The following is a 72,089-nucleotide window of genomic DNA, read 5'->3' as shown; positions in this document are numbered from 1 at the left end:
CGAAGCGAAATAAAAGCTAATCATGTTGGGCAAATTTGAGAAAAAAAATTCAGAAAGGGCAAATTTAAAAAGCAAAATTTCAGTTGGGGCTAATTTATAAACTTTTAGGGTAAATTAAAAAAAATGGGTAAAAAATGTAAAAAAAAAAATTGAGGGGGTCACTGTACCTCATATAAATCCGTGCCTAGCCATATAGACACAGCTTTAAGCTCCGCCTCAGCCACATAATTAGCCCTTGTTTTGTTTCTCCACAACCAAACAACCTTCCCTTCACGATCTCTGGCAATGACTCCCACTGCGGCTTCACCATCCTCGAATGCGGTGTCTACATTAATTTTCAACCATCCCCTATCCACTTTACTCCATCCTTCTCTTAGAACCTCTTTCTCCAAAGTTCTGAGTCTCTCTGTCGTCCCGAACAGCGGTGGCAATTTGATAATGCTCACTAATCTGTGAGAATAGCTTTTAGATCATAGAATCCTTATGACAAATCAGCCTCGAGAAAAGTTTCTCATTCCCAAAATTTTCGGATATTTTCCATAATTAACCATGCTCTAATCAAGAATTCATTTTTAAAACCCATGGTCGAATTCAACTCATCGTTCAGCGCAAATAGAGACTCTACGACTGTTACCCCATTGATGTATGGCAAAATAGATTGCAGTTTTTGGAAACTTGCGATTTCCGTAACAAAAATGGATAAAAAAAAGTAGTAGTTTCTGAGTGGAAACGGTCTAGTAAACAATACCCACGTATTGGAGTGTCAGGATTTTAGCCAAAAACAGACGTTTAGCCTCTCAAAACGACCGTTTGTGTTCTGTCCGTTTTACTTAAATTCGGTTTTTAATTTCGTGTGTTAAGTAGTTTTAATTATATGTATTAATTTCTTCAGTTTTAGATTGTGAAAGGTCTCAAGATCAACTATAAATCTTGGTGACTTGTTTTATATTGAAAAAAAAATTATGATGTTGATGAATACAAAAAAAAATTAAAACTTGAGAGTTTTCCCCAAATTCGAGCGTCATGAGCGACCTCCGAGTTGATGCCAGAAAGCCGGCATTCTTGCGCGAATCAAAGGTGATTGGATACCCTTATTCTAGAATTTGTGCACGAATCAATAGGCAAAGGAAGGTTCTTAGATCGGGTATTCGAGATCGAATCAACGATCAAGTTCGACTATCTAGTAACGTTTTCCTTTTATTTCGGTTCTTAGATCTGTTTTCGATCTTTATATTCTCCGCTGCATCACCCATCCTCGTCTCCTTCCCAGCTCCATCTTATGCCCATTCGTATTAGCCAAGTCACTGGAATGGCTAGTTAATAGCCAACTCAGCCAAGACATGTTAGGCACATTATGCTAGTCACGGGTAGTGGCATTATTGTAATATTGTATAAGTTCTTGCTACAGTTAGTAATAGAGGATTCGATGTATAAATACAGTTAGTTAAAGCGCATTCGATGTATTACAATTAATGAAGTCGATGATCCTTTCTGATCATCTTCCTTCTCTCTCTCTCTCGTTCGTTCATTCTTTCAAACAGTTACATGGTATCAGAGCGGGTATATTCCCAAACCTTTTATGGTGCAACTTCCAGAGATTCCATGGAAGCAATTTGTTCTGCAACGCCTGTTGTCTTCACTTATCCATTGCGAAGAAACTTGACCAGAATAATTTTCTCTTGTGGAGGAAACAAATTCTTCTTGCTATCAGAGGACATTTCCTTCAAAATTTCACTCTACCACTTTTCGAGCACCAATGAAATTCCTCACTCGCGAACATGAGCTCGCCGACAATATTAATGTCGGATTTTTGGATTGGGAACAACAAGAATAGCTGACTTTGTCTTGGTTGTTCTCTTCCATGAAAGATAATCTTGTATCTAGGTTTTTGAATTATGAATACAACGTGCAAGCTAAAGTATTGCAATAAAAATTGGCATTGCGAAATTCAAAGAAGTAGAGTTTGACCATCAATGATTTCCTAATGAAGATTCAGATCTACGTCGATCTTCTTGCTCTAGTTGGTCACAAAACACATTGATGCATTTCTAAATGAGTTCCCTGAAGAGTATGAGATGTTTGTTACTTCAATAAATCTCCGTATTGAGCCTTATTCGGTCACATATCTCAGTCTATCATATTCGACCATGAAGTCATGTTGGAGATAAAGCACAATGAAAGCGAAACTCTTGGTTTATCAGCAATGATGTATCTTACAACGACAAACCAACAATCACGAAGACCCAACAATTACAACCAACCTTTCTCGGGGAATTCAAGTCAACAACAACGATCATCATTTCCTAGCCAGCTCTACAACAACAACAATGGACGAGGAGGTCAATCAAGCATAGGAAATTCCCAACCACAACGAGGAAGAGGCAAAAGATTTTGGCAAAACAGCTGAGTCCAGTGCCAAGTAAGTGGAAAGATTGGTCACACAGTGACTCAGTGCTACTATCGCTTTGACCACTCTTTTGCAGGACCAAGCCAACGACAAATGCCAGGCTTTGCCAATCCCATTCAAGGTAATGTTTCTCACCTTTTTCAGAGTAAAGAACAGTCAAGGAATGGAACTTCCTACCCTGATCTGTTCTATCGAGGAGATGAGAGGTTCTATTAGGGCAAAGAGTCCGCACCGAAACAACAAATGCATTAGGAGTTTGATGAGACACCACTGGGAGGACACGCGGGAGTCGTTCGGACTCTAGCCTGTCTTAGCGCAAATTTTTTTGGCAGGAATCTGTCGCGATGTCAAGCATTTTGTGGAGAAGTGCATCATGTGCCAAATGGTGAAATATTCGACAATGGCCCCGAGTGGCCTTATACAACCGCTCGAGATCGTGGAACGAGTTTGGGACGATTTAGCTATGGATTTCATCGTGGTGCTACCAATGTCTAAAGGTTACACTTGTATTTTTGTGGTGGTGGATAGACTAACCAAGTATGCTCATTTCGGTCTTCTCCCTACGAACACAAGGCGTCTCGAGTCACCGAGTTATTTTGCAACATGGTGATAAAGCTCCACGGCCTATCCCGCTCCATTGTGTTCGACCGTGAACCAATATTAACGAGTCAATTATGGAAAAATTTGTTCGACATGATGAATACTCATTTAAGGATGAGCTCGGCGTATCATCCTCAAACAGACAAACAATTGGAAGTGCTTAACCGCAGTCTCGAGCAATACCTTCGCACCTTCACTTCAGATAAACCTAGGAAATGGGCCGACTGCCTTTCGTGGGCTATTGAAACTGTTGGGCATAATACCTAAAGATTAGTATGTTTCAGTTCTAATGGTTTAGAGTATCTAGACGTAGAGTTAGAGAAAGGTCATTTGTGCTCCTTTCCTCGACAACAAGAACTGCAAACAAAATTTGGTATTTTATTGATGAGATTAGGATTACATAGTTGTAGCATAGCTTTGATCACTTTATCTGATGAGTTACCAAGTCTATTATGTCAAATTTGAAAAGTAAGACTTGTTGAGACACCATTACAAACCAGACTCTTAGTTTTAAACTCTAAAAATTTAGAACATCAAACATTGACAGTTTTGTTGGGATTTTGATCTTGGCTTGACTCTGAGGACTCTTTTGATATTCCAATGGCTTCTTGACTTTGACTAGACTTGTGTATGTTGATATGTGAATTGTCAAAGACGTGTAGCCCTTCCTTATAAATTGAACTTTCATCGAGACTCTACAACTGGCAATATCCTTAAAAAACACACATGAGGTCTAAATTCAAAGAAAACTGAATTATCTTTTGAAAATTTTGACATATCTTTGGAAATTTTTGACACATACACGAGTTTCTTTATAGTTTTAGGGAGTCGTAAAAGTTGTTTTAGACAAAGGACACGATTATTCAAAAATGGAGAATGAAAACAAGCGTAACCAATATTCTGAATACAAATGGATACCAATAGTCGTTAGATCAATTGTGATGTGGTTGGTTGCACATGAATCTGGATACCATTCATGCTCCTGTAGTGTTTACCAACCTTAATCCTAAAATTTTGTGTTATTGCAGCCATTGTATGTGCTCCTTGGTCGTGGAAGGCTTCTGATCCTCTAGATACGCGGTCAACATCGGGGTTCTTTGTCTTTCTATGGTCAAACCTGAACTCTTGGCTATCAAATAGACAATCAAAACATAGATATGTACTTATTTCAATTTTTTCCAAGCAGAGGCAGAATGAAGCATCGGTGGAAATCCCTCTAGACCTCCAGCAACGTACCCTGGAATCCATTTTACCCCAATCTACAGATCCACACTTTCGCCCTCTCGTGAATCTTTAATGCCTAAAGCTTTTTCCAGATTCACACGGTCAGATCAAAAGGGGCTCAAGGTATGGCTTTTATCGTTGATTGCATGAAGAACACACCAGCTTGGCTCGGGACCCACCAGTGCAAATGCTCCACCGGCGAACAACAAATCTGCACCTTGGTGATTTCACGAGCCTTTTCATTCCGTACACAGTGTTTAATTTCTCAAAGTCATACTCTATTTTATTTTGGACGAAGTAATTTTCCACTGTGACTCGCTGAGTCGACAAAGAAGATATAGTAGGAATATTAGAAAAATCCACTCCCCATTTATCTCTAAAAAACCAATGTTTTTTCCACTTCCCAAAACAAATTCCAAATTCTCCCTTATGAACTCTTTAGTGACCAAATGTCTCTCTAATATTTTGTGGCAGTCTCCTTTTTCTCGGAGTTGAGAAAATTAGAGCGAGAAAAGTGCTTAGCCTTAATAATTTTGACCCATTTAAAACTTGATGTTTTGACCAAATGCTTTCCAAGCTTTGCATAATTTATCACACGCGATGGTGGCCAAATATCTTTTGGACCCGAAGTAACAAAATTTAGAACTAAAAAAGCCGAATTATGACTGAAACAAGCCGAATTTGAAGCCATAGTAGCCGTTTTGGCCACCAAGAAGCCCACATGTGGCCAAAGCTCCTTCCAACTCCGTGGGCACCACATCATACAAAGACTCTATAATACGACATCCACTCAAGAGTAAATTAAGTGAAGTTATTCTCAACCAAGACAAAACTATGCAAAAATCATTTCTCAAACTCTCTCTTTCTCTCTCTTTACTTTCTCTCTCCAAACTCATAGAGAAAAGGGCCAAGATATCCACCTCACATAGTTATCAGACTAATGTTAAACGTCGTAACGGATGCCAAGGGAAACCCCTTTGCGCCCCTTAGCTTATTTCTGTTTTGTTTTGTATATGTGTGACAAACGTTGTAGATCAACCACCAGACGAGAGAAAGGTGAGAAGCGCAACGATAACCACTACCCTCAATCTTCTTCCTAAGGCCCCTTGAATATTGTGGCTCGTAGGTCTAACTCCAATCCGCCATGGTCTTCTCGCGACCAACAAAAACATCCTCCATCATACTCATTGTGATTCCAAGGTTATTCTAGAGAAAATGAAATTCGAGGTTTCCCCAATCGATCCCGGCGTTCTTGAAACTATCGAGAAAGTGACACCGAGAACCTCGAGCAAAGCCCGTGAAAGTCTTCATTCTGCCACGTGTCTTACAAATATTATTTGAGAAATTACATTAACAAGAAGTAGTTAATAAACTAATATCATTGGCCATATGATTCCAAGGTTAAAAATTGTTGGAACATGAATATGTGTCTAAGATCAATGATGATCCTCCATAAAGGCTCTTCATGCCCTTTGTAACAAAGCTTCAAGAATCTGCACGAGCATTAAACAACCACGAGTAAGAATCATCACTATAAACTCAAAAAATTTCTGAAAGGTTTATTAGTGTGGGCTAATCGTGAACATAAGTGTTTATGAAATTAAAATTTTGAGTACGCTAAAGCACATAACCTATCTCAAAGTAATGAATTAATAAACTATTTTCTCTCTTTTTCCCTTTAAATACCAAAAATCCAAAGTAGTTTGAATTTTGCAAGGCGTCTTTTGATCCAACTATTTATGACTCAACCAAGACCTCTTAGGCTGAGCTCAAACGTCTTGTTTAGTCCGAATGTACGGCAACAACTCCTCAAATTAATTCATGAATTACACTTGAGCTGACATCTAATTAATTCTCTTCAAAATTACAAATTAATGAAGCAATTGACGTGTCTTTTTGTAGTAATTTATTAGTCTTTTCTATTAATCACTTTTTCCGTATAAGATTAATTATATGCACAACCATATATGTGCAAATAAAAATTTTTGACGAATAAAAATGATATAAAAATTGTCCCACAAATAAAACTAAGTTACAAGCACACTAGATGTTGAGCACTTACAAATTCTAGACATGATTGTCCATAATTAAAAATTCTAGGGAAGATAATGAAAAAGTGTTTTTGAATTTGCATTCAATTGTCCCATTCAATGCTCTAGTACTAAAGACCTTTAGAAGCGACATGTCGCATCTAAAATATTCCCACGTTTTGGTAGGATGATTTTTAGATGCGAGAAACGGACCAATTCCCATGTTTTGGACGGAGCTTAGATACGACATGTCGCATCTAAAAAAATTAGATGTGAATATTTAGGTGCGACGTTTATCGCATCTTAAAACACTTTTAAATGCGATATTTGGACCTTTAAATGTGCTATTTGTCGCATCTAAAAATCCTTTTTATTCAAGTGATGGTTGCTCCATTTTCCTTATATAGAGATGTATTTGAGGGATCATAAGGTGATCAAACTTAAGACTTGACAAATATCAGATAAGCGTCCTAATACCCTACTTGAGTGGGTATTAGGACACTTATATTTGTAACCACATGTTACGTTGAGTGAGATTATGATGGGGTAATTCGCCGTCGAATCTGTGTGCTTGGATGGTTACCGTTTTTCTTCAAATTGTAGTCACGTTTTCTTAGTTTTACTCAGGAAGCGCGACTAGAACACCCTGAACTCGGCACTTTTTGACTGTCTTGTCGATACTTATATGATAATACAAAATTATACTTTTTTATGTTAAAGAATGTCTTACGACCGAAGATTACGAAGAACATCACAACACTTCAAAAAAAATATTGTACAATAAATGTGAAATCTAGTCAAACAGGTGGTGGTATAGACCGTCCCAAAGCTTGATATATTCTTTTCTAACCAGATCTTGAATGTGAGTTGACTTGATAAATTTTCCTTTTTTAAGGCAACTTTTGCTGCGAGTGCAGATTGAATCCACAACTTCCACTTTGGAGGTTGTGTAGAATTACGAACTAAGCTATGCTAGGTACCACAGATAACTTTGATATCAAGAGGTAAAGAATTTTATTGCGTTTTATTATTGAGAAACAATCGATGGTAGGGATGGCAATGTATAGCTCCTACAAAACTAGACCCTACCCACAAATTTTATTAAAACCATACCATACTCATACCTATTTATTTTTATGGGTAAACTAGCAACGTAGCCATTTTGAAACATGGTTTTTGGAATCTAGCCAACGTTTGGTAAATTTTGCAATTTAGCCATTTACTGAAATTTACAGATATAAAATACCTAATTTACCCTTTTTCTTATACTTACTTGATCAAAACACTAGCCCACGTTTGACCGGTTTGAATTATATACAGACAATTAATTTCATATTTTTTCGCAATTTAATTGGATATTTAGCTAATTTAATAGGAGATTCAGTGATGTGATTAAAAGAGAAAATTTAATGCAATAAATGCACAAAAAATTTACTATAATTAACAGAAATTAACAAATCAGCAGAGATTAACAAAAATTTACAAACATTTACACTGTATTTGCTTACACGGCTATAATTTCAGCAATTTAATTTTAGCTTTTTGAATTCATAATATGAGATTCGGTGATATAATTGAAAGGGAAATGAAATATTTATTTGATTGAATAAGTCAAACAAGATAATGAATACACGTAATTATGATAAAATCCCGTTCAAAATTAAAAAATAAATTTGGAAAACAAAAATAACGTATTAAATGCGTATTAAAGGAAATGAAAGAAATCGGCTCTACCTGCACATATGTAAATTTACCATAATTAACAGAAATTAACAAAGCAACGGAGATTAACAAAAATTTACGAACATTTACACTGTATTTGCTTACACGGCTATAATGTTCATTAAAGAAAAAAACGCTCAACAACCAACTTTCCCAAGTATAGAATTTTTTTTAAAATTCGAAATATAAACTGAATATAACAAATTCGGCTACAAAACCAAGTATCAAAACGTCGGCTAGTATTTTTGAAGCCAAACCAAGGTTGATATAGTAAATACCATCTTACATAAATATGACACGTCATCAAATTTGGCTAGATTCGAAAATTAAACGAAATGTTGGTTAGATTACAATTGCAACGTTTGATATGGCTTGGATCGACTAATTTTTCTATTTTTAATGGGTATGGGTCTGGGTAAAATCCTAGAGAGTACAAGGTGACCTACGGGTATGTTTTTTACTCATTTAATATTAGAATTATTAATAAAAAAAATACTTAACTAAAAAATAAATAAATCTAAAAAATACTTCAATTAATAAATACATACCTTAAAATTTGCTTATATAATTCATAAATACAGTAATAATTTCAAACGAGTAGGGTATGAGTAGGGTCCTGGGTAGCGTACCAAAAAGTCATACCCTATCCATACCCATATAATATTATATGGTTATTACCCGTACCCTATCCATTACCCATTTAGTAATTTATTCGGGTAAGACTCTACCCGTGGTGAGTAGGATCTTGAGGGTATGTGGGTACATTGGTAAAAAATTGCGATTCATAATCGCGGGGGTAAATAAATATCAGATCATGCATTGTATTGTGAGAGAAATAAAAATTTAATGACACATCAGGGACATTTTTATCCAAACGATAAAATACACATAATTTTAAAATTTAACAATGGAGATGTGAGGTCAACAAAATCAATTTGGTACTCGCGAGTATATTATCTGAATTTTTCTTGTGTTATCTTTACTAAAAATAATATTGAAATTCAATAAAGAATTCTACCATTTCCTCTAGATTTCTTTATCATGAACCTACTTAAATTTGTCTATTTGTCTTCACCGAAAGAGAGGGGAAGAAACGAGTACAAATCGTTCTTGGATGAAAGCGTATCAAACCCTAAAGAAAAACTAGGCGTATCAAACCACGAGCGAGATCCTGAAACAGATAGAGAAAAAGAAAAAATTCATCTCCAAAGATTGTATATGTGTTCAGTCATCATTGTTCACGGAGAAAGAAGAAAAAAAGAAACAGGATAGAGATATAGATAAGTAGTAATGGAGAGAGAAAGAAGCGCGTTTTTATGTCAAATGGTTTTCTTTACAAATAAAATCTCGGCTTTATCTCAAGTTTTTATGTCGTTTGAAATTAATACACAAAAGGGGAGTTGTTTTTCTTGGATGTGGACATGGGCCTTAACGTGAGAAGAACTGTTGATAAACTTCCAATGGCCATGGGCTTGAACGTGAGAACTTTTAATAAACTTCCAATGTAAGGAATGGAAAATGGCTTCAACTAGTAGCAATTTTGATCATTTGGACAAAAATAATAGCAACTATATGATTAGACATTTTTACTAGTAACTGTAGACCTATAAATCTATAATTGTTGTTAATTGTAGACTTGTAAGTCTACATTTTATGAAAACTGTATACTTTCATGTCTACAGTTACTAGTAAAAGGCCTCTAAACATAGTTGCTACAATTTTGGTCCAAACTCTAAATTATCAAAATTACGACTAGTTAAGACCATTTCCCATTTTTCTTATGGTCGTCGATCAAGCTTTGGAACATGACGCATTTAGTTCCCTTGGCGTAGAAGCAATTCCCCGCTAAGCACCATAAAACCTCCTCTTACTGTGCTGTGTGCAAGTGGTGATCCTTGCTATAAACCAAAATATCGTCGAAGAAGACAATGATGAATCAACGGCGAAACGGCTTAAGGAGTCGGTTAATTGAGGCTTGAAAATTTGAAGGGGCGTTGGAGAGACCGAGTGGCATCACGAGGAATTTGTAATATCCGTCGTGAGTTTGAAACGCGGTGTTATGTATGTCTCTCCGATCCGTTCTGATTTGATGGTATCCGGACCGTAAATCAAGCTTGTAGAACACCACGACTCCACCAAGCTCGTCGAGGAGCTCATCGATGGTGGGAATCGAGAAGCGATCATTGACGGTTTTGGCGTTTAAGGCATGGTAATCCACACAGAATCACCAAATACCATCTTTGTTCTTGACTAACAGGACCAACGACGAATATGGACTATTGCTATGTTAAATGAACCCGTCGTCGAGCATATCACGTACCAACTTTTCCATTACATCCTTCTGAAAATAAGGGTATCGATACGGCCTTACATTCACCGTAGAGGATCCCGATTGTAAGAAGATTCTATGATCAATGGGACAAGTGTTGATGTCGATTTTTAGATCGACCAACAATCACAAATAGGAAAATGGAATAATGAAACGTTTTAAAGGGGACATAGAAAGATGTCGTATAAGAAACAATTTTATAACAACAAATTACAATAATATACGAATATTAATTGATTTTATTGATATAAGGAGAATTACAAAGGGACGAGGTGACGAACTCAATAAGTCGAGCTCAAGACTGTGAATACAGGAATACAAAAATAGAATCTATTGGAAAATGAGAGCTTGCGTGTGTGAAAATTATCATCTCCTCTTCTATTTATAGGCGAAATGGAACCTTCGGGCCGAAGACACGTGTTCTCAGAACCATATTCCTCGCCAAGGCTGAAGTCGTCCAAGATCCGGTCTTCGCAGCGTAGTCTACTCTTTGATTGACCGATCCTTCTGATCGAGAAGACGTGGTCGAGCTGGAGTCCATCGAAGCGGGAAGTGTCGCTGATCTTGGGCCGATCTGCTGAGAGTGAATTGGGCCCGTAATTGATTTTGTGGGCTGGTCTTCAAACTGACTATGGGCTTCAGTTGGGTCAAAGCCCAACTCGAAATAATATTAAACATTTGAATTTTTATACCCCCACAATTAGCCCCCAAATATTTTGAAAATATTTTGAACATTTTGAAAATATTCAACACAGAGAGTTCGAATTGTTTCGAGTAAAAAGGGGGGAGATCAACGATTTGGGACCATGTGGCGTCGTGAGAGAGCGCGTCTCTTTTACACGTGGCATGTTTGTAACCGTGTTTCGTAGGTCGAAGTCGAAGAGTCGGGAAATCTGTTATCTTTGCGGTTATCGAGAGAGATTTGATTTGATTTGTTTTCCGAAATCATTAGATTTTCTCGGGATTTTGGTTAATAATGAAACGTATAAATATGCGGGTCGGGGAGCCATCTCTCCTCATTTATATTCTCATCGTTCACATTTAAAAAGGTAATTCCTCTTCTCTCTAACTTCTCGCTCTTTCTGATTTCGAGTTCTCTCTCTACGTTCTTTAGCTTACTTGCACTTCGGCTATTATCGATTGTCAGTTCGACTAGCGAACTCAAACGTATTCATAGATCTAAACACTTCGTCCGTAGAACATATTAGAACCAAATGTCAAACTCAGAGTTTCGTCCTTCGGGATCTCAGCCTTTCGGGAATGAGGATATCTTGTTACCCTCAGCCGTGACCTCAACCGATCTTCGTAGAATTCGTGAGAAATACCAGATCTCCCCAGAAATTAATATCCTTCTTCCTCCTCCTGGGGCTACAGTTGATGCCGTAGTGGAGGGTTATTGTTGTATATATGAATTACGGCTGGAGAAATACGGTTTGAGATTTCCCATTCATCCTCTTTTGTTCGACTTCGCCCAGACTCTGGGGTTGACCCTTGCCCAGATGTGTCCGAATTTTGTTAGGATGGTGATGGGTTTGATAGTCGTGGCCTACGAGGAAAAGATCGAACTCACTTTGATGGATTTAGTCCGTCTTTGTGTGGTAACGGCGAACTCGAAACATGATCCAAAGTGTTTCTACCTCTTGAAGGCCGCGGGCAAGGGTGTGATCTCGGGCCTTCTTTCGAAGGACAAATTTTGGGGACGGCGATATTTTTTCTTTGCCGTGAACGAGCATTCACTCGGGGATCGAGCTCGTTCCTTCTCGTCAAAATGGGCGAGCTCGCCGAGTATGCATAAACTTTAGTTCGCCTGTATTTATACGTTTTTTTGCAATGACGTTTACTCATCATTCATCATATATTTTTTTTGTAGAGAAAATAAAAGCGCCATCCCAAGGAGTGGAGTTCACCGAGAAATTATCATTACCGCAGTTGGGCGAAGTAGAGTGGTCGAGCTTCACCCCTTACAGATTCATATCAGCCAAAGTTTAGCCTTTTCCACCGAATTTGTCAGGAAATTTAGAGGAAGGTTAGTTCAACTCGACGTCGTCCTCATTCTTTTGTTCGGTACCAATCGTCTTCGTTGTTTTCTTAAAATATATATTTATATATACATATATTTTTTATGCCCGGGAGGCGAGGAGACAAAAGAAGGGTCCCATCGCTGCGACTTTGACCCAGACTCCAGCTGCTCCTACGGACACTCCCGATGTCGAAGTGACCGGGGTTCGGTTGGTGTCCGAGATCCCAGTTGTTTTGGTGCCTTCTGACGAGGTACCTGAGGCAGCCGAGGACGTTCCTACAGGTGTCCAAGGAACCGAGGCTCCTGAGGCCAAGGAAGATCAAGTCCCAGAGATCGAGGATGACTGTCCTTAGGTGGCCAAGGTCGCGGGCGCGGCCAAAAAGGGGAAGATGCCAGCGAAACGAGTCCTTGAGGGGGGTGCTTCCGGAGAAAGGAAGAAGAAAAAGAGGAAATAGCTGGTTCCCGAGTCCGTCAGACAGAATGAGGAAGGGCCGACCCCTGAGGCTCATGTAGCTGTGGTGACTAGGGCAGACAAAGGCAAAGCTGCAGCTGAAGGAAGCAAGTCCTCCTCGAAGTCGAGGTCTGGAGGCCGAGATGATTCTGCCCCATCGGCGTCCCGGAAGAAGAAACACGTCATCAACTTCCATTACGCGCGGGATCACCTGTTGTGCGACGATATTTACTCCTCAGCGGGACTTCTTGACGGCAAGGTCGAGCAAGAGAAACTTGCCGAGGTTCAGAAGGGGACGGAGTCCCTTCAGGCCGAACTCCAGGGAATGAACGACAAGATTGCCACCCTCTAGGACGATCTCATAGCTAAGGATGCTTTGCTGGAGAGGTCGCACGGCAAGATTGAACGCCTTACCGACAAAGTTCAATTCTTGACGGTCGACCTAGAAAACAAGAAGGAGAAAATCAAAGGAAGGGCGGCTCGTTGTAGCGGCTTCGAGAGGGAGAGAAACAAGCTGGCGGCCGACTTGGGGGCTCGGGATAGAGAGCTCAAGGACGCTCTGGAAGAGATCGCTCGATTGAAGAGGACTGCGAAGGCAGAGCGAGATCGGGTGGTGCACGCGGCGAGGAAGGCGACCTCGCATAAGTATCGCGAACAGATACTCAAGCACCGAGCGCAGAAAGAAAAGATGGATGTGGCCGTCCTTATTCTCAAAAATCTCGAACAGTGCCGGGGGAACAGATAGCAGATTTCGGAAGCCATGAAGGGGGAGATCTCGGACTGGGTGGCCGAGATGAAGGACACTGAGGATGACATTACTCAGTACGAGGCCGACTTCGCGGCCGTTGCGATTCCTGCGGTCGATGAGATCCCGTTCACCCCATACTCCAACCGCTCTCCTGCCGACGTCTCTATGGCCGAGGACGAGACTGTCCTTAACGAGTATAGTTTGATGCTTGGCCTTTCTAACGAGGTTCTCAATGCGATTCCGGAGGGGAACGAAGAGATGGCGGCGTTCACGCCTACTCCGGAGCGTCGAGATGTTGAGGCCGAACCCCGCAACCAAGCCTGAGCCCGTCCTGCTATAATTATTTCTGTTTTTCTTTTTTTTAAGTATTTTTTTGTTTAGGGACCCGTGTGTTTTGGGCGAAGTTTTAATTGTTTTTTATACAATTATAGGGGGCTTCGGTACCCCTATTTTATTTGAATTTATATTATTCTTATATGCAATTTCGATTTCTATTAATTTTTGCCAAGTTTTTTATCTCCCCAAAATCTATTACGAATGCCTGGATGTTTATTCTTTCATTCAGTTCGTCCGGCCGATCTGAATACCATTAGTGTTTGATCCTGAGACAACTCGGATTGATATAATCTGTCAAGTCTTTCAGGTCGCCTGTAGGCCTAAAATGTTTCCCTTAAGTTTCAGATGATTTGCTAGGTCTTTTAGATCGCTAAAGAACTAAAAAGTTTCCTTTAGGCTGAGGTTTTGAATTGGTTCGTCGTTCGAGATCTGTTAATTTGTTCGGAGTATCGCCTATCCGAAGCGTTTCCCTTTAGATCTGAAGCCGAAGTCCACAAATAAATTTGGTTTTTAAGTCTTTTATACCGTCGGGGATCTAAAAAGTTTCCCTTAATATTTTCGGACGAGGTCGACTCGTGCGTGTGCGATCTTTGATGACGCTGTGAGATGTCGGCTCTCGCCAGAGTCCGTGAGGCATTTGCACTGCTAGCCTAGTCCGAGGTCGGGGTCTTTGGCCGAGATGCGAGCTCCGTGGCTCGAGTGGATAGAGGGACTGTGCCTGTGGTAAGAGGTTGCCTACGTACCCTTATGCAAGGATCAAGTCGGACGTAGTTCAATTCTTACTGCTTTCAGCAGTAGTATTTTTTGAGGTTCGAGACGTTCCATGATCTTAAAACCGGGATTCCGTTGAGTGTTTCAAGTTCATAAACGCTGGGATAGGTTACTCTGGTGACCCTATAGGGGCCTTCCCATTTTGCCCCGAGTTTTCCTGTGTTTGCCTCAGTAGTGTTTTGGAAGATTTTTCGGAGGACCAAATCCCCTATATCGAATCTTCTTGTGTTAACATCTTTGTTGTAGAATCTAGCGATGGATCGCCTATAACGGGATAACCGTGATAGGGCTGAATCTCGCTTTTCTTCCACAAGGTCTAAGGCATCGCATAGGGCCTCGTCATTTTTTGGATCATCCTCAGGTGCGAGTTTTACCCTAAGGGTTTGCACCTGATGTTCAATTGGGATGACAGATTCAACTCCATGGGCGAGGGAAAACGGAGTCTCCCATGTCGGTCTCCGCAGGCTGGTTCGGTACGCCCATAGCACACCTGGCAGCTCTTCTGCCCACCGCCTTTTCTTGGCATCGAGCCTTTTCCTTATGGAGTCGACTATGGTTTTATTTGTTGCTTCCGCGTGCCTGTTTCCTTGAGGATATTGTGGTGTTGACATTCTTACCTCAATGTTGTTATGGGAGCAAAACTTTCTAAACTTTTTCGATAGGAATTGTGATCCGTTGTTTGTTATGATCTCGTGGGGAGTGCCCTGTCGACAGATTATATTTTTCCAGATGAATGCGGTGACGTCGACGTCTTTTATCAAGACGAAGGCTACAGCTTCCACCCACTTTGAAAAATAATCTATTAAGATTAATAGAAATCTTAACCCGCCAGGGGCGACCGGCATTGGTCCCACAATGTCCATAGACCATTTCATGAACGGGTACGGAGCCGAGATAGAGGACAATTCTTCTGCGGGTCTTTTTATGTTGGGAGCGTGGCATTGGCATTGATCGCAGCGGCGCGAATGCGCCTCGCAGTCTGCCAGCATGGTCGGCCAAAAGTAGCCTTGCCTCTTTATTTTGATGGCAAGCGCTCGCCCGCCTGCGTGATTTCCGCATTCCCATTCGTGTATGTTTTCCAGGATTCGTTTAGACTCCTCCATCCCGACGCACTTGAAGTAGGGTCCTGCGAAGCTTCTTTTAAACAAGCTTCCATCTATGATGCAAAATTTCGCGCTTCTTAGCACGAGCTTGCGTTTTTCCATCTTATCGGACGGGACCGTACCAGTCGTGATGTAATGTAGAATTTCATCTCTCCAATCCCACTTTTCTATTGTAATGACCGCGGTAGTGGTTATGACAATGGAAGGTTGTTTGATTGTTTCGACTGGGATGATCCTTTTGAGGTCCGGATCCGAGGTGGATGCCAAGGCGGCCAACGCGTCGGCTGAAGTATTTTTCACCCCGAGGGATCTTAGTCAGGGAGAATTCTTCAAACTATTTTGTGAGCTCTTTTACGACTTTTAGGTAGGCTTCCATTCGCTCATCCCTAGTCTCGTATTCTCCGGAGTACTGGTTTGCCATGAGTTGGGAGTCGCAGAAAGCTTCTACTTTCTTTGATCCGACTGCGGTAGCCAACCTCAGTCCGGCGATTAGCGCTTCGTATTGGGCTTCGTTATTTGATGCGACAAAGTCGAGCCTGAATGACTGTTCTATAGTTTCACCGTGAGGAGACGTCAAGTGTATTCCTACTCATGCGCCCTGTTTTGATGACGCCCCGTCCACTTTAAGTGTCCAGGTGCCTTCGACTTCGGTCGTGGTGGGACTTTCCCTCGGGAGTTCGATGATGAAATCCGCTAAAACTTGCGATTTAGCGGCTGTTTTCACTCGGTACTCGATGTCGTATTCACTCAGTTCCACGGCCCACTTGGTTAATCTTCCCGATTGATTAGGGCTGTGCAGGAAACTTCTGAGCGGATGTGATGTCATTACTATTATGGCGTGAGATTGGAAGTATGGTCGAAGTTTTCGGGCAGCGGAAACGATGGCCAAGGCCTCCATGATAGGATATCGAGTTTCAGCGTCGACTAGCGACTTGCTTGTGTAAAAGATCGGTCTTTGGTCACCTTGCTCTTCTCTGACGAGTACTCCACTGACTGCCGCTTGAGATACTGCGACGTATAGATAGAGGGGCTCCCCTGCAACGGGTTTTGCCAAGATTGGGTGTGTCGATAGATACTCATTCAATTTTTTGAACGCCTCTTCGCATTTGTCGTCCCATTCAAGCTTCTTGTTTCCTTTAAGGAGCCGACAGAAAGGAAGACATTTATCTGTAGACCGAGAGATGAAGCGGTTGAGGGCAGCGATGCATCCCGTCAACCTTTGAACTTCACGCCTATTACGGGGTGAAGGCATCTCTCGCAAGGCGTGTAATTGATCCGGGTTAGCCTCAATTCCTCGCTGGGTCACTAAATACCCAAGGAACTTGCCGGATGATACTCCGAACGAACATTTGGTGGGATTGAGTTTCATTTTATATTTATTCAGTACCTCGAAACATTCCTCCAAGTGTCCTATGTGGTCATTCTCCCTTAAGGATTTTACCAACATGTCATCGATATACACTTCCATCGTTTTCCCTATCTTTTCTTTGAACATTTCGTTGACTAACCTTTGATAGGTGGCGCCAGCGTTCTTTAGTCCAAAGGGCATGAACTTGTAGCAATACGTGCCTCGGTCGGTGATGAAGGCTGTTTTTTCTTGGTCATCCGGATGCATTAAGATTTGGTTGTATCCTGAGAATGCATCCATGAATTAGAGGATTTTATGCCCCGCGGTCGCTTCGACTAGCTGGTCGATGTGAGGCAACGGGAAGCTGTCTTTGGGGCATGCTTTATTTAGATCAGTGAAATCGACACATACCCTCCACTTCCCATTTTTCTTCTTTACAACGACAGTGTTTTCCAGCCAATCCGGGTATTTCACTTCGCGGATTGAATCTGCATTGAGCAATCTTTCAACTTCGCCGTTGACTACCCGTGCCCTGTCGGGACCGAGCTTTCGTCTTTTTTGTTTTACAGGTTTAAAACTGGGATCGACGTTAAGTTGGTGAGACGTGACGTCGATGCTTATTCCCGGCATATCTTCGGTTGACCAGGCGAAGGTGGATTTGTTTTCTTTTAAGAAACAGATCAGTTCTCGCCTGATGCCACCTTTAAGCTTAGTTCCGATTCTGACACACTTGGAAGGATCGGAACCATCGAGTTGTACTTGGACCGTTAACTCAGTGCTTGGTGTATCAAGGGAGTCGGGGTTTTCTAGTGCAGATACGCTCTCAACCGACTCCACATTCATTAATTGCTATTGTTCTTCTTTGATTGTTTTAACGCAATGTTTATGGCTAGTGAGATAGCAGCTACGTGAGGTTGCCTGGTTACCTCGGATCTCTTTTATCCCCTCAGGCGTAGGGAAGCGAATACACTGATGAAAGGTTGAAGGCACAGCCCTCATCCTATGTATCCACGGTCTTCCCAAGATAATATTGTATGGGGAAAGACAGTCTAGTACTTGGAATTCTACTATTTTATTGATTTCATGTGTTTTTATGGGCAACCTGATCGTTCCTAAGGACGGGGTAGTGGAGCCATTGAAACCCGTCAAATGGGTTTGTTCCCTTTCAATCTCGTCTTCGTTGATTCCCATCCTAGCTAGGGTATCTTTGAAGATAAGATCTACTGAACTACCTGTGTCGATCAGAACTCTCTCGACCTCACAGTTAGACACGTCGATCGTGATTACGAGTGCGTCGTCATGCGGTTCGGTTGTCCCTTTTCTTCTTTCTCGGAGAACGAGATTTGAACATCTTGTTCTAATCTGATTTGGGTGGTTTGGTTACTCAACCGAAGATGATGTATTTTTATAGAGTTAACCGTTTCGTTGCAAAACTTTGAGCCGCCCATTATGAAGTCAACCCTGTGTTTTGCGACAATCGGCGGGGAGTTTTGTTCCCCTTCCTCCTCGGGTTTTGCTCTCTTGGGGGAGGGGTTGCCCCTTCCCCTGTTGTTGCTATTGAAGATTTTCTTCTTTGGCGGGGGTCCTAGATCAACATCTTTTAGTTCCCCCTTTGCATATTTCTCGGCTAAAGCCTTTCGCATGGTCTCACAATTAACTGTGTCGTGGCCGTTAGCCTTGTGGAAACTGTAATACGCATTGGGGTCCCGTGTCCATTTCTTAGCCTGGGGACCTCCCTCCTTAATGTCGTCACTGACATTGAGCGTATAATTAGGAGGGGCGTGCTGCTTTTTGGTGTGAGGTGCAGCGTCGTGGGGATTAATCCTGCGAGGGTTATTCCCAACATTTACGGGCATCACCCATGTATTGGAGGGTGGTTTCTTTTCGGCCGCACGTTGCCTCTCGTAGGAAGCAAATTCTTCTTCGGCATTTGCATAATATGCGGCCTTATGAATTGCATCCTCTAGTGTGAAGGGGCGGTTGACAGTCATTTCCAATTTCAGCTTTGAGTCGTGTCTTAATCCGTTTCTCAGAGAGGTTATGGCAAACTCGTGGCATACGTTGGAGATTTTCGAGAGTACGTCCTTGTAACAGATCATGTAATCCTTCAAAGATTCGTTCTCTCTCTGTTGGATCCCCCATAAGTCTGCTATGGTCAGATCGTCTTCCACGAACATCGAATAATGTTTCAAGAATGCAGCCGATAGCTTATCGAAACCATCAATGGAGTTTGGTTCGAGTTTGGAGAACCATTCCAAGGCGGGTCCGGACAAGCTTTCAGCGAATAGTTGGCAATACCCTGCCTCTAATTCTCTCTCGGAGAGCATAACCCATCCCATTGCGACTCTGAAGGACAATATAAAAGCTTTCGGACTCGAAGTGCCATTGTATCGTGGAAGGCGAACCTTTCCGGTATCTCCCAGTTGCACTTCAGTGATATATCTGGCGAAATGAGTTCGCTTGTTTCTTCAATAAGACGATCTATCTCGGGAGCCGAGCTGGTCGCAGAATGAAATTCTGAACGAACAGCTCTCAGTTCGGCCGCTATAGATTCCTTGAACCTGTCCAGGTCGGTCACACTGGGTTCGCCACCACGAAAGAGGCGAGGTCCCGATTGTGCCGGATTGACCGCGGTTGTATTTATCGGGCCATGACGGGTCTGATTCGTCATGCCAAAACGTTGGGGGTGAATGTTTGATAGGTCGCTGGAGGGTGAGGTCTCGAATCAGTCGGGAAAGACCCGGACGGTGCTCCCCCGAGCGGAGGTGGAGGGAGTCCGGAAGGATCGATCGTGACTTCTGTCGCGACCTCGCCAGAAGTCCCTCCAAGCTGAAAGCTTGTGATGGGCGACTGGTCTGTTCCTCGGGTGACCTGTATCCCAGAGAAATCCAGACGGACTCCGGGAGGGATAGCTCGGCTTTGCACAACCGAGGTTGCTTGGCGAGCTGATTCAGAGGCGGTCATATCTCCGGATCCCACTTGAGGATCCGGAGTGTTTTGAGGAGTCGAGAGAGTATTCAACCGGTCATTAAGAGCACGGTTGGTCTCGGCTTGCTCATCTATCTTTTTGGTCAGCATATCCAGGATTGCCCTGATCCCCGGGGGGATCTCCTCTCCGGATTCGTAATGAGTCGGAGTGGAAGACATGAAAATTTCTTTTTTCTACGAACTGGTTCTTCCGAGGTTGATCTTTCTAAAAATTTCCCACAGACGGCGCCAAATTATTGATGTCGATTTTTAGATCGACCAAAAATCAGTTTAAAGGGGACTTAGAAAGATTTCGTATAAGAAACAATTTTATAACAACAAATTATAATAATATACGAATATTAATTGATTTTATTTATATAAGGAGAATTACAAAGGGACGAGGTGACGAACTCAATAAGTCGAGCTCAAGACTGTGAATACAGGAATACAAAATAGAATCTATTGGAAAATGAGAGCTTGCGTGTGTGAAAATCGTCCTATCCTCTTCTATTTATAGGCGAAATGGAACCTTCGGGCCGAAGACACGTGTCCTCAGATCCATACTCCTCTCCAAGGCTGAAGTCGTCCAAGATCCGTTCTTCGCGGCGTAGTCCACTCTTTGATTGACCAATCCTTCTGATCGAGAAGACGTGGTCGAGCTGGAGTCCATCGAGGCGGGAAGTGTCGCTGATCTTGGGCCGATCTGCTGAGAGTGAATTGGGCCCGTAATTGATTTCGTGGGCTAGTCTTCAAACTGACTATGGGCTTCAGTTGGGTCAAAGCCCAACCCGAAATAATATTAAATATTTGAATTCTTATACCCCCACAACAAGCATGCGGCAATTCATGGGGTTTGTCGAAGACCGCCCGGTATCGCTGCAGTAAACCCTTAGCTTCTACTGGTAGCTGGTCTTCAAGCACGGTGAACTCATTCGGGGTTGTGGCTTGTTGGTGGGGTTCAATCGCCGAGGAAAGTTCGTACATGGTGCTGATCGAGTCACTGCAAAGCATAGCCGTGAACTGAGGGTGCAAAACTTTCCTTGATTTGCTTGGTTTATTCCCTTCAAGCTTCACCATCTCGCCTTGCCACATAAATTCCATGGTGAGCACGTCGTTGTCATGTAGACATGGGCCCAAGGTCAGCCACTGATTTTCGAGGACGATATCGAGCCCCCAAATTGGTAAGACAAACGTGTCCACGAGAAAATACTTCCCTTGCAGCAACAACGAAACCCCGACACATCATTTATTGTAAATCAAGTACTTCCCATTGCCCATATACACTTGGAAACGCTTAGTCGATTCCCTAGTCATTTCAAGTTTGTCAACTAATGCCTCTTGGATGAAATTGTTACTGCTCCCACTGTCGATCAAAACTTCAAGGCGCTCGTTGATGTGTGTCGTGACGATATGAAAGATGTCTGGGTTTGCTGAATTAGTCGAGGCATTCAAACTGACCTCGACCTTGTCTTCATCGTCGGAGTCTGGAGAGAGCAACTTGATTTCCTCACCAACAAGGTCCGAAGGATCTTCGGTCATCATCATGAACATTCGATTCTTGCACCGATGGTTGAAGCTGATTTTCGTCGCACTTGAAGCATAAACCCTTCTCACGATTCGCTAGCATCTCCGTTGGGCTCAAACGCTTCATTGAAAGCCTATTTTTTGCCAGCGCCCGTCGATATGAGGGAAGGAGTAGCGGGCGTACCGCTCAAGAGTCTCGGAGCCCCACATCTGCCCGGAGCGTCGGCAAGAGTCCGAGATCCATCACGGCGCTGGCCATTGATCCAATCATCATGACGATCTTCAAACAATTGAGAGTTCATCATTGCATGGGGGAGTGAATGTGGTGGGTTCAGCAACAACTCCTGATGGATCTCCGGTTTCACACCTTAAATCAAAAAATTCATAAACAATGAGTTAGTTATTCTAGTGATTCGCAACATTAGAGCTTCAAAGTTGCATCGAAATTGAGCAATCGTACCTGTTTGGTTCAGTTTGGCTATGCGACCCAACGGGTCATCCTAAACTGACAAACTGAATCGAGCATGAAGCTGAGTCAGAAACGCATCCCACGTGGTAAAACCACCGCTGCGCTCCATCCACTGATACCACATTGAGGCGTTGCCGTCGAGATGAAAGGAGATGACAGAGGGACGAGTAGCTGGTTGGACATGATGCAGATCAAAGAATTTATCAATCTTGTATATCCAATCATCCACGTTGGAGCCATCAAAGCGAGGATCCCACGTGGTAAAACCACTGCCGCGCTCCATCCACTGATACCACGTCGTGGCTTGCCGTCGAGATGAAAAGAGACGACAGAGAGACGAGTAGCTGGTTAGACATGGGGCAGATCGAAGAATTTATCAATCTTGTATATCCAATCATCCAAGTTGGAGCCATCAAAGCGAGGAACGTCCACGCGAAGGATTCGCATCAGCGGGTTTAGATCTGGGCTTTGAGGTTTGGCGATCGATGGTTAGCGCATTCTGACTACCGGTCAAGGTGCGACCACCACCGACGGAGGCTCCTCGGTCGGTGAAGAGCTCGCGGAAGCTCGATCCGGGCACTGTGGGGTCGAGAGCTGGGAGATCTGAGCAACGGTCAAGGTCCGGTGAAGCTCCACCATCGCTAGAAGATGCTCCTGTTGAGCCATCGACGAGGATCCGTGCTCCTCCAACAGCGTTGTGAAGTGTTCACGCTGCTCGTGACGTTGGGCGTGCGATATTCGCAGAATTTGGCCTCCATGGATTGAACCAGAGCAATCACGGGCTTCACATCTGCGGGTCTTTGGGGAGCGGTTAATTCCAGCTGGCATTTGAATCATCTATCAGGCTAGAGATTTCACTCTAAGTTCAAAATTATTTTTCAACGCGTATAGGTGGATATGTTTCTTCAATTCAAGTTTGTTTTCAAACTGCTGCCCAATATATATTTCTTCTGAGCTACCTGTTACTTTCAAAGGTTAGTTAAACAATAATTTAACAGATTTTACTTGAAAATTTAAATCCACTTAAATCACGCATGTAGAAGAATGACTTGGATAACGACTCGGTTCTTCCTTCACAACATCATCGGCGGTGAACTCGGGTGCTTTCCTTGAATAACGAATGATAGGTGATCCGATCATCGGAGGCTTACGCTGGCAATGACCCGATGGTTCACAATGACCCGTTGGTACTGTAAAAGTTTCCACAAACTCTTCATATTCTTCCAGATTAGCGAATTCTTTAAATTCTTTACCTCTACCATTGTTATCTCCATAATCTCTGTCACCTTCGTATTCATCACCTTCGCCACCATCGTATTCATCACCTTCTTCACTATTGTGTCCATCATATTTGTCACAGTTATGATTAGAATCTCTATCATGCCTGTATACTTTTCACCGTTTTTGGCACCCTTGTACTCGTTAATCAAGTCACCGTCACAGCCACCGTCTTCATTTTCAATTATAGGATCATTTTTTCGATCCTCGATAACAAGAATATTTCGTCTCTTCTTCGGTTCATTGCAAGACACCTTCCAACTTCCACAACTTTCCATTTAAATACTCCTCGATACGCAATAGGCGTAATGATCTGTTTCGGTACCAAACTTACACAAATGGAAATCTATTACGATATTTATGCTTCATAAAATGCGAAACATCACCATTGTCCTTCAAAATGGTAGGACCCAGCGGAATTGTACCCATTGTGTGTGGGACTTCGAGTTTTCAATCGAACACGAATCTGTCTAACTCGAGCTTCTCTTATATAAAACCTACTAACTCCGTGTACATTCTCTTTCGAAACATCGAATGCATGCGTATCTGCATTGGTGAACCTCCATAGGTGTCCTTCCTTCTCCGAAGTGCCGTTTACCATGATAAAAACTGCAAAAAACAGTCAAACTATGTAAAACTAGCTTATCCATCATACATCATCGTACAACATTGCATCGTATAGAATCTTATAACATCGTACAGACTATAATTTTTTCCCCAAATTTCATCGTACAAAAAGTTGAATCTCATCATACCATATCGTATACCATCGTACAAAAAAATTAAAACCCATATTTTTTTACTATGTTTTTTAGATCTGATCGATTTTTATCGTTACATTCTATCATATACAATCAAAAACTTATTAAAAATGATTATGTTAGTAATCTTACCCATGATTCCTTTGAAATCCACTGAAGTAGAGAGGATTCGAGAGTGAGAGAGAAGATTGAAGTGAAAAACTGATGAGAAATGAATGAGTGAATGAGGTATAGAGTTCAGAAGGATATTTTTGTCCGATTTTGGGTCAAAAGTCCAGTTTTAGATATTTTTCAAAGTTAAGGTCTAATCTTGATATTTAATCAACTATTGAGCCCAATTAATGAAATTTCTCAACATAAACTAACGTGTTATTTAGCAACAATTTATATTAGCTTTCTCTAATGAATTAAGTTTGAATATTATAATTCTTTCTTAGAATATGAAATTAAACTCGAATAGGGTAAAAATGATGTTCTATATTCCTTAGATTGTGTTCTATTCATAGAATAGATGCTACTGATAATTACTCGGCAAAAGAAAGTACAATGGATCGTTTTGTTACTTTTTAAGGGGCAGCTTAGATGTATCTTTCTTTACAAAAAAGTACAAACACAAAAAGAACAAAGAAAAACTTACAAGCATGCAAATTTCTATATAAAAGAAAAAATATATGTTGTCACAAAACATTGTAACGACCTCTATTGATTCAACCATTATTAGCAGTACTACTTCAAACCGGATTAACAGCCTTTGACGTCGTGTTCTGCTCGCCGTCGTCGTTCTCTCCGGTCAACTCTTCCAGCGATTTTCCCTTTGACTCCGGCACCAAGAAAGTGAACAACATTCCCAAAAAGTTAATGACTCCGAGCATGATCAAAGAGTTCTTGATCCCGATCCCGGTTGGGTAACCTGCATCCACCTTCTTCGGATCCGTGCTTTGCGCTGCATATAGGAACCCAAATGCACCGACTATGGCCCCGGCTTTTCCCGAAGCCGCAGATATTCCGTGACAGGTTGACCTAAGCCTGGCCGGGAAGATCTCGGCCGGGACAATGAACGTGGTAGCGTTGGGACCAAAATTAGCAAAGAAGAAAGTCAACGAGTACATGATCACAAACCCTATATGGTTATCCTTCTGGGTCCAGTGGTGATAAGGGATGGCTAGAGCAAACATGAAGACGGTCATGAAGAAGAAGCCCATGAGTTGGATCGCGAAGCGGCCCATGTAGTCGATGAGCGCAACAGTGAACCAATACCCGGGGACGGTGCTGAAGAGTGCGATAAGAGTTTGGGCTCTGGCGATCTTGTAAACCTCGTGGATGGCGTTCATAGTGTTGGCCGGCGGAATCCAACCGATCCCGGTGAAGATGTCCTTCTGGAAGAGGTTCTGACTGTAGAAGGCGATGTCCAAGAGGAACCACGTGGTGGTGGTCCCGAGCAAGTGAAGGCCGTGGCGGCGCGCGAATTGCGGGGAGAAGAGGCCAAAGCTGTTGGCGGTCGAGGTGGCTAGCGCTTGGACCTTCTCTTCGTCGGCCTCGAGCTCGACTTGGAGGACTTTGGACATGTCGGCCGCGGCCAGCTGGGCGTTCTTTGCCACGAGGGCCGTGTAACGGGCAGTTTCCGGCATCTTCATGCGCCAGTAGTATGTGAGGGCCGCCGGAAAGGCACCGAAGATGACAATAATGCGCCAAATGTAGTCCGCCTGTGGAGGCAGGGACGCCACCCGGTCGACTGCGTACGGCGGCGCCGGAAAACTCTTGTCAAATGCCGTCGACACGATCAGGGCCACAATCCCACCACCTGAAAGATATTTATTATTTGTTTAGTATGATTATTGTACCAATCCTCATGATTGAAATTAAAAAGAAAAAGTCAAACCCAGAAAGCTATCAAAACAGTGCTATGGCGTATAAGAGAATAAAAACCTTACCTAGAATTCCGAAGCCCTGCATCGCAAACACAGCAGCGATAAACGCGCCACGTGTCTTCTTATTGGCGTACTCGGACATGATCGTGGCGGAGAGCGGGTAGTCACCGCCGATGCCGAAGCCAAGCCAGAACCGGAAAAAGCAGAGAGTGGCCACCACGGCCTTTGGCGTGCTTCCGAGGGAGAGCCCCGATCCGACGGAGCAGATGACCATGACAAGAAGCGTGAGTCCGTACACTCTCTTCCTCCCCATCTTATCGCCGAGCCACCCGAAGAAGAGCTGCCCCGCCAGAGTCCCGCAGAAAGCCACGCCGTTCACCGCCGCAGCCACGTTTGGCGGGAGCGAGCCCGGCTTGGCCGACGTGAGGTCGGTGTAGTAGATCCGGCCCAGGAGCTTGGTGACGAGCGAGACGCAGAAGAGGTCGTAGGCGTCAGTGAAAAATCCCATTCCGGCGATGACTATGGCCGTGAAATGGTACCATTGAGTTTTCGCCACGTCGAGTGCGTTAAGCACTCCCATCGTTTGTTCTCCCGCCATGACTGATTGTGATCAGTACTGTCCGTTTCTCTTCCGTTTTTGTCTGTATATTTTGACAAGAAGATTAGGTTATTTTATTGCTTATAATTTCTGGCAGTTTGTTGATAAGCTTATGAGTTTAAGATATGTTGAAAAATTAAGTGAAACACGGTAACTTTATTTGACTTCGTGTTTTGTTTTCTTCTAACTCACTGTTAATTTGATTACTAATTTATTTCTTTTGAGGGTAATGAAAATCATTTTAAATATTGCAAGATTCCAGTCGCTGATTGACTTATTTGTTCGAGTTATTTCTATTACTTAATTAATATTATTACGGAAATTGAAAAATGATGAGTCACCATGAATCATGCGATGCAGTTAATCGACTAGGTCAACTAGGGATATTAAAACAATTAGTAACTACATATAGCTGTGTTTGCCTGCAATGTTATAAATGCTTCTAGTTATTAAAAAAAAGTATAGTAACTACAAGTTACAACTATTGATAAGCACATCAATCTATATAAAAGAATACGTAAATAAAATTAAGAATCTAAAATAACTACCAAGCTTATCGCTAAAAGAATTAACTGCGTCTCTTGTATATAGAATAAGAAAAAGCACCTAGGACGACAAAATCTCACTTTGGTGTATCATTAAATCGTAAAAACACTCGAGAAATATAGAAATAAGGGAACTAATAAATTAACCCTAGTCCAAAGCTATTCTTCAATATAAGACAAGTGCACTCAAATACATATTTGAAGATATGATAAAAGAGAATAAAAGATTATTTACAATATATGTGTATAAAGGTAATGACGCGAGACCTTGTATACGTACTATTACACTTTATTGAGGTTTAACAAACAAAATAATCCAGACAACCATGGGAAATTTATTTTTGACATCTTTCAATTATGCACAAAAAGCATCTGAAAAGAAACAATGTTGTTTGAAAAGAATGAAAATAAAAAAGAAAAATCAAAGAAGAGACGCTTAAGAGAGAGAAATAATTGGAGCCACATGTAGACTGACCTTCTATTCGAGAGAAGTGTGTACGTATTTGAATGACTCGTGGAAGAGATATAATTCTCTACTGCTCGGAGACATATATATACTGGAGCAAGGTCATTTTATAAATATATGTTTATATACTGGAATCATTTTGGCATCTAATGGCTAAAAAGTCAACACCCCCCCGGATCTCTCACGCACGTTAAAAAAAACAGAAAATTAAAAAAATAACTTATTTAAATGTTTGATATTATTAAATAACCAACGTTTAGTAAATCTTAGATAAATAGTCACTTTAAGATGTAAATATTAAATAAATAGTCAATGTTTAATATATGAAAGTGTCTATTTAACAATGTCAAACGTTTTTCTAATAAACTCTTAAAAAAATCATTAAACCGAATTATCGTAGTGGATAAAAAGGAATACAAATATCAAATCTTTTTAAAACCATTTTCGCATTATTTAACTATATCCTCTAGAGATTTCGTTGTGCATGAACACAACTGGAATCCAAAACAAAAGATCATAGCGCGATTGAAGTTTAATATCATCGAAACAATCAAGTCAGGACTGAAAAATAGTTGTGTTTACAATGTACGACTTCCAAATAATGTCAGGTAATCTAAAAACTTGTGATGTTATTAAGTTAGATTAATCTGAATAACAACTTAATAGTTGTTAATAGTCAAATAACAATGTATGGTAATTATATATATTTTTGGGAAAATATTATTAATAAATGGTAATAACTAAGTTTATAACCCACTTTACAGGATTGAAGTGCGGTCCGATACCTAGAACCCAAGACAGGTCTCCTATTGTTAACATGCCTCCTATTTGAACATTCTTATTTTTCTTAGTTGAAAACTCCTGTTTTTGAATTTGGTTAGTAACTATTAGTAAGTCACCGGGTAGTAACTGTTAATAATACATTCAAATAATAAAAAATAATAAACAAAGTGCATCATTTACAACAACACTAATGTTGTTGGAACCGTAAGTTTGGAATAATAAAACTTTTGTTTGATTGGGAATGAAAAGTATAGGCATGTTAAAAACGAATTTTTCTGATATCTAAAAACGAATTTGTAAAAACAAGACCTTTATTTAAATATTACTAAAATGTTAAAATTGTAAAATAAAATAAGAGATTTGTAACTAATTAGGCCACTTTAAACATGTGATTTTGGATCTAGCCTATGTTTGACAATTTTTAGGGATATAGCCAAATGACTTATGTGGCAATAATTAAGGTCTTATTTGCCCTTATTTATTAATAAATTCGTCACTTTCTCTCTCCTATTTTTTTTCAAATAATTTTTTTTCATCAAAACTTCAAAAATTTGTATCTTTCTCATACGAACTCGAAATTGAGTGATTTTAAATCCTACAAATTCGTGGCATCGAGATCTTCAAATATAGACCCATTTATTTTTTTTTTGATAATTTCAAAAAATTTCAGTTATTTCCATATTTAAAATAGATTTTTCTACATCTATGGTATTAAACATTATTTTTCATCAAACACAATGGATCTATTTTTGAAGATCTCGGCGTCACGAATCTGTAAGATTTAGAATCACTCAATTTCGAGTTCATATGAGATATATATGGTTTTTTTAAGTTTTATGTAAAAAAAATGTAGGAAAAAAATAAGAAAGATAAAATGATGAATTTATTAATAAATAAGGGTAAATAAGACCTTAATTATTGCCACATAATCATGTTGGCTATTTCCCTAAAAATTGTGAAACATAGACTAAAAACAAATTTTATAGTTTCATTTTGGCCATTTCGCTACAATGCCCATAAAATAACATGAAAAAAAACCAAACAAGTAACAAAGTTTGAAAAAAAAATATAATCAAACGACAACTATTTGCAACCCCTTTTGTTGTGACCCGGTTTCTCACAACTTCCACAACGTACATGGTATGGTTGGAAAAGCTCATGTTTGGATCGATATCTCTTCATCTTCGGACGACCAAATTGCCTCTTTAAAATTGGTGGTGGAATTACTTCGTCGTCATCCAACAAATGCCAATCACCATCGTGTTCTATTGGAAACACATCTTGTGAGTAGATAGCTTCGTAGTTCTTCTGTGTGTAGTAATCAGGCACAAAATCAATTGGCTTCAAATTCCTCCGATACAATGCGACGGCCGCATTAGTGCAAGGAAAATCATCTAACTGCCAAACACAACAAGTATTTTGTTTGCAATATCAACAATCCTGTGGAAACTACCCTCGATCATCTCGAACTGGTTATCATTAATGATATTGACCTACAATTCCATAAACAATTAACAATTAATACGCGTAATTAATAATGATTTCACAAAAAAATCACAGAATTATACTTACCTCTATTGTTCTTGAATATTCTTCAGAATTGAATAAAGCTCCAAAATCAAGTTCGGTAAGACCCGATGACAACAATTAGTGCCCTTTTTCATAGAACCATTTTTGAACTTTACAACGCCAATACAACACTAAACAAGCACGAGATAGCTGCGAGCTTCCTTTAGCACCGAGTTTAAACATTCAGAAATGTTAGTCGTCATAACATTGAATCTCCTACCCGGGAATTGACTTCGAGTCCATAGAGTAGGATTTGCATCCATGAGATAATTTTATAAGTCAGGGCTTGTCTCACCAATTTCATTCAACCAGTAATTGAAATCTTTGTGCGTATAAGCCTTAACACAATTATAGAACAATGGTTGGATAAAAGATTCAAACTTTGCTTTAACGTTTGCCCACAAGTGTTGCATACAAACATCATAGGTTGCCTCCGGAAATACATTGCGGACAGCTTTCGGGATCGATGAATTCCTATCAGAAACAATTACCACCTCATCTCTAACATTGAACGCACCACGAATGTGAGTCATGAACCAATGCCAAGCTCTGTCATTCTTAGAATCAACGATCATAAATGCCAACGGAAATAAATGATTATCTCTGTCTTCAGCCGTGGCCAAAAACAAAGTCCCATGCGATTTTCCTTTGAGAAAAGTGCCATCAACAGATATTACCAGGCGGACATACTTCCATCCATGTATAGAAGCACCAATGGCTAAGAAAAAGTATTTCAAATTCCCATCATCATCGGTTTCAGTAAGTGTGCATGTTCCTGTTATACGTGGGTAATAACTGTTAATAATATAGTCAGATAATAAAAAGTAATATTCGAATTGCATCATTCAAAACCTTCAGATAATTACTGTTAATAATATAATCAGATAATAAAAAGTAATAAACAATGTGCATCATTCAAAAGTAATAACTATACCTAGATTTTTTTTCCTGAATCATCGATCCCACAGTACGTAAATGTGAATATGACTTCTCAAAATCAACCCGAAGATCATTCAAAACTTTCACACGCACCTTCCATGCCATAGAATAACTAATTTCTACATTGAATTGGGTACGCATAATCTCCGCCACATCCTGTGGTATAATCATGTCTGCTATACAACCCGAAAAATCAGGTTTGAGACACTTATTGATCAGGGACGCTGAAGCTTGTTTATGGCGATGAATAATGTTCTTCCCAAAACAAGAATGCACTTTCACAAAAGTCTTAACTACCCAGAATTTAGAATCCGGACAAACATTAGCATTCAACTTCCAAGAACAGTCAGAATTAATACATGTGACACTATACAATGTCTTGCTCGATCTCCTGACTCTAAACTGAAAATTGTTTCTCATCGCCAACATACTAATAGCCATAACCAAAATATTTTTACTCATAAACAGATTATTGACATTGAAATCAACGTTCATGGGTAAATTTTTCAAAGTCTTGTCATCAACCAAAACAATATCATCGTGAATTTCATCATGCTCAGAAGATAATGAATTGGCTTTAGACAAACACTGATGATCAAACATCTTCACTGCAAAAAACATAAAACACCAACAACAAACGTTAACAAAAAAACCCTTAACTGATATACATCACAACCGAAAATCACTACTACAAAATTGATTTTCTGATGCGCAAGACTATCAGATGCGACTAGTCGCACCTAAAAGTCGCATCTAAATGACTTTCAGGTGCGACTAGTCGCATCTGATAGTCTTTCAGAAGCCGAAAAAATTCGCTCAAATTGTCTTTTGATTTTGACAATCCGATGCGACTAGTCGCACCTGAAAATATGTTGAAACTTTCAGGTGCGACTATGTCGCATCAGATAGTTTGAAAATTTTGAGCGGGCCTCATCTCCCCCTCTTTTATTTCATTAGTCTGACGTGGCGAATGAAATTTTTATTTTTTATTTTTATAATCAGGTGCGACTAGTCGCACCTGATGACTCAGCAGATGCGACTAGTCGCATCTGATAGTATTATCAGGTGCGATTCTGTCGCACCTTATTATTAGGGTTTTGTTTAAAAACCCAGGTCGCGATCTTTTCTTCTCCAGCCGCTCAAACTCTGTAAAAAAAAACGCTCTCTCTCCCTGCGAACTTCTCTTGTTCTCCGGTTGTAAACTCATTAGCCCACATCCATCTCCTCCGTCCCTCTCTTCTCCGACTAATCCTTCGCCTAAGAACACTTCGCCGACCACCACCGGACCACCACACCGAGCTCTGCCGAGTCCCAGCCACACCGAGCTGCGCCGCCGAGTCTCAAGTTCCGCTGCCTCCGAGTCCCAGCCACACCGAGCTCCGCCGCTGTCGCTGCTCCATCTCCTCCGTCCCTCTCTTCTCGGCCTCTTCCTTCGCCGACCACCACGCCACGTACCCGTACCCGGCCACCGGACCTCCGCCTCATCCGGCCACCGGACCTCGCCAGTCACCACTGCCTCTCCCTCTCACTCGGTATTTCTCTCTCTCACTCCCTCTCTGCCTCGCTCCCTCTCTGCCTCGCTCTCTCACAGCTCGGTTTAAACTCACAGCCGTACGTCGTCTCGTGCCTCCGGACCTCGCCGTGCGCTCAGCCCCGGCCCCGCTGCCTCCGAGTCACCACCGACTCTCTCTCTCACTCGGTATTTCTCTCTCTCACTCCCTCTCTGCCTCGCTCTCTCTAACTCGGTTTAAACTCACAGCCGTCGTCTCGTGCCTCCGGACCTCACCGTGCGCTCAGCCCCGACCCCGCTGCCTCCGAGTCCCAGCCACACCGAGCCTCTGTCCCCGAGTCCCAGCCTCCGAGCCGCTGTCCCCGAGTCCCCGGCCGGCCGTCCTAGGTTAGTGTATATATATATTAGTGTATATATATAATATGTTAGGTTAGTGTATATATATAATATGTTAGGTTAGTTAATTAATGTGAATTATGTAAGTTAATAATAATGTGTAACTTAATTAGTATTAATTTGATAATTAATTTAACATGTTTAGTAATTTGATAATTAATTTTGATAATTTATTGTAAATTAGTTAGTATTAATATGATATATGGTTAAAATAAGTTTGATTTTGATAATTAAGTTTAATAATGTGATTAGTTTATATTAGGTTAAAATTAAGTTTTAGTTGTTTTTTGACATGTTTTGAAATATAGTTTGTGACATTTTTAAATTTTTTGCTTTTAATTAATTTAGATTAATTGTAAGTAAATTATTACCTAGAAATTGTAATTAGTTTAATAATTACATTTATGTTGCTTAGTTTATAATTAGTTAATTAATTTGTGATAAGTTTACGTAGTTGATTTAACATGTAATTAAATTGTAATTTAAATAAGAAAAATAGTTTTGTGACATGCTTTGATAGTTTGTGACATGTTTGATAGTTTGTGATATTTTGTTTATTTCGATTTTTCATTTATAAATGTTGTGATCGAACCACGGAGGTTCGGTTTAGGGCTGAGCTAATTTATAGGATAGTTCTGGATGGTTTGTGTATGTTTTTAAATAATTTTGCAGGTTTTTGGTTTGTCAGTATAATAGGGGAAACTCTGCCGAAATTTCGGTAGAGTTTCGAATTAATTAGTTTAAAACCTCCCAACTTATTCAATCCGAGCTCAAAATAACATAGAATTCATAATCTCTCTTTCATTTTGATCTCCGTCGTCCTTTATCAATAACTCTTCCAAACTTTCATTTCTCGCTCTCATTCAGCGAAATGTCCAATCCAAGTAGAGATTGGATCACGGAGAATAATCGGGTGACATTGCAGTACAAAACCGGTGTTAACGAGTTTATTCGCGCTGCAAGAAGATTCCCGAACGAAATTGGCAAATATCGGTGTCCTTGCAAACCTTGCAACAACGTGAGATGGCACGACATCGGGGTTGTCAGGAATCATTTGCTGAACAAGGGGTTTACCCCAGGCTACACAAAATGGTATCATCACGGCGAGCTCGAGCGTGTCGTACTTCCTCATGAAGAAGATTCCATCGGAGGAACAGATCAGAGAGGAATAGGAGGATTGCACGGTGCTGTGGAGGATATCAGGGATCACGAGGATTTCGACGATGCTACGGAGCCGACCCAGAGCGAGGTACGTGCAGAGGAGCAAGTGGAAGACCTCTTCGCCGAGTTGGAAGCAGAATTGTACCCTGGATGCAAAGAGTTTTCTTCTTTGTCGTTCTTGGTTTCGTTGATGCACCTCAAAGTCACGAACCATTGGACGAACAAGTCTTTTACAGAACTCTTGCAGCTCTTGAAGAAGTCTCATCCAGCTGGTAATCGAATTCCGGAGAAGCATTACGAGGCAAAGGCGAAGCTGAAGCGTTTTGCCATGGGATACGAGATGATCGATGCGTGTATTAACGATTGTGTCCTATTTCGAAAAGATCTCGCGGAAGTCGACGTGTGCCCAGTATGCAACGAGAGCAGATGGAAGCCAACTGGGAAAATGATACCGCAAAAGATTTTGCGATATTTTCCCCTGAAAGATCGATTGAAGCGGTTGTACGCGTCTCGACACACGTCGCTTTTGATGAAGTGGCACAAAAGAGATCGCGTCAGGGAAGTTGGTGTTCTACGACATCCTGCGGATGGTACGACGTGGAAAAACCTGGACGAGAGATACCCAGGCTTTGCTGCAGAGCCTCGAAACGTGCGGCTTGGACTAGCTGCGGATGGATTCAATCCGTTCGGAGAAATGAGTTTATCGTACAGCATGTGGCCTGTGGTACTAACTGCGTACAACTTGCCGCCTTGGTTATGCATGAAAAAAGAGTACTTGATGCTGACGCTTTTGATCCCGGGGCCTCACTCACCAGGAAAGGACATGGACGTGTTTTTGCAGCCAATTGTCGAAGAGTTGAAAGAACTGTGGGAGACCGGATTCCGCGTTCGAGATGGCCCCAACGATGAAGTGTTTCGATTGCGTGCCGCGCTACTTTGGACGATTAACGATTTTCCAGCTCGATCCTATTTATCGGGATGGAGTGGCCAAGGGTATCTCGCTTGCCCGACGTGCAACCTTGACACGCCGTCTTTGAAAGTCAGAAACAGGATCGTCTACTACGACCATCGTTGATTCTTGCGTATGCGTCACCGATTGAGAAAAAGCACCGATCACTACAAGGATCGCCACGAGAAACGCAGTAAACCTGAAAAGTTGACTCCGCAAGACATACTCGCTCAGTTGGCTAGTGTCTCTTGCACGACAACTGGCAAACATGCTGGCTCTGTGGGCAGAAAACGAAAGCGAGCCGAGTGCGAACTAAATTGGGCCAAGAAAAGCATCTTTTACGAGTTGCCGTACTGGTCAGATTTGGAGTTGAAGCATAACATGGACTTCATGCACATAGAGAAGAACGTGTCCGAGAATCTTCTCGGAACCTTGCTCAGCTTAGAAAAGAAGAACTATGACACAGATAAGGCGAGGTTTGATTTGATGGACTTGGGCATCAAGACCGCTCTCCACTTGAAAAAACAAGGGGATTCTGTTGGAATCGATCTAGGGTTTAAGAAAATAATTAACGCTTCGGTAAGCGGCGGAATTTTAAAAATTTTCTTTTACAAGTAAAACAGTTTTTACTAACCTAGACAAGTGCAAGTACATGTAATTAAAAACCAATATGAGCTAGAAGTTTACTAACCTTTCTTGAAGCTTGAACTTTGAAGAAGCTTGTGGAAAGTTTGCAACGCTCGTCTCCCCTCGCAGCACGTCTCTCTTTCTTTCCTCGGCACCTCGAGCAACCACGAAAGTTTCTATCACTAAATCACTCGAAATAAAGGAATCAGTGAGTGGGCACTTTTAAACACTACGACTTAAGAACGAGTCTTGAAGTCGCAGAGCTAAACTCTAGGTCAAATGAGGACCTAAGTGCCAAAACAAAATCGAAAATAAACTAGAGAGAGAGAGAGGAGTTCGGCCAAAGTTCTAGAGAGAGAGTCTCTCAAATCTCTTAAACTTGGATGAATGAAATGTGAGGAATGAGGCTCCTATTTATAGGAGAAGGATTACCTTCAAAAGGTAGTTTCCTCTTTTCCTATTGCCTTGCACGTCCAACATGCCTCATGAAGGCTTAGGATTTGTTTCCTCATTTGATTTCCTCTTAGTTGGCCGAAAATGCACTTTCCTTCTTAAGGAAATTTGTTTCCCCTTTTTCTTTTGGCAAGTATCTTCATACATCAATGCACAAAATAAACTCTCTTTCCCACTATGGCATGAACGAAATTCAGCCTTATTTTCCTTGGGTTGGACGAAATTTGAGCTTCTAGAAGGAGCTTCTAGATGTTTCTTCATTTGTTCATGACAACATAAGAAAAGCCCATTAAGAATTTTCAAGTAAAATTCTATGAAATGAAATTAATCTTCAAGGCCCAATTACACTAATATGGCTGAGTAATATTTATTTCATTTGTCATCATATGACAATGTCAAAAAAAAATTTATTGACATTCTTTTCGTCCTATGTCCAAAAAGACAAAAATACCCTTTTGACAATTTTCGTAAAACTGTCTCGTTCTTGTTTTGACTTAGCTTCCAGTTTAACTATTCCTATCGATGTGATTCGTGACAGTGACCTCATGGACCCAAATGAACAAAGCTTGAGCTAAACACTTGGACTCAAAAGTTCACAAACCTTTTCCAAGTTTAGCTTAATGCCAACTGACTCCACTAAAGAGCTGACACTGAAAATCTCTCGGTTCAAATGAATTTGTTTTCTACTCAAGAATTCGACCTAATTATGATGAGCGGATCCACTGAATATTATCTATGTTTACCCTTCATGAATGTCATCAGCTAGTCGGGATTTACTAAATTACCATTTTACCCTTCTAGCTATTATTTCCTCAACTACTTTGTCGCTTGTGAATAAGTTAGAAACAATGTATTGACGAGGAGCTAACAAGTCACATTGTTTCATCCAAAAGAGTCAGGACTCAATTTGGACACTGGCCAGTTCATTTATTCACACTCCAAGGAACAAAGCATGAGGTGACATACATTGCATTTCAGCAATCTTGTACATGAATTCCATATCTATGAGAACTTCACGAAGTTACTCATGACAGACTCACAACTTAGTACTTCACCAATAGGCCTTGTTCGGAATCACATAGTGAGTCCGAACTTTGACTTTCTCAAATGAGAATACTAAGGTGTGAAATGGCATGTCTCATTTCAGGATTAATGTAAGCATGATGCAATTCATACATAGTGACTTCGAGACATAAGAGGTTAAATGGTTTGTTCTTATATTGTCTCTAGAAGTGCACTGGTCAATTCAGTACCTTCGGAAGATACCTAGAAGAACTATAGAGTCCCCAACTCTCAATGCCTCATAACCAGACATCATAGATTCTTCTAACAATCATACTGAGGTCAATAGTCCTTTGACCCTAAGATTGCGAATATATCGTTTTAAGCAAACTACGAAGAGTTTGTTCATGCAAATCTACATTTGTCTCTTCGTAAGTTGTTAAGTTTGTTTATGGACTAAAAGACTAAGGTTTTATCATAAAGCTTCAAACAAAGAAAGAATGAATGAACGTTTCAACTTTATTAATGAATAGATAGGCAATTACAAGCAAGAGTCTTCGTAAGACTATATGACATCAAATGTACATAAATAGACACTACTACTCTTCTTGTGGGCACCATTGACAATAAACTCCCACTTGACTCAAAGAAGATGTGAGTAGTCATACATGCCTAATCCTTTTCGAAGTTGGTCGAAGACCTTGTTCGCTAGGGGCCTTGGTGAATGGATCTGCCAGAGATCTATTTCACCTCCACGTCTCCGCGTTGCGCGATCTCTCGAATCAAATGGTATTTCCTCTAAATATGTTTAGAGCGCTTATGGCTTCTAGGTTCCTTTGAGTTAGCGACAGCCCCACTATTATCACAATAAAGGGTCATGGGCTCGTCGACGTTTGGAACAATTTCCAAATACTTAAGGAATTTTCTAAGCCATACAGCCTCTTTGGATGCTTCACAAGCAGCCACATATTCTGCTTCCATTGTGGAGTCAGCAATGCAAGATTGCTTAATACTTCTCCACACAACAGCTCCACCATTAAGGATGAACACAGATCCCGAAGTGGAATTCCTGGAATCCTTATCCGCTTGAAAATCGGAGTCGGTATATCCCGTCATAGTCAGGTCAGTACCTGAGTATGTAAGCATCAAGTTCCTAGTTCTTCGAAAGATACTTAAGAACATGCTCGGGTCCAGGGTTGGATTGGAAACGACTTACTACGCCAACGGCGAAACAGATGTCAGGTCTAGTGCAAAGCATAGCATACATGAGGCTTCCTACGGCAGAGGCGTAAGGAATTTTCCTCATGTCTTCAATCTCTTGTGCAGTCTTGGGAGACTGGTCCTTAGAGAGTGAAACTCCATGCCTAAAGGGTGTTTGACCCCTCTTGCAATCTTGCATCGAGAAGCGATCCATCACCTTATCAATATAAGATGCTTGAGAGAGCGACAGGGTCCGGTATTTCCTATCTCGAAAGATTTGGATCCCCAGAATGTACGCGGCTTCTCCTAGATCCTTCATATCGAATTGCTTTGCCAGCCAGACCTTAACCTTAGATAACTTACCCACGTCATTACCAATGAGTAGTATATCATCGACATATAGTACCAGAAACACAAATTTGCCTTCGTGTATTAACTTGTAAACACAAGGCTCATCTATTGACTGTTCAAAGCCAAAGCTCTTTACAGTTTCATCGAATCTAATATTCCATGACCTAGATGCTTGCTTTAGTCCATAAATGGATTTAAGCAACTCACAAACCTTGGTCTCTTGACCTTTATCCACGAAACCGTCTGGTTGAGCCATGTAAATGCGCTCGTCAAGATTGCCATTCAGAAAGGCTGTCTTGACATCCATTTGCCAGATCTCATAGTCGAGAGCTGCAGCTATGGATAGGAGTATGCGGATGGATTTAAGCATCACGACTGGCGAGAAGGTTTCTTCATAGTCAATCCCTTCTTGTTGGGTATAACCCTTCGCCACAAGTCGTGCTTTGAACGTCTCAACGTTCCCATCAGGACCCCTTTTTCTTCATGTATATCCACTTACACCCTACGGGTTTAATCCCTTCAGGAAGGTCTACAAGTTTCCAGACATTGTTGACATACATCGAGTGCATTTCAACTTTCATGGCGTCAAGCCAAAAGTTTGATTCAGAACAAGCCATCGCTTGGCTATAGGAAACAGGGTCATCCATGTCGGAGACGGCTACAAGAGAGTCTCCATAAGACATGTACGTGTCTGGCTTTTGAGTAGCCCTCCCACTACGTCGAAGTACTACTTGACGAGATTCTGATGAGTTAGGTTGTGTTTCAGTTGGGGTAAGAACAGTTCTTACAGATGAGGTAGAAGCTTCCTCACCCAACTTTTCTTCAAGCACAATTTTGCTTCTAGGTTTCGCATCCTTCATGAAGTCCTCCTCAAGGAAACGAGCATTCGTGCTAACGAAAGTCTTATCGTCCTCGGGACTATAGAAAATGAAACCTTTGGTTTCCTTTGGATATCCCACAAACAGGCACAATTCTGACCTACTAGCCAACTTGCTAGTCTTTTGCCTTAGCACATGTGCAGGGCAACCCCAAATTCGGATGTGGCCCAAACTTTCTTTACGGCCAGTCCATCTTTCATAAGGAGTACCAGGAACCGTTTTAGACGGAACTTGGTTCAGAATGTAAGCGGCTGTTTCGAGGGCATATCCCCAAAAGGAAAGTGGGAGTGATGAGTAACTCATCATCGATCTAACCATCTCCATAAGAGTTCGGTTTCTTCTCTCTGACACTCCGTTTTGTTGAGGTGTGCCAGGTGCGGTAAGCTGAGAAGCGATACCTTCTTCTTTAAGAAAGTCATCGAACTCTCCAGACATATACTCACCACCTCGATCAGATCGAAGGGTTTTGATCACTTTGCCAGTTTGCTTTTCCACTAAAGCCCTAAAGACCTTAAATACGTTAAAGGTCTCGGATTTGTGTTTAAGCAAATAGACAAACCCATATCTTGAGTAATCATCAGTGAAGGTAACGAAGTATTCGTATCCTCCACGTGCCTGTTGGTTGAGCGGACCACATACATCAGAATGTATTAGTTCCAGCAACTCAGTGGCTCTTCGACCCTTATCGGAGAAAGGTCGCTTAGTCATTTTTCCTTCTATACAGGATTCACAAGTAGGCAGTGAGCCTATTGCAGAGGCTTGGAGTGGACCATCCCTCACAAGTCTCTTAATCCTATCTAGACTGATATGACCAAGTCTTAAGTGCCAGAGGTATGTTGATTTTGTTAGATCGGAGGATTCAGAAAGTTTGATCCTCTTTGGCTCCCTAATTAGATCGTTATCTATTTCGGTGTCTAAAAGAGAAGGTTGAGTGGGATAGATGTAAAAAAAAACCATTCTTCATACATGCATCAGTGACAAAAGAATTATCAGGAAACGAAGTACGAATTCCATTCTTAATGAACTTTAAACAATAATCTTGCTCAAGAAGATGAGCAACGGATATTAAGTTCTTCCCAAAGGTAGGAACAAAATAAACATTATTCAAGTTTAAAGTGCGGTCTTCAAAAGACAGCGTCACGGATCCCACAGCCTTCGCGGACACCAGGCTCCCATCACCCCATTTGAAACAGAACTCGCCTTCCTCTAAGCTTTAGGTTTTCTTGAAACCATTCAAGGAACAACAAATATGGTTAGTAGCAGCGGAGTCAAGAATCCACGTTGATACATTATCAGCTACTAAGCATGCTTCGGTAACTAGTACAATACTATGTTCCTTTGCTTTGAGATAGGCGGGACAGTTCTTTTCATCGGCCTTGTAAGGTCTCTTCACAGTTCCAGAGGCGGAGGCTTTTTGCTCAGTAGCATGTGCCTCTCCTTGATTGCTCTTTCTCTTAGTGAAACCTATAGCAGTGTGAAGTTCCTTCATAAGCTTGGTAACAGTGTACTCTAGCTTGTTTATGGAGTAGTTCATCTTGGCGGTATCAAGAGATGCGGGGAGAGTTTCTAAGATCATATCTATGATATTCTTCCCATAAATCTCAGATCCTAGGATTTCCATTTTATTCAGAAAACTAATGATCAGTATCATGAAGTCTCCAACAGGAGTCCTAGCCTGCATATGACAGTTCATAAACTGTCGGACTGCTTGTAGCCTTGTTTGATGCCTTTGCCCTCCAAACATCTCAAGGAAATTGTAGAGCATGTCAGCGGCAGTCTCGAAGTCACGATGTTGTTCTTTCGGCATATTGTTCATAGATGCCAAGATATAGCACCTCACAATCTCATCGGATCGAAGCCAGGCCGCTAAGGCGTCATTGTCCTCTTGAGTTGAATCATCATTCGTCAGAGGAGGACACGGGGTGGTGAGTACCCATTTGTGCTTGTAAACGGTAGGTATTATGTCGAGGTTACGTTTCGAGTCTATGTAGTTTTCGTTTTCGAGTTTGTTCGAGGAAAGAATGAAAGAGAGAGAGTTGGGAGACATATTGCCTATAAAAGTTGAAACAAGTTTATGATTAGTCTTTGGTTTAGGATTTAAGTTTGTTTAAGACTTTATAAAATCCAAAGGTGTTATGAACGAAATGACACTTTACTCCTTCGAGGGAAGGCCGCAACGAGTCTCCTTTCATAAGTAAATGACTCATCATTAATGCATAGCCAAGATGTCAATACATCAATTTTGACTAGCCACCTTGTAAATTGGTTTGATCACTCACATCCTTTCGCATGGCCTCGAGGGAGGATTACTAGGGATTGAGTCTAAGTGTGTAACCAACCACTTAGTCCAAAAGATTGACTTTGAAAAACAATCCGCCGAGGGGAGGTCTTGTCATCATTGTCTCACTCTCGGACGTAGCTCATTGAACAATGATCAGAGCAAAGCGCCCTTGAGTACTCTCATTTAAGAGAGGGTCACGAGGGTGACTCTTAGTCCGGCGACACTTGCACTTTTCATTAGTGTTGGGGATCGTGGGTTACAAACAACAAGTATAACCCTCCCACTTAGTTTTTGGAGTTGGTTCATCGACTCTTTTAACTTCGGAAACAAATTTCCTAGTTAGAGATCGACAGAGCGGACAACTAGAAGAGAATCCTAGATCGACATGTTCAGAGCAGTATTAGTGCATAAAGGCACAAGGTACATACTCGATCTTTTCCTATTTTCTATTTCGGGAAAGTGCGTGAGGGAAGTGTGAACTTCAACTCACTCGAACACTTGAAAGTTTGAGATTACAGATCTTTTTATTTTTCGGCTTGTCTACAAGGAGACCTCCCACTCAAATTTTCAAGAGCATATAGATTTTGAACATATGTGATATAGATATAGTTTTGAAAACATTTTGAAAACTTATTTGATATGGGTGACAAAATATTTTTCAAGTTTGAAAGTGAAAACGGTTTTTCAAAATTCAAACTAGTTTTGTAAAAACTCAATTTCAATTAATCTTTCAAAAATCAAAACTTTTAATCTTTACACATCATGTTTATAATCATATGAAAAACATTTTTGCTCAAGAAAATTTTCTTATTAGAGTTCTATAACTCATGGTAGTGGGGTTTGAAAATCCGGATTTCTAAAAAACTGGAGTTTCAGACAGCCGCGCACCTCGGAGTAAAATTGCCATATCTGGCGGCTCCGATGCCCTTTTGAGCCGAAACCGGTGGCATTGGACAGAGGACAGGCAGAGCTTTAATTTGATTCAAGAATCATTAAATTTCGATTTCTGAGCAGAGAGTTATGCCACTTTTAATGCGGGTTTACTCCAGCTCGAAGAAAAAGAAATAAATTAAAGCTTGGTCCTTTTTAGGTGCGAAAAAGAATCGAGTGTAACAGAATGTTTTATGAAGGTTGTTAAATCTTTTATTTGTGTTTTATTAGCAAGGTAATAACAAGGCATAAAAGAAATAACAACAAGCATAAAACGATTCAAGTAAAAATAAGAAACTAGCAAGATAACAAAACTAGTCACAAAATTTTACTCGAAATTTCTCAAACCTTTAAAACACGTTTTTCAATATAAAAAATTAAAAACTTTTAGAACTGATTCTAATGTGTTTTGAAAACATCCCAAAATCATAGAAAAACAACATGGTTTTTAATTTAAAGGCATGAGCAATAAATCAAAAAAAATCTAAGATTACAATTCTAACTTGTCACAAAATTAGTAAACTTTCGAAAACGATTTTCAAGCTCATAATTTTAAAAACATGTACATGCATCTCTTTGACCATAGCTCTGATACCATTTGTTGGAATCGATCTAGGGTTTAAGAAAATAATTAACGCTTCGGTAAGCGGCGGAATTTTAAAAATTTTCTTTTACAAGTAAAACAGTTTTTACTAACCTAGACAAGTGCAAGTACATGTAATTAAAAACCAATATGAGCTAGAAGTTTACTAACCTTTCTTGAAGCTTGAACTTTGAAGAAGCTTGTGGAAAGTTTGCAACGCTCGTCTCCCCTCGCAGCACGTCTCTCTTTCTTTCCTCGGCACCTCGAGCAACCACGAAAGTTTCTATCACTAAATCACTCGAAATAAAGGAATCAGTGAGTGGGCACTTTTAAACACTACGACTTAAGAACGAGTCTTGAAGTCGCAGAGCTAAACTCTAGGTCAAATGAGGACCTAGGTGCCAAAACAAAATCGAAAATAAACTAGAGAGAGAGAGAGGAGTTCGGCCAAAGTTCTAGAGAGAGAGTCTCTCAAATCTCTTAAACTTGGATGAATGAAATGTGAGGAATGATGCTCCTATTTATAGGAGGAGGATTACCTTCAAAAGGTAGTTTCCTCTTTTCCTATTGCCTTGCACGTCCAACATGCCTCATGAAGGCTTAGGATTTGTTTCCTCATTTGATTTCCTCTTAGTTGGCCGAAAATGCACTTTCCTTCTTAAGGAAATTTGTTTCCCCTTTTTCTTTTGGCAAGTATCTTCATACATCAATGCACAAAATAAACTCTCTTTCCCACTATGGCATGAACGAAATTCAGCCTTATTTTCCTTGGGTTGGACGAAATTTGAGCTTCTAGAAGGAGCTTCTAGATGTTTCTTCATTTGTTCATGACAACATAAGAAAAGCCCATTAAGAATTTTCAAGTAAAATTCTATGAAATGAAATTAATCTTCAAGGCCCAATTACACTAATATGGCTGAGTAATATTTATTTCATTTGTCATCATATGACAATGTCAAAAAAAAATTTATTGACATTCTTTTCGTCCTATGTCCAAAAAGACAAAAATACCCTTTTGACAATTTTCGTAAAACTGTCTCGTTCTTGTTTTGACTTAGCTTCCAGTTTAACTATTCCTATCGATGTGATTCGTGACAGTGACCTCATGGACCCAAATGAACAAAGCTTGAGCTAAACACTTGGACTCAAAAGTTCACAAACCTTTTCCAAGTTTAGCTTAATGCCAACTGACTCCACTAAAGAGCTGACACTGAAAATCTCTCGGTTCAAATGAATTTGTTTTCTACTCAAGAATTCGACCTAATTATGATGAGCGGATCCACTGAATATTATCTATGTTTACCCTTCATGAATGTCATCAGCTAGTCGGGATTTACTAAATTACAATTTTACCCTTCTAGCTGTTATTTCCTCAACTCCTTTGTCGCTTGTGAATAAGTTAGAAACAATGTATTGACGAGGAGCTAACAAGTCACATTGTTTCATCCAAAAGAGTCAGGACTCAATTTGGACACTGGCCAGTTCATTTATTCACACTCCAAGGAACAAAGCATGAGGTGACATACATTGCATTTCAGCAATCTTGTACATGAATTCCATATCTATGAGAACTTCACAAAGTTACTCATGACAGACTCACAACTTAGTACTTCACCAATAGGCCTTGTTCGGAATCACATAGTGAGTCCGAACTTTGACTTTCTCAAATGAGAATACTAAGGTGTGAAATGGCATGTCTCATTTCAGGATTAAGGTAAGCATGATGCAATTCATACATAGTGACTTCGAGACATAAGAGGTTAAATGGTTTGTTCTTATATTGTCTCTAGAAGTGCACTGGTCAATTCAGTACCTTCGGAAGATACCTAGAAGAACTATAGAGTCCCCAACTCTCAATGCCTCATAACCAGACATCATAGATTCTTCTAACAATCATACTGAGGTCAATAGTCCTTTGACCCTAAGATTGCGAATATATCGTTTTAAGCAAACTACGAAGAGTTTGTTCATGCAAATCTACATTTGTCTCTTCGTAAGTTGTTAAGTTTGTTTATGGACTAAAAGACTAAGGTTTTATCATAAAGCTTCAAACAAAGAAAGAATGAATGAACGTTTCAACTTTATTAATGAATAGATAGGCAATTACAAGCAAGAGTCTTCGTAAGACTATATGACATCAAATGTACATAAATAGACACTACTACTCTTCTTGTGGGCACCATTGACAATAGATTCGTGGTACAAACCGCGAGCATCTTACACCTTAACCCTTGTTCAGAGGCAGCGATTTACCGAGTTCCTCCAATCTGTCAAATTTCCAGATGGGGTTGCTGGGAATTTGAAGAAAAATGTGACTGCTGATGGAAAACTCACAGGTTTGAAGTCGCATGATTGCCACGTGATCTTGCAGAGGTTGTTGGCTGTTGGTATTCGTCCTTTTGTGCCAAAAGAAATACATCAGACGATCTCCGAGCTTTGCAACTTTTTCAAGCTGATAAGTTCGAGAACCTTGAGAGTAGAAGATCTTGAAAATGCGCAAGAGTCTATCATCGAGATCTTGTGTAAGCTTGAGATGATATTTCCACCAGCTTTTTTCACGATCATGATTCACGTGGCGATTCATCTACCAGATGAAGCGTTGTATGGCGGCCCGGTGCATATGCGGTGGATGTACCCATTTGAGAGATACCTTGGGACATTAAAACATTTTGTCAAAAATAGAGCTAGACCAGAAGGCTCTATTGCGGAAGCTTATGTTGTAGAAGAAGCTCTGACGTTCGTTGCAAGGTATCTTGAAGATAAAAAAAGTGTAGATGAAGTTCAAGTGCAAGAGCTCTCTGTTTTTCGATCCGAGATGTGTGTGCCTTATGGGATGATGAAACCGATAGTATTAGACGATGAACAGAAAGAGAACGCGGAGTGGTACATCTATACCAACTGTCCTGAAGTGGATCCATATTTGACGTAAGTTATCGTTGGGAATGTGTTTCAATTCATTCTTTTTTATATATTGCTATTGAAGTAATGTTTTTAATAACAGCGAGCATTTGGATCTCTTGAGCGAATCCGGAGTTCGCGATATTGAAGTGGAGCATAGAAAGAGGTTCAAAATTTGGTTTGAGAAGAAGGTAATAACACAATATCAATGCAATTTTTTGATAAACGCACAAGTGCTAATCAATGCTTTCTTTCGTAATCAGATTTTTGATATGAAAGCTAGTGGTTCTGACGTGTCTGACGAGCTCTATTCGCTTTCTATCGGTTCCCTTCAAGTCGCCTATCAATATCCGAGCTGCTTTGTAAATGGCGTGAAGTTCATCACTCGTCGTCGCGATAATCAACGAGTCACTCAAAATAGCGGTGTATGTGTACTTGTGGATGATTTCACTTACTATGGTCGAATGGAAGACGTCATCGTCGTGAACTATAGGCATAACTGTAGTGTTGTATTGTTCAAATGCATTTGGTACGGTGACAAGTATCATGCAAACCGACTAGTGCACACCGATAAGACTACTGGAGAAACGAGTGCTTATACTGCGAAACAGTGGTTTAAAGAGGAGCCGTACGTACTCGCGACTCAAGTGAAACAAGTTTTTTACATCGAAGATCTTATTAAAGGCGGCGACTGGGAAATCGTCCAGGAATGCAATCATCGAGGGATTTGGGACATTCCTGAAGTTGACCCCTCCAACTCAGCCTCGATCCCATTGACTATAGAGTTGTCAAACATCGAGCGTTTGAATCATCGACACGAAATCGATGAAGCTGAGTTAGTGACTGTCGTTGACGATGATGAAGAAGACGATGATGAAAATGAGAGACATGTCGTTTTTTAGGGAGAAGATGTTGATGTCGATATAGAAGATGATATTAACATTATAGGCATAGATGATGATGAATGATTAATATCTTTTTTGTATGTTTATTTACTATATAATGTAACCACGGTTTTCCTCCGCCATATGTGAGGTTTGTTAATAATAAAATCCGTGGTGCCGTCCACGTTTTTTTTAAACAGAAAACTAATATTTATTTACTAATATTGTTCACATCTTATAGGATGTCAGATGCAGGTGGAGCAGGTGGAGATGAGTCTCCGCTACACCGTTCAGGAGTAGGTGGAGATGAGTCTCCGCTAGAGACACCGGGTTCCCAAGGTCCTAAGAAAACAAGGGGACCAACAACCGGGTCTACTTCGGCAAAAGCAGCGCATGGGGTACCCGGTGCGAAAGTTGTTAGGTACGACCCAATCAACCAAACTTTCTACCAGGACGTAAGAAAAACAATAAAAAAGGTAGGAGTATTCAACAACCGCGTCGGCGCTTTGGTGAAAGTCCATATCCCGGTCACACTTCGTGATTGGAACGAAGTGACGCCCCAGATGTTGGGCAATATTCTGAGCGCACTTCATTCCGAGTACACTTTCGTGTACAAGGATGATGAGACCGATGAGCTGCTTCCGGTGGATTGCTATCGTCATCAGATTGACCAGACTATCATTCGCGATGCAAAGCGTATGATGCGCAACCAAAAGTCTAGATTATCAGGGACTTTCTTAGGAAAATGTTGTGGGCAAATGAATGTCGCCAAGAAAGAAATCCCAAAAGGATATCAAAAAGACGATTGGGAAAAGGTGATAGAGGAGTTCGCAACTGACGATTGGAAGGTAATGTATAATTCTAAAAATTATGTTATCTTCTATGAAATCGAATTATAACGCAATTTAATATGTGCAGAAAAAGTCTACTCGCAACAGAGACAATTCCAAGAACAAGAAAACGAAGTCCACACAAGGGTCGATTTCTTTTTTGGCTCATCGACATTTGAACGTAAGTTTATTCTAATTTTGTAATTTTTTTTTGCAATAAATACATTACTCATATTTTCATAAGAACTGCAGAGTAGGGAAGATGGGACTTTGGCCTCGGCGTTAAACACGTGGGAGAAAAAACATCAAGACGATCAAGGCAATTGGACGACAGCTTGGGCGCAACAAGCATTTGTAAGTTACTTGTGTTAATTACTTAATAATCAAGTTTCGATAATCTTAATAATTTTTTTAACATATGTTTGAAGGCGCGAATTATGACTCAAGTCGAGGATATGCAGCGACAAGCAGCGGAGTCAGGCCAAATGTTTGACATAGACCAGGCGGAGCAGTTTGCGATGGATACTGTTCTCGGGCAACGTCGAGATTGGTATGTCGGGATAGGTCCCTCGATCCCGAGATCCTCGTATCTCTTGGCTCAGGCTCAGGACGACAGCTCGTCCTCAGGTTCTTCATCGACGCGCGTTTCAGATCCAGTGATTAGCGAGCTACAAGCAGCGTTGGCCGCACAACAAGCTCAGATGGAGGCGTTTCAGCGACAGTTCTTTGCCTACACACAGCAGCATCCGTCTCCCATGCAGACATCCCCCGCGATGATGCACCCTGCCACGACGCCGCCATCAGCTTCAATGCCGAATGTTCAAACGCCGGCATCTGCTTCAATGCCGAATGTTCAGACGCCGCCATCCGCTTCCATGCCAAATGCTGATCAGACGCCAGGTTCGGTAGAATTTCAGCGACATCGTTCGAGCGGCAGCGCATCAGGCCGCCAAGGCGCACGAGCAAGATCTGGCGGAAGAGGAGGCCGTGCATTCCAGAATTGGCAGACTTCGAATGAAAAAGGGAAACAAAAAGAATAAATTGTAATTTTTTTAATTTATTGAATGTAAATTATCAAATTTTATGAATTTAATATTATTATTTATATACTTATTCTAATTAATATTATTCAAATTATTTATTTAATATAACAAAAAAAATTATTTAATTAATTTTTTAAATTATAATTTTTATATATTTAAATGGCCGATTCTAATAGAATCAGCATTTTAAAAAAAATAATTACAGACAATCGGATGCGACTAGTCGCATCGGATTGTACTAACACCCGCCAAATATTTCGCGGGGAATTACTATCAGATGCGACTAGTCGCATCTGATACTCTTCCCGCGAAAGTATCAGATGCGACTAGTCGCATCTGATACTATAATTCACGCTTTAATTTCTTATTTTGAGGGATATTTAGGTGCGACGTTTGGTGCGACTTGTCGCACCTAAAATGTCGCACCTGATAGTGATGACTTTCAGGTGCGACTAGTCGCACCTAATATCATCAGGTGCGCACTTTCAGATGCGACTTTGTCGCATCTAAAGTCGCACCTGATGATACTTTCAGGTGCGACATTTATGCTTTCAGGTGCGACTTTTGTCGCACCTGATGCTATCAATTGTACTAGTGAATAATGGATCACGTAACAAAAAAATACCTGACTCGCTAAATGAACTACTTGAACCATCCATCGTGAAAAAAACTACGATGACCTTACTGTTCGTTTGACCTTTATTTTTTTGGGTAATTTAGCAAAATAGCCAATTTAAACGTTGAGAATTGCTAAATAGCCAAGGTTTGGTAAATATTAGGTAAATAGCCATTTTTATATAATTACAACCGTAAATATCAAGTAAATAGCCACTGCCATATTAAGTCACGTCATCATTTATGGTTATTTACCTAATATTTACCAAACCTTGGTAATTTAGCAATATCAAACATTTAGGTAGGCTATTTTTCTAATTTTTTGTTTTTTTTTAACGAAAAAAGGTAAATAGGCGCTGAGTTTACTACTAGTGCTAGTTTAGAAAAAATGAAATTAAACGTTCAAAATCTAACTTCTGCGATTATAAAGGAAGAATTCAAAAAAGAAATAAAACAAGAACGCGTTGTGAATATAAAGGATGAATTAAAAAGCGAATTGCAACTATAACGTGATAGATAAACGTGAGAAACTGAATCTCTATAATTTCCATCATACGCTCCGACATCCCAACATTTTTTAGACCCTTGAGTATAAAACCCCATTCAATTTTGTCGTACACCTTGCTCATGTCTATTTCGATCCCCATGAGCCTTCCTTTACCTTTTTTTTCATCTTATCCATGATCTCCCTCGCCACTAAAGTTTTTTCCGCTATCCACCTCCCCAAGATAAACGCCGATTGGAATGGTAAAATCACAGCTTCAAGAGATGACCTTAATCGAGCCGTGATGATTCTAGTGATAATTTTGAAGCTAAAATTGCATAGACTTATCGGACAAAGCTTGTCCAAGGTATCCGCTCCATTACTCTTCGGGTGAGCACTACGTGGGCGAAACTCACTTCGGGATCGAGAAATTTACCCCATAAAATTCTTGAATGAAAGTAACCAAGGAGTTACCCACTATGTCCAACATTTCTTGTAGAAAATGCCTTGAAGCCCATCCAGCCCCAGGGCTTTGAGAGCGGGCATTTCCCATATACGGTCCTCTTGACTTCCTCCGATGTCGGAATGGCTTCCATTCTCTCATTATCATGCCTCCAAACTTTCTCCACCTTAGCATTAAGAACCGCTAGCTCTTCTTCTCGCGTCTTTACATTGAACCCTGAAGAGTTCGTCTTCCAATCTCTTGATGTAGGCTTGTGAAGTTACCCGGTTTTCTTTTTGCCATTTTTTAAGAAAGGCCCCCACTCCTCTACTCTTCCTCCTAAAATCTTCTTTTATTGACCCAAGCTCCGGTTGGTGCCAAAAAAGCTCAATCCTCTCTCTACACCCTGGGACATCACTCCAAGCTTCATAGAAACGGAATGGCTTTATTCCTTTCTCGTCTAGAAGAAAACAATATAAGAGAATGTGATTATGATCCGAACCACACTCCGATAACAATCGAACCCCGGCCTTACAAAAAAACTCAAGCCACGTAGGACACACTATAGCCTGTACAACCTAACTTTAACTCTATGTCCCTCTTTTCTCCATAAGACCAAGTATTCCATTTTTTATCCCTAAATCTATTCCCCCGATGCAAAGGAGAAAATTTCTGAGAATCCCGCTCTCGCCCAAGTGACTTTTATGCCTCCTTGTTTATCTCCCGCTTCTAACACACGATTTAAATCCCCGACAACCACCCAAGACCTCCCAACCTTAGCATCACCCCCAAGAGACTCCCAAAACACCTTCCTCTCTTCAAGGTAGGGAGGCCCATAAACACCAAAAAATCCCAATCATTTCTACTATTTTCCCCTCTAGCCACCGCCCAAACATAATTTTTTGTGATTTTTCAAATATCTAACTTAATGTCTTTCCTCCACCAAATACACATTTTCCCCAGTTAAACCATTGGCCGAGACTATTTCCCCACCCTAATATCCTAACTTAGCCCTCAAAATTTTCATAGAACCGTAACTCATTTTAGTTTCCATAAGAAAAAGTATGTCCGGATTACCTCTCCTCACGAGCCCCCTATGGGCTCCCTCCGTCGAGTCTCGATTGAGACCTCGAAAATTCCAAGAGATGACTAACATTAGGGGGGGGGGGGGGTGAGGTGACCCGCCTCCTCGGTTTTAAAGCTCAGAGTAATTGTTGATGACACCTCCTCTTCTCTGTCTTTCCCTAGGACTCCAGCTTTCTTTTTCTCACCCTTGTTGATCCCCCTTCCCTTGCGCTTAGCCTTGAGGATTTTTCGTAGAAATACATTCCCCTTGTTGCTCTTAGTTTTTCCTTGATTAAAAGCCATTTTGAATCCCACGGCTAGTTTGGATATTTTTTGGATTTTTGATTCTTTCTTACTTGCTAGTCGTTTGTGAAGCCGTTTAGAGTTGACGTAGTTTGACTTTGAATTCAAACCACATGCGTCTAGTGCTTCATTTTTCCTTTTAGTAGTAGCATCTGGGGTTTTTTTAACTGCCTCATAAATGGGCTTTTTTCCTTAAACATGAGATGTTGATGCCACATCAGAATTAGTGGTAATAATTGGAATATATATTTAAATCGTTGGCTGAGTAGCAATATTACCGTTTGAAATGATATTATCTATGATATTTTTGTAATTATGAACCAGCTAAAAGAATCATATAACCTCAACGTAATAATATAATCATTGGACTTGTTTGTATTGAATATAACATCACATATAATATACATTTCATAATTTGTGATGAATTGGGGGCGCATGAATTGACCCGCCTCTTCGGTATATGTCATTTATATTAAACTAAAAGGATATCTCTGATATTTCGAGAAATCGAATAAATAAATTTCGCATTTCGATTAACACGAGCGATGCTCTTGATATTTTTCCAATATAGAATGCATGCTAATTATGGTACTTAGGATAGCCTAGTGGTAATTTCACACCACCTCCGTGTGGAGGTCGTGGGTTCAACCCCATTTGAAAAAAAAAATGCATGCTAGTTTTAGCTTTGGTGATATCAAAATGACCCACTTTCATGATCTAATAATTGAGGCCAAATCAATCAGCCAATTGACATAGAATTAAAATAAAACACGAAGCAAATTTATAGTTTGTAACAAAAATAAGTTTCTTAAACCATATCATTACCTTTTGTAGTTTATTATTATAAATGTAACTTTTATTAGTAATATGTGAAACCAAAAATTTAGCATTATTTTTATTTTTATGTACCCCTTATATTATTATGTTTTTCATAGAAAAAAATTGAAATATTCCGTCCGTCCGTCCCGTATCCTTATGTACACGATTCATGTTTCCACAACTTGAAACTCTCATAGTCTTATTTAAATATATTTTGAGTTTTGACTTATTGATTTTAAAAATTAAGTCAAAATATAGTATATTTTAATCCTTGCAAGGGCTGCTGCATGAGCCAATGTCAAACATGTAGATCGGAGAAAAAACAAATAATTTGCAATTTACACTATTATTATTGTTATATATAACGTACACGATTCATGTTTCTACAACTTGAAACTCTCGGTTATACCAAAAGCCACGCTCATAGTCTTATTTAAATATATTTTGAGTTTTGACTTATTGATTTTAAAAATTAAGTCAAAATATAGTATATTTTAATCCTTGCAAGGGCTACTGCATGAGCCAATGTCAAACATGTAGATCGGAGAAAAAACAAATAATTTGCAATTTACACTATTATGCTTGACGTGTATACAAAGTATAAACAATAACTTTTATAATTTTCAAGATTTTTTTTCCCCTCTTAGCGATCCTTTAGCCTGGAACATGAAAAATCTTGCGAAAAATAATGAGAATTCATTATTGTTTTGTTATTTGAAAAAAAAAATTGTGAAGAAAAATATATGACTAATAATGAGATTTTATTTTCTTTGAAAACATGGGTAGAGTTTTGGCAAATTTGCAATTGTGAACTATATGTGAATTTTCTTTTCTTACTATCCCTCATCAATTACATTTTATTGACTTCCAAACATAATAAAAAGTAACTTACGATGCAACCTAACATTTTATTTCAAATTTCAATTTCTTTTTCTTATTGTAAAATTTGGATTCCAAACATGGTCTTAAATTTTTTTGATATTAACATTTTGGTTCATAATATTTAGTTGATATATATATATATATATATATATATATATATATATATATATATATATATATATATATCCTCGAACAGTTGAACTATTGATTTTTTTCATCTGTGTATTGGATCTATTTACTTATTTTTTGTGTATGGAAGATCAAAGGTTTCTGAACATATAGTTAATTAATTATTATTTCGTAGTTATTTTTTTGGGACAATTAGGTCAGTAAACCAATATAACTCACATTTTTTTTAAATAATCAAAATTTAATTTTAATAAGAAAATAACTCACCAGTCTGAAGTAAATTAATTAATAATTACATTAATTTAATTTACTTCGGTCTATTAGACTAATGTTTTTAATAAAATAAAACTTTGGCTATATCATTAAAAAGAGGTAGAGAATTGAGTAGTTGCAACAAATACTTGTATTGTTTCGTAGTTAAGTAATGTTATTTTTGTGAAATATCTTATTTAAAATAAAATGAATATTATGTTTTTAGAATATATATATATATATATATATATATATATATATATTAAATATATTTAAGTGCAAATGATTGTAAATACACATAATATACACTCATAGTATACTATTATGCATTTTAATTTATAAGAGGTGTTATATATTTAATTAGGGGGTTGAATATGCTCAATAATTAAGTGTAATTACCTAATTCAGAATCACTTAGCGACTTTTTTTTAGTACGTGAATAGTAGTACGTATTGAATAATATATATTCTTTTTATTATTAGTTGAATAATAGAGATGCTAATGCACATCAGGTAAGATTTAATACTAATCTTGTTTGTGTTTACACCTACAGCATGTTAAATAACCCAATTAGTGTCAACGTTTCACCTGGTCAGAATTAGAGGCTTAAATAATACTAGAAGATTTCTGAGACGTTCATATAGTAGTAATTAAAAATGTTTAAATAGTATTAAACTGCAACTTTTGCACTCTTTCATTTGATGTTGAAAGTTGAAACACAGGTGTACAATGTGTGCGTCAGTCGTGACAACATCAATTTTTTTTTAATGCACATCTAAGAATTAATTTTTGGATAAATTGCATTGTTTCTCTCTCAACTATCTCATTCGTCGCGTTTCACCCTCTCAAATCTGAATTCGTACATGACAGATCTTAAAATACTACATTGCAACAAATTCACCTCTTATGTTAAGTATTTAACAGATTTTAAACATTTAATGCTTATGTGAAATAATAATTAGGGATAAATTTGTAAAATCATTTGTAAGTCATTTTTTTAATTGGAATAATCACCTCTCTCACATACTCACACACAAACCATACTAACGCCAATAAAATTAATTTGATATTCTTTATATTTTTATAGGAAAAAATGTACAAAATAGCTATTTAAAACTTATTGATTTGTAGTTTTTAAAAACATTTATTGATTAGCAAAGTAGCCAAAGTTTTAACTTTTCAGCAAAATATCCAATTTACTTTTCAAAAAATTTTTAACAGCAAAAATTAAAATTTTTCACAATTATTATAAGCAATTTATCACTTTAAAAAAATTATTCTAGGGGTAAAATATTTGAAAAACTAAATTACTGCACATTTGGCTATTTTACTAAATTAAGACAAACCTTGCCTATTTCGCATATTCATAATTTTAAATTGGCTATTTAGCTACATCACCCTATTTCAATATTGTATTTAACGATAAAAACATATATTAAACATAAAAAAGAGTTCTTCTTCGAACAACTTCACAAATCGCGATAGTATCGAACTCGTCACCGAGCTCTTACTCGTATCCCGTCGCTTCCTTCTTCCTATTTCTCCTCCATTTTTGTTTGTATCTGACGCCATAAAAAATCTCTGGGCTGCCGTTGGAGCCACCTCAACTCCGCGTCGTTGCTAATTATGGCTTCGCCAATAACAACAACGCCGTTGAATTCGGCTCTTCCAATCAACCGTCTTTCTCTCCCCAATATGCCACCAAAACCCTATTACTAAAGCTCTAAATCAAAACAATCAAACCACAACGTATCAAACACAAAGCAAATCTCATCTACCAAATCAGAAGAAAAAAATACCCATAGATTTATACACAAAAATCCTCATCAAATGCTTTACACATCAACAATCAATCACCAATAAACTTGACTTCTTCAGAGGATTCGGGGTCGGAGATGGAGAAGATCGATATCACCATGTTCTTTCTTCAAAGGCCAGAGAGAGAAAAGACGAGAGAGAGAGATAGAGAGAGAGAGAGAGAATGCTTCGCTTAGTTGTGAAAACTGGTCTCGAAACCATGGAAGCCATTGTTGATCGACATTGACCTGAGCTCTGACTCCTTCTCCGGTAACTCTCATGTCATGGAAGCCCTGATTTTTTTATCTACGATCGCCCGTGAATCATGTCTCTACATTCTCTCTCTCACTTGCGCTGTGATTTTTGAATCTAGCATCGTTTGGTTCGAAAATTAACAAAAGATTGGTACTGTTTGTTGCAAGTCCTCAAAGGAGGAGGAATGAAGTTTGAAGATTATAATTTTTTTTAATTTTTAAACATAATAATAAATACATAAAAAGCATTGGATAAAAAAAGTATTATACTATTTTATCATTAATTGTTTAACAACGTCACAAAAAATTGTTCGAAGATCCAACATATTGGATTAAAGATCCAACATCCGAATCATTCCTTTTTGGGATGCTTGGTAGAGGAAAAGAGCACCTTTGCATCGGAATTAATCGGCTTCCGCCGTATAATCCAAAGCAATCGTTACGATAAGCCCATTGACAAAGACCAGTCGCAGCCCCGTTGTTACATCTCTGGGGTCCATACGAACGAAACAGTACTGAAAGCCTTAACGAACTCTAATATATTCTAGAAAAAAAAAAAACAGATTCCAAAAAAGGGCATAAAGATGATTTGGTTAAGCTCTCCATGATGAGTTTATTGTCACTTTCAAAAATTACTTTCTTAGCATTCCTAAATTTCTCAAACAGAGCTGCCGCAGTGAAGGAGCACGAAGCGAAATAAAAGCTAATCATGTTGGGCAAATTTGAGAAAAAAAATTTAGAAAGGGCAAATTTAAAAAGCAAAATTTCAGTTGGGGCTAATTTATAAACTTTTAGGGTAAATTAAAAAAATGGGTAAAAAATGTAAAAAAAAAATTGAGGGGGTCACTGTACCTCATATAAATCCGTGCCTAGCCATATAGACACAGCTTTAAGCTCCGCCTCAGCCACATAATTAGCCCTTGTTTTGTTTCTCCACAACCAAACAACCTTCCCTTCACGATCTCTGGCAATGACTCCCACTGCGGCTTCACCATTCTCGAATGCGGTGTCTACATTAATTTTCAACCATCCCCTATCCACTTTACTCCATCCTTCTCTTAGAACCTCTTTCTCCAAAGTTCTGAGTCTCTCTGTCGTCCCGAACAGCGGTGGCAATTTGATAATGCTCACTAATCTGTGAGAATAGCTTTTAGATCATAGAATCCTTATGACAAATCAGCCTCGAGAAAAGTTTCTCATTCCCAAAATTTTCGGATATTTTCCATAATTAACCATGCTCTAATCAAGAATTCATTTTTAAAACCCATGGTCGAATTCAACTCATCGTTCAGCGCAAATAGAGACTCTACGACTGTTACCCCATTGATGTATGGCAAAATAGATTGCAGTTTTTGGAAACTTGCGATTTCCGTAACAAAAATGGATAAAAAAAGTAGTATTTTCTGAGTGGAAACGGTCTAGTAAACAATACCCACGTATTGGAGTGTCGGGATTTTAGCCAAAAACAGACGTTTAGCCTCTCAAAACGACCGTTTGTGTTCTGTCCGTTTTACTTAAATTCGGTTTTTAATTTCGTGTGTTAAGTAGTTTTAATTATATGTATTAATTTCTTCAGTTTTAGATTGTGAAAGGTCTCAAGATCCACTATAAATCTTGGTGACTTGTTTTATATTGAAAAAAAGATTATGATGTTGATGAATACAAAAAAAAATTAAAACTTGAGAGTTTTCCCCAAATTCGAGCGTCAAGAGCGACCTCCGAGTTGATGCCAGAAAGCCGGCATTCTTGCGCGAATCAAAGGTGATTGGATACCCTTATTCTAGAATTTGTGCACGAATCAATAGGCAAAGGAAGGTTCTTAGATCGGGTATTCGAGAGCGAATCAACGATCAAGTTCGACTATCTAGTAACGTTTTCCTTTTATTTCGGTTCTTAGATCTATTTTCGATCTTTATATTCTCCGCTGCATCACCCATCCTCGTCTCCTTCCCAGCTCCATCTTATGCCCATTCGTATTAGCCAAGTCACTGGAATGGCTAGTTAATAGCCAACTCAGCCAAGACATGTTAGGCACATTATGCTAGTCACGGGTAGTGGCATTATTGTAATATTGTATAAGTTCTTGCTACAGTTAGTAATAGAGGATTCGATGTATAAATACAGTTAGTTAAAGCGCATTTGATGTATTACAATTAATGAAGTCGATGATCCTTTCTGATCATCTTCCTTCTCTCTCTCTCTCTCGTTCGTTCATTCTTTCAAACAGTTACATGGTATCAGAGCGGGTATATTCCCAAACCTTTTATGGTGCAACTGTTGGAATCGATCTAGGGTTTGAGAAAAAGTTTAACGCTTCGTTAAGCGGCGAAATTTTAAAAATTTTCTTTTTAAGTAAAACTAGTTTTTACTAACCTAGACAAGAGCATGTACATGTAAATAAAAACTAATATGAGCTATTAAAGTTACTAACCTTTCTTGAAGCTTGAACCTTGTAGAAGCTTTTGGAAAGTTGCAACGCTCGTCTCCCCTCGCAGCACGTCTCTCTTTCTTTCCTCGGCACCTCGAGCAACCACGAAAGTTTCTATCACTAAATCACTCGAAAAGAAGGAATCAGTGAGTGGGCACTTTTAAACACTACGACTTGAGAACGAGTCTCGAAGTCGCAGAGCTAAACACTAGGTCGAGTGAGGACCTAGGTGCCAAGACAAGAAATAATCGAAAATAAACTAGAGAGAGAGAGAGAGGATTTTCGGCCAAAGTTCTAGAGAGAGAGTCTCTCAAATCTCTTAAACTTGGATGAATGAAATGTGAGGAAATGAGGCTCCTATTTATAGGAGAGGTCTCACCTTCAATAAGGTAGTTTCCTCTTCTATAGAATATCACATATTCATGAGCAATTTCCTCTTTTTTCCCTTTGAGACACTCGGCCAACTCAAGGCTTCTAGAAGCCTTGATTTGTTTCCAATTTTGTTCAAGGCCTTGCCTTGTCTCTCACTTGGTCGATTACCCTAAAGCATCCTCATGCAAATTTGTTTCCTCTTTTTCTTTTGGCAAGTATCTTGATACATTTATGCACAAAATATTCTCTCTTGGTTGGGTATGTTGGGCGCCTATGTCTTCTAGAATGGGCTTCTAGAAGCTTTTCCATTTGTTCATGACAACATGAAAAAGGCCCAATAAGAATTTTCAATAAAATTCTTATGAAATGAAATTAATTCACAAGGCCCAATGATCAAGTCATGGCCGAGTTAAACATGTCATAAAATGACCTTGTCAAAAATTTATTGACATTCATTTCATCGTTTGTCTCAAAAGACAAAAATACCCTTTTCACTATTTTCGTTCTTGTTTTGACTTAGCTTCCAGTTTAACTATTCCTATCGATGTGATTCGTGACAGTGACCTCATGGACCCAAATGAACAAAGCTTTAGCTAAACACTTGGACTCAAAAGTTCACAAACCTTTTCCAAGTTTAGCTTAATGCCAACTGACTCCACTAAAGAGCTGACACTGAAAATCTCTCGGTTCAAATGAATTTGTTTTCTACTCAAGAATTCGACCTAATTATGATGAGCGGATCCACTGAATATTATCTATGTTTACCCTTCATGAATGTCATCAGCTAGTCGGGATTTACTAAATTACCCTTTTACCTTTCTAGCTGTTATTTCCTCAACTCCTTTGTCGCTTGTGAATAAGTTAGAAACAATGTATTGACGAGGAGCTAACAAGTCACATTGTTTCATCCAAAAGAGTCAGGACTCAATTTGGACACTGGCCAGTTTATTTATTCACACTCCAAGGAACAAAGCATGAGGTGACATACATTGCATTTCAGCAATCTTGTACATGAATTCCATATCTATGAGAACTTCACAAAGTTACTCATGACAGACTCACAACTTAGTACTTCACCAATAGGCCTTGTTCGGAATCACATAGTGAGTCCGAACTTTGACTTTCTCAAATGAGAATACTAAGGTGTGAAATGGCATGTCTCATTTCAGGATTAAGGTAAGCATGATGCAATTCATACATAGTGACTTCGAGACATAAGAGGTTAAATGGTTTGTTCTTATATTGTCTCTAGAAGTGCACTGGTCAATTCAGTACCTTCGGAAGATACCTAGAAGAACTATAGAGTCCCCAACTCTCAATGCCTCATAACCAGACATCATAGATTCTTCTAACAATCATACTGAGGTCAATAGTCCTTTGACCCTAAGATTGCGAATATATCGTTTTAAGCAAACTACGAAGAGTTTGTTCATGCAAATCTACATTTGTCTCTTCGTAAGTTGTTTAGTTTGTTTATGGACTAAAAGACTATGGTTTTATCATAAAGCTTCAGACAAGGAAGATAGAATGAACGTTTCAACTTTATTAATGAATGAATAGGCAATTACAAGCAAGAGTCTTCATGAGACTTTATTACATCAAATGTTCAAAATAAAGACTACAACTCTTCTTGTGGGCACCATTGACAACAAACTCCCACTTGACTCAAAGAAGGTGTGTGTAGTCCTTCATGCCTAATCCCTCACGATGTTGGTCGAAGACCTTGTTCGCTAGGGCCTTGGTGAATGGATCTGCGAGGTTGTCCACCGTTGAGATCTTCTTCACTTCCACGTCTCCGCGCTGCACGATCTCTCGAATCAAATGGTATTTCCTCTCAATATGCTTAGAGCGCTTATGGCTTCTAGGTTCCTTTGAGTTAGCGACAGCCCCACTATTATCACAATAAAGGGTCATGGGCTCGTCGACGTTTGGAACAATTTCCAAATACTTAAGGAACTTTCTAAGCCATACAGCCTCTTTGGATGCTTCACAAGCAGCCACATATTCTGCTTCCATTGTGGAGTCAGCAATGCAAGATTGCTTAATACTTCTCCACACAACAGCTCCACCATTAAGGATGAACACAGATCCCGAAGTGGATTTCCTGGAATCCTTATCCGCTTGAAAATCGGAGTCGGTATATCCCGTCATAGTCAGGTCAGTACCTGAGTATGTAAGCATCAAGTTCCTAGTTCTTCGAAGATACTTAAGAACATGCTTAACAGCAATCTAGTGCTCGGGTCCAGGGTTGGATTGGAAATGGCTAACTACGCCAACGGCGAAACAGATGTCAGGTCTAGTGCAAAGCATGGCATACATGAGACTTCCCACGGCAGAGGCGTAAGGAATCTTTCTCATGTCTTCAATCTCTTGTGCAGTCTTGGGAGACTGGTCCTTAGAGAGTGAAACTCCATGCCTAAAGGGTGTTTGACCCCTCTTGCAGTCTTGCATCGAGAAGCGATCCATCACCTTATCAATATAAGATGCTTGAGAGAGCGACAGGGTCCGGTTTTTCCTATCTCGAAAGATTTGGATTCCCAGAATGTACGCGGCTTCTCCTAGATCCTTCATATCGAATTGCTTTGCTAGCCAGACCTAAACCTCAGATAACTTACCCACGTCATTACCAATGAGTAGTATATCATCGACATATAGTACCAGAAACACAACTTTGCCTTCGTGTATTAACTTGTAAACACAAGGCTCATCTATTGACTGTTCAAAGCCGAAGCTCTTTACAGTTTCATCGAATCTAATATTCCATGACCTAGATGCTTGCTTTAGTCCATAAATGGATTTAAGCAACTCACAAACCTTGGTCTCTTGACCTTTATCCACGAAACCGTCTGGTTGAGCCATGTAAATGCGCTCGTCAAGATTGCCATTCAGAAAGGCTGTCTTGACATCCATTTGCCAGATCTCATAGTCGAGAGCTGCAGCTATGGATAGGAGTATGCGGACGGATTTAAGCATCGCGACTGGCGAGAAGGTTTCTTCATAGTCAATCCCTTCTTGTTGGGTATAACCCTTCGCCACAAGTCGTGCTTTGAACGTCTCGACGTTCCCATCAGGACCCCTTTTCTTCTTGTATATCCACTTACACCCTACGGGTTTAATCCCTTCAGGAAGGTCTACAAGTTTCCAGACTTTGTTGACATACATCGAGTGCATTTCAACTTTCATGGCGTCAAGCCAAAGGTTTGATTCAGAACAAGCCATCGCTTGGCTATAGGAAACAGGGTCATCCATGTCGGAGACGGCTACAAGAGACTCTCCATAAGACATGTACCTGTCAGGCTTTTGAGTAGCCCTCCCACTACGTCTAAGTACTACTTGACGAGATTCTGATGAGTTAGGTTGTGTTTCAGTTGGGGTAAGAACAGTTCTTACAGATGAGGTAGAAGCATCCTCACCCAACTTTTCTTCAAGCACAATTTTGCTTCTAGATTTCGCATCCTTCATAAAGTCCTCCTCAAGGAAACGAGCATTCGTGCTAACGAAAGTCTTATCGTCCTCGGGACTATAGAAAGTAAAACCTTTGGTTTCCTTCGGATATCCTACAAACAGGCACAATTCTGACCTACTAGCCAACTTGCTAGTCTTTTGCCTCAGCACGTGTGCAGGGCAACCCCAAATTCGGATGCGGCCAAGATTCACTTTACGGCCAGTCCATCGTTCATAAGGAGTACCAGGAACCGTCTTGGACGGAACTTGGTTCAGAATGTAGGCGGCTGTTTCGAGGGCATATCCCCAAAAGGAAAGCGGGAGTGATGAGTAACTCATCATTGATCTAACCATCTCCATAAGAGTTCGGTTTCTTCTCTCTGACACTCCGTTTTGTTGAGGTGTGCCAGGTGCGGTAAGCTGAGAAGCGATACCTTCTTCTTTAAGAAATTCATCGAACTCTCCAGACATATACTCACCACCTCGATCAGATCGAAGGGTTTTGATCACTTTGCCAGTTTGCTTTTCCACTAAAGCCCTAAAGACCTTAAATACGTTAAAGGTCTCGGATTTGTGTTTAAGCAAATAGACAAACCCATATCTTGAGTAATCATCAGTGAAGGTAACGAAGTATTCGTATCCTCCACGTGCCTGTTGGTTGAGCGGACCACATACATCAGAATGTATTAGTTCCAGCAACTCAGTGGCTCTTCGACCCTTATCGGAGAAAGGTCGCTTAGTCATTTTTCCTTCTATACAGGATTCACAAGTAGGCAGTGAGCCTAATGCAGAGGCTTGGAGTGGACCATCCCTCACAAGTCTCTTAATCCTATCTAGACTGATATGACCAAGTCTTAAGTGCCAGAGGTATGTTGATTTTGTTAGATCGGAGGATTCAGAAAGTTTGATCCTCTTTGGCTCCCTAATTAGATCGTTATCTATTTCGGTGTCTAAAAGAGAAGGTTGAGTGGGATAGATGTAAAAAAGACCATTCTTCATACATGCATCAGTGACGAAAGAATTAGAAAAAGAAATACGAATTCCATTCTTTATAAACTTTAAATAATAATCTTGCTCGAAAAGTTGAGCAACAGATACTATGTTTTTCCCAAAGGAAGGAACATAATACACATTATTCAAATTTAAAGTTTGATCTTCAAAAGATAGCGTCACGGATCCCACAGCCTTCGCAGACACCACGCTCTTATCACCCCACTTGAAGCAGAAGTCGCCATCCTCTAAGCTTTTGCTTTTCCTAAAACCAGTCAAGGAGCAGCAAATGTGGTTAGTAGCAGCGGAGTCAATAATCCACGATGATACATTATCAGCTACTAAACAGGCTTCAGTAACAAGTACAATACCTTTTGCTTTGGTTTTGAGGTAGGCAGGACAGTTCCTACGCCAGTGACCAGGCTCGTTGCAGTGGTGGCACTTGTCTTTAGACTTGTCCACCTTCGGAGCCTTTGGCGCCTTCTTCTTCGTTTGAACCTTAGGTTGGTTCTTCTTCTCGGCGTTGCGAGGTCTCTTCTTAGATCCAGAGGTGGAGGCAGTAGCATGTACTTCTCCTTGAGCCCTCTTTTTCTTAGTGAGTGCCTCAGCGGTTTGAAGTTCCTTCATGAGCTCGGTAACAGTGTACTCTAGCTTGTTCATGGAATAATTCAATTTGAAGGTATCAAAGGTTTCGGAGAGAGTTTCCAAGATCATATCTATTTTAGTCTCCCCATCAATCTCAGATCCAAGAATCTCCATCTCGTTGAGATAGCTAATGATCAGCATCATATGATCTCTAACGGGAGTTCCAGCCTTCATACGACAGTTCATGAATTGTCGGACCGCTTGTTGCCTAGCTTGACGTCCTTGCCCTCCAAACATCTCATGGAGATTGTAGAGCATATCGGTGGCAGTTTCATAATCACGATGTTGTTGTTGCAACACATTGTTCATCGATGCCAAAATGTAGCATCTCGCAATCTCATCGGATCGAAGCCAGGCCGCCAGGACGTCTTTCTCCTCTTGCGTCGAATCATCATTCGTTTGAGGACAGGGGGTGGTGAGAACCCATTTGTGCTTGTCGACAGTAAGGACTATGTCGAGGTTACGTTTCCAGTCGACGTAATTGTCGCCTTCGAGTTTATTCGAGGAAAGAATTGTAGAGAGAGGGTTGAGAGACATATTGCCTATAAAAGTTGAAACAAGTTTATGATTAGTCTTTGGTTTAGGATTTAAGTTTCATTAAGACTTTTGTAAAACCCAAAGGTGTTATAAACCAAACGATAATTTACTCCCTCAAGAGAAGGCCGCAAAAAATCTCCATTTATAAGTAAATGACACATCATTAATGCTAAGCCAAGATGTCAATACATCTATTTTGACTAGCCACCTTGTAAATTGGTTTGATCACTCACATCCTTTCGCAGAGCCTCAAGGGAGGATACTAGGGATTGAGCCTAAGCGTGCAACCAACCACTTAGTCCAAAAGATCAGCTTTGAAAAACAATCCCCCAAGGGGAGGCCTTGCCATCATTGCATCGCTCTCGGACGTAGCTCATTGAGCAATGATCGAAGCAATAACGCCTTGGAGTACTCACATTTAAGTGAGGGTCGCAAGAGCGGCTCTTAGTCCCACGTTATTGCATCTTTCACTAGTGTTGGGGATCGCGGGTTACAAACAACGAATATAACCCTCCCACTTAGTTTTTGGAGTTGGTTCATCGACTCTTATAAGTTCGGAAACAAATTTCCTAGTTAGAGAGCGACAGAGCGGACAACTAGAAGAGAATCCTAGATCGACATGTTCAGAGCAGTATTAGTGCATAAAGGCACAAGGTACATACTCGATCTTTTCCTATTTTCTATTTCGGGAAAGTGCGTGAGGGAAGTGTGAACTTCAACTCACTCGAACACTTGAAAGTTTGAGATTACACATCCTTTTATTTTTCGGCTTGTCTACAAGGAGACCTCCCACTCAAATTTTCAAGAGCATATAGATTTTGAACATATGTGATATAGATATAGTTTTGAAAACATTTTGAAAACTTATTTGATTTGGATGACAAAATATTTTCAAGTTTGAAAGTGAAAACGGTTTTTCAAAATTCAAACTAGTTTTGTAAAAATTCAATTTCAATTAATCTTTCAAAAATCAAAACTTTTAATCTTTACACATCATGTTTATAATCATATGAAAAACATTTTTGCTCAAGAAAATTTTCTCATTAGAGTTCTATAACTCATGGTAGTGGGGTTTGAAAATCCGGATTTCTAAAAAAACTGGAGTTTCAGACAGCCGCGCACCTCGGAGTAAAATCGCCATATCTGGCGGCTCCGATGTCCTTTTGAGCCGAAACCGGTGGCATTGGACAGAGGACAGACAGAGCTTTAATTTGATTCAAGAATCATTAAATTTAGATTTCTGAGCAGAGAGTTATGCCACTTTTAATGCGGGTTTTACTCCAGCTCGAAGAAAAAGAAATAAATTAAAGCTTGGTCCTACTTAGGTGCGAAAAAGAATCAAGTGTAACGGAACGTTTTAAGATGTTGTTTAAAGCTTTTATTTGTGTTCTATTAGCAAGGTAATAACAAGGCATAAAAGAAATAACAACAAGCATAAAACGATTCAAGTAAAAATAAGAAACTAGCAAGATAACAAAACTAGTCACAAAATTTTACTCGAAAATTCTCAAACCTTTAAAACACGTTTTTCAATATAAAAAAATTATAAACTTTTAGAACTGATTCAAATGTGTTTTAACATCATCCCAAACTCATAGAAAATCAACATGGTTTTTAATTTAAAGGCATGAGCAATAAATTAAAAAAAAATCTAAGATTACAATTCTAACTTGTCACAAAATTAGTAAACTTTCGAAAACGATTTTCAAGCTCATAATTTAAAAACATGCACATGCATTCCTTTGACCATAGCTCTGATACCATTTGTTGGAATCGATCTAGGGTTTGAGAAATAGTTTAACGCTTCGTTAAGCGGCGGAATTTTAAAAATTTTCTTTTTAAGTAAAATTAGTTTTTACTAACCTAGACAAGAGCATGTACATGTAAATAAAAACTAATATGAGCTATTAAAGTTACTAACCTTTCTTGAAGCTTGAACCTTGTAGAAGCTTTTGGAAAGTTGCAACGCTCGTCTCCCCTCGCAGCACGTCTCTCTTTCTTTCCTCGGCACCTCGAGCAACCACGAAAGTTTCTATCACTAAATCACTCGAAAAGAAGGAATCGGTGAGTGGGCACTTTTAAACACTACGACTTGAGAACGAGTCTCGAAGTCGCAGAGCTAAACACTAGGTCGAGTGAGGACCTAGGTGCCAAGACAAGAAATAATCGAAAATAAACTAGAGAGAGAGAGAGAGGATTTTCGGCCAAAGTTCTAGAGAGAGAGTCTCTCAAATCTCTTAAACTTGGATGAATGAAATGTGAGGAAATGAGGCTCCTATTTATAGGAGAGGTCTCACCTTCAATAAGGTAGTTTCCTCTTCTATAGAATATCACATATTCACGAGCAATTTCCTCTTTTTTCCCTTTGAGACACTCGGCCAACTCAAGGCTTCTAGAAGCCTTGATTTGTTTCCAATTTTGTTCAAGGCCTTGCCTTGTCTCTCACTTGGCCGATTACCCTAAAGCATCCTCATGCAAATTTGTTTCCTCTTTTTCTTTTGGCAAGTATCTTGATACATTTATGCACAAAATATTCTCTCTTGGTTGGGTATGTTGGGCGCCTATGTCTTCTAGAATGGGCTTCTAGAAGCTTTTCCATTTGTTCATGACAACATGAAAAAGGCCCAATAAGAATTTTCAATAAAACTCTTATGAAATGAAATTAATTCACAAGGCCCAATGATCAAGTCATGGCCGAGTGAAACATGTCATAAAATGACCTTGTCAAAAATTTATTGACATTCATTTCATCGTTTGTCTCAAAAGACAAAAATACCCTTTTCACTATTTTCGTTCTTGTTTTGACTTAGCTTCCAGTTTAACTATTCCTATCGATGTGATTCGTGACAGTGACCTCATGGACCCAAATGAACAAAGCTTTAGCTAAACACTTGGACTCAAAAGTTCACAAACCTTTTCCAAGTTTAGCTTAATGCCAACTGACTCCACTAAAGAGCTGACACTGAAAATCTCTCGGTTCAAATGAATTTGTTTTCTACTCAAGAATTCGACCTAATTATGATGAGCGGATCCACTGAATATTATCTATGTTTACCCTTCATGAATGTCATCAGCTAGTCGGGATTTACTAAATTACCCTTTTACCCTTCTAGCTGTTATTTCCTCAACTCCTTTGTCGCTTGTGAATAAGTTAGAAACAATGTATTGACGAGGAGCTAACAAGTCACATTGTTTCATCCAAAAGAGTCAGGACTCAATTTGGACACTGGCCAGTTCATTTATTCACACTCCAAGGAACAAAGCATGAGGTGACATACATTGCATTTCAGCAATCTTGTACATGAATTCCATATCTATGAGAACTTCACAAAGTTACTCATGACAGACTCACAACTTAGTACTTCACCAATAGGCCTTGTTCGGAATCACATAGTGAGTCCGAACTTTGACTTTCTCAAATGAGAATACTAAGGTGTGAAATGGCATGTCTCATTTCAGGATTAAGGTAAGCATGATGCAATTCATACATAGTGACTTCGAGACATAAGAGGTTAAATGGTTTGTTCTTATATTGTCTCTAGAAGTGCACTGGTCAATTCAGTACCTTCGGAAGATACCTAGAAGAACTATAGAGTCCCCAACTCTCAATGCCTCATAACCAGACATCATAGATTCTTCTAACAATCATACTGAGGTCAATAGTCCTTTGACCCTAAGATTGCGAATATATCGTTTTAAGCAAACTACGAAGAGTTTGTTCATGCAAATCTACATTTGTCTCTTCGTAACTTGTTTAGTTTGTTTATGGACTAAAAGACTATGGTTTTATCATAAAGCTTCAGACAAGGAAGATAGAATGAACGTTTCAACTTTATTAATGAATGAATAGGCAATTACAAGCAAGAGTCTTCATGAGACTTTATTACATCAAATGTTCAAAATAAAGACTACAACTCTTCTTGTGGGCACCATTGACAACAGCAACTTCCAGAGATTCCATGGAAGCAATTTGTTCTGCAACGCCTGTTGTCTTCACTTATCCATTGCGACGAAACTTGACCAGAATAATTTTCTCTTGTGGAGGAAACAAATTCTTCTTGCTATCAGAGGACATTTCCTTCAAAATTTCACTCTACCACTTTTCGAGCACCAATGAAATTCCTCACTCGCGAACATGAGCTCGCCGACAATATTAATGTCGGATTTTTGGATTGGGAACAACAAGAATAGCTGACTTTGTCTTGGTTGTTCTCTTCCATGAAAGATAATCTTGTATCTAGGTTTTTGAATTATGAATACAACGTGCAAACTAAAGTATTGCAATAAAAATTGGCATTGCAAAATTCAAAGAAGTAGAGTTTGACCATCAATGATTTCCTAATGAAGATTCAGATCTACGTCGATCTTCTTGCTCTAGTTGGTCACAAAACACATTGATGCATTTCTAAATGAGTTCCCTGAAGAGTATGAGATGTTTGTTACTTCAATAAATCTCCGTATTGAGCCTTATTCGGTCACATATCTCAGTCTATCATATTCGACCATGAAGTCATGTTGGAGATAAAGCACAATGAAAGCGAAACTCTTGGTTTATCAGCAATGATGTATCTTACAACGATAAACCAACAATCACGAAGACCCAACAATTACAACCAACCTTTCTCGGGGAATTCAAGTCAACAACAACGATCATCATTTCCTAGCCAGCTCTACAACAACAACAATGGACGAGGAGGTCAATCAAGCATAGGAAATTCCCAACCACAACGAGGAAGAGGCAAAAGATTTTGGCAAAACAGCTGAGTCCAGTGCCAAGTAAGTGGAAAGATTGGTCACACAGTGACTCAGTGCTACTATCGCTTTGACCACTCTTTTGCAGGACCAAGCCAACGACAAATGCCAGGCTTTGCCAATCCCATTCAAGGTAATGTTTCTCACCTTTTTCAGAGTAAAGCACAGTCAAGGAATGGAACTTCCTACCCTGATCTGTTCTATCGAGGAGATGAGAGGTTCTATTAGGGCAAAGAGTCCGCACCGAAATAACAAATGCATTAGGAGTTTGATGAGACACCACTGGGAGGACACGCGGGAGTCGTTCGGACTCTAGCCCGTCTTAGCGCAAATTTTTTTGGCAGGAATCTGTCGCGATGTCAAGCATTTTGTGGAGAAGTGCATCATGTGCCAAATGGTGAAATATTCGACAATGGCCCCGAGTGGCCTTATACAACCGCTCGAGATCGCGGAACGAGTTTGGGACGATTTAGCTATGGATTTCATCGTGGTGCTACCAATGTCTAAAGGTTACACTTGTATTTTTGTGGTGGTGGATAGACTCACCAAGTATGCTCATTTCGGTCTTCTCCCTACGAACACAAGGCGTCTCGAGTCACCGAGTTATTTTGCAACATGGTGATAAAGCTCCACGGCCTATCCCGCTCCATTGTGTTCGACCGTGAACCAATATTTACGAGTCAATTATGGAAAAATTTGTTCGACATGATGAATACTCATTTAAGGATGAGCTCGGCGTATCATCCTCAAACAGACAAACAATTGGAAGTGCTTAACCGCAGTCTCGAGCAATACCTTCGCACCTTCACTTCAGATAAACCTAGGAAATGGGCCGACTGCCTTTCGTGGGCTATTGAAACTGTTGGGCATAATACCTAAAGATTAGTATGTTTCAGTTCTAATGGTTTAGAGTATCTAGACGTGGAGTTAGAGAAAGGTCATTTGTGCTCCTTTCCTCGACAACAAGAACTGCAAACAAAATTTGGTATTTTATTGATGAGATTAGGATTACATAGTTGTAGCATAGCTTTGATCACTTTATCTGATGAGTTACCAAGTCTATTATGTCAAATTTGAAAAGTAAGACTTGTTGAGACACCATTACAAACCAGACTCCTAGTTTTAAACTCTAAAAATTTAGAACATCAAACATTGACAGTTTTGTTGGGATTTTGATCTTGGCTTGACTCTGAGGACTCTTTTGATATTCCAATGGCTTCTTGACTTTGACTAGACTTGTGTATGTTGATATGTGAATTGTCAAAGACGTGTAGCCCTTCCTTATAAATTGAACTTTCATCGAGACTCTACAACTGGCAATATCCTTAAAAAACACACATGAGGTCTAAATTCAAAGAAAACTGAATTATCTTTTGAAAATTTTGACATATCTTTGGAAATTTTTGACACATACATGAGTTTCTTTATAGTTTTAGGGAGTCGTAAAAGTTGTTTTAGACAAAGGACACGATTATTCAAAAATGGAGAATGAAAACAAGCGTAACCAATATTCTGAATACAAATGGATACCAATAGTCGTTAGATCAATTGTGATGTGGTTGGTTGCACATGAATCTGGATACCATTCATGCTCCTGTAGTGTTTACCAACCTTAATCCTAAAATTTTGTGTTATTACAGCCATTGTATGTGCTCCTTGGTCGTGGAAGGCTTCTGATCCTCTAGATACGCGGTCAACATCGGGGTTCTTTGTCTTTCTATGGTCAAACCTGAACTCTTGGCTGTCAAATAGACAATCAAAACATAGATATGTACTTATTTCAATTTTTTCCAAGCAGAGGCAGAATGAAGCATCGGTGGAAATCCCTCTAGACCTCCAGCAACGTACCCTGGAATCCATTTTACCCCAATCTACAGATCCACACTTTCGCCATCTCGTGAATCTTTAATGCCTAAAGCTTTTTCCAGATTCACACGGTCAGATCAAAAGGGGCTCAAGGTATGGCTTTTATCGTTGATTGCATGGAGAACACACTAGCTTGGCTCGGGACCCACCAGTGCAAATCCTCCACCGGCGAACAACAAATCTGCACCTTGGTGATTTCACGAGCCTTTTCATTCCGTACACAGTGTTTAATTTCTCAAAGTCATACTCTATTTTATTTTGGACGAAGTAATTTTCCACTGTGACTCGCTGAGTCGACAAAGAAGATGTAGTAGGAATATTAGAAAAATCCACTCCCCATTTATCTCTAAAAAACCAATGTTTTTTCCACTTCCCAAAACAAATTCCAAATTCTCCCTTATGAACTCTTTAGTGACCAAATGTCTCTCTAATATTTTGTGGCAGTCTCCTTTTTCTCGGAGTTGAGAAAATTAGAGTGAGAAAAGTGCTTAGCCTTAATAATTTTGACCCATTTAAAACTTGATGTTTTGACCAAATGCTTTCCAAGCTTTGCATAATTTATCACACGCGATGGTGGCCAAATATCTTTTGGACCCGAAGTAACAAAATTTAGAACTAAAAAAGCCGAATTATGACTGAAACAAGCCGAATTTGAAGCCATAGTAACCGTTTTGGCCACCAAGAAGCCCACATGTGGCCAAAGCTCCTTCCAACTCCGTGGGCACCACATCATACAAAGACTCTATAATACGACATCCACTCAAGAGTAAATTAAGTGAAGTTATTCTCAACCAAGACAAAACTATGCAAAAATCATTTCTCAAACTCTCTCTTTCTCTCTCTTTACTTTCTCTCTCCAAACTCATAGAGAAAGGGCCAAGATTATCCACCTCACATAGTTATCAGACTAATGTTAAACGTCGTAACGGATGCCAAGGGAAACCCCTTTGCGCCCCTTAGCTTATTTCTGTTTTGTTTTGTATATGTGTGACAAACATTGTAGATCAACCACCAGACGAGAGAAAGGTGAGAAGCGCAACGATAACCACTACCCTCAATCTTCTTCCTAAGGCCCCTTGAATATTGTGGCTCGTAGGTGTAACTCCAATCCGCCATGGTCTTCTCGCGACCAACAAAAACATCCTCCATCATACTCATTGTGATTCCAAGGTTATTCT

The 72,089-nt window shown here is 39.8% G+C and overlaps 4 protein-coding genes across 4 annotated transcripts; 1 reads left to right on the top strand and 3 right to left on the bottom strand.

The window, feature by feature from the left end:
* Positions 1-18,372: 18,372 nt before the first annotated feature.
* LOC149402041 (uncharacterized) lies at positions 18,373-19,428 on the bottom strand. The gene has a single exon (XM_089608223.1). The coding sequence runs from the start codon at positions 19,426-19,428 to the stop codon at positions 18,373-18,375; it is 1,056 nt and encodes a 351-aa protein (XP_089464349.1).
* Positions 19,429-24,554: 5,126 nt separating this feature from the next.
* Positions 24,555-27,616, bottom strand: LOC149402040 (putative inorganic phosphate transporter 1-3). Its single transcript, XM_089609001.1, has 3 exons — positions 27,578-27,616; positions 26,023-26,600; positions 24,555-25,892 (listed from the first exon to the last, which is right to left on the bottom strand). Exons 2-3 carry the CDS (start codon positions 26,555-26,557, stop codon positions 24,823-24,825), a joined length of 1,605 nt encoding a protein of 534 aa, XP_089465127.1. The 5' UTR covers positions 26,558-26,600; positions 27,578-27,616; the 3' UTR covers positions 24,555-24,822.
* A 1,818-nt stretch (positions 27,617-29,434) lies between these two features.
* Positions 29,435-31,030, bottom strand: LOC149402039 (uncharacterized). The gene is made up of 4 exons (XM_089608222.1): positions 30,855-31,030; positions 30,216-30,715; positions 29,924-29,943; positions 29,435-29,749 (listed from the first exon to the last, which is right to left on the bottom strand). The coding sequence occupies exons 1-4, from the start codon at positions 31,028-31,030 to the stop codon at positions 29,435-29,437; spliced, it is 1,011 nt and encodes a 336-aa protein (XP_089464348.1).
* Positions 31,031-47,720: 16,690 nt separating this feature from the next.
* On the top strand, positions 47,721-50,654 carry LOC149402038 (uncharacterized). The gene is made up of 5 exons (XM_089608220.1): positions 47,721-47,810; positions 47,881-47,973; positions 48,045-48,146; positions 48,221-48,419; positions 50,434-50,654. The coding sequence occupies exons 1-5, from the start codon at positions 47,721-47,723 to the stop codon at positions 50,652-50,654; spliced, it is 705 nt and encodes a 234-aa protein (XP_089464346.1).
* Positions 50,655-72,089: the final 21,435 nt, after the last annotated feature.

This window comes from Urtica dioica, chromosome 3 (assembly GCF_054948205.1).
Source record: "Urtica dioica subsp. dioica isolate 48M chromosome 3, U.dioica_male_clone48M_v1_H2, whole genome shotgun sequence".
NCBI classification, from domain to species: Eukaryota; Viridiplantae; Streptophyta; class Magnoliopsida; order Rosales; family Urticaceae; genus Urtica; species Urtica dioica.
Note: the sequence above shows the minus strand (reverse complement) of the source record. Positions and strands in the feature narration are given on the sequence as shown.

Excerpts from the sequence above, each read along its gene's own strand:
- LOC149402041 (XM_089608223.1), bottom strand. The coding sequence starts at position 19,428 with ATGGGATGGGTTATGCTCTCCGAGAGAGAATTAGAGGCAGGGTATTGC.
- LOC149402040 (XM_089609001.1), bottom strand. The coding sequence starts at position 26,557 with ATGGCGGGAGAACAAACGATGGGAGTGCTTAACGCACTCGACGTGGCG. Across the intron at positions 25,893-26,022 it reads GCAGGGCTTCGGAATTCTAG|GTGGTGGGATTGTGGCCCTG; the intron begins GTAAGGTTTTTA and ends AATATCTTTCAG.
- LOC149402039 (XM_089608222.1), bottom strand. The coding sequence starts at position 31,030 with ATGATTATACCACAGGATGTGGCGGAGATTATGCGTACCCAATTCAAT. Across the intron at positions 29,944-30,215 it reads TTACTGGTTGAATGAAATTG|AATATTCAAGAACAATAGAG; the intron begins GTGAGACAAGCC and ends TCAATTCTGAAG. Across the intron at positions 29,750-29,923 it reads AATATTCAAGAACAATAGAG|TTAGATGATTTTCCTTGCAC; the intron begins GTAAGTATAATT and ends TGTGTTTGGCAG.
- LOC149402038 (XM_089608220.1), top strand. The coding sequence starts at position 47,721 with ATGAATGTCGCCAAGAAAGAAATCCCAAAAGGATATCAAAAAGACGAT. Across the intron at positions 47,811-47,880 it reads TCGCAACTGACGATTGGAAG|AAAAAGTCTACTCGCAACAG; the intron begins GTAATGTATAAT and ends TAATATGTGCAG. Across the intron at positions 47,974-48,044 it reads TGGCTCATCGACATTTGAAC|AGTAGGGAAGATGGGACTTT; the intron begins GTAAGTTTATTC and ends TAAGAACTGCAG.